This window comes from Arachis ipaensis, chromosome B5 (assembly GCF_059453495.1).
Source record: "Arachis ipaensis isolate K30076 ecotype BB chromosome B5, ASM5945349v1, whole genome shotgun sequence".
In the NCBI taxonomy this organism is placed as follows: domain Eukaryota; kingdom Viridiplantae; phylum Streptophyta; class Magnoliopsida; order Fabales; family Fabaceae; genus Arachis; species Arachis ipaensis.
The window spans coordinates 15,480,216-15,541,163 of record NC_142440.1 but is presented as its reverse complement, the minus strand read 5'-3'; the positions used below and the strand labels follow the sequence as shown (position 1 = coordinate 15,541,163).

The 60,948-nt window shown below is 34.0% G+C and overlaps 5 protein-coding genes across 5 annotated transcripts; 4 read left to right on the top strand and 1 right to left on the bottom strand.

Annotated features, from left to right (window-relative positions):
- Window positions 1–925: 925 nt before the first annotated feature.
- On the top strand, window positions 926–2,431 carry LOC107643045 (zinc finger protein ZAT9). Its single transcript, XM_016346583.3, has one exon. It carries the CDS (start codon window positions 1,026–1,028, stop codon window positions 2,112–2,114), a length of 1,089 nt encoding a protein of 362 aa, XP_016202069.2. The 5' UTR covers window positions 926–1,025; the 3' UTR covers window positions 2,115–2,431.
- A 2,171-nt stretch (window positions 2,432–4,602) lies between these two features.
- Window positions 4,603–5,232, top strand: LOC107641711 (small ribosomal subunit protein eS30z/eS30y/eS30x). The gene is made up of 3 exons (XM_016345180.3): window positions 4,603–4,711; window positions 4,804–4,941; window positions 5,025–5,232. The coding sequence occupies exons 1-3, from the start codon at window positions 4,708–4,710 to the stop codon at window positions 5,069–5,071; spliced, it is 189 nt and encodes a 62-aa protein (XP_016200666.1). The 5' UTR covers window positions 4,603–4,707; the 3' UTR covers window positions 5,072–5,232.
- A 1,104-nt stretch (window positions 5,233–6,336) lies between these two features.
- Window positions 6,337–10,315, bottom strand: PME5 (Pectin lyase-like superfamily protein). The gene is made up of 5 exons (XM_016345179.3): window positions 9,796–10,315; window positions 9,464–9,653; window positions 9,097–9,303; window positions 7,682–7,920; window positions 6,337–6,754 (listed from the first exon to the last, which is right to left on the bottom strand). The coding sequence occupies exons 1-5, from the start codon at window positions 10,101–10,103 to the stop codon at window positions 6,598–6,600; spliced, it is 1,101 nt and encodes a 366-aa protein (XP_016200665.1). The 5' UTR covers window positions 10,104–10,315; the 3' UTR covers window positions 6,337–6,597.
- An 8,653-nt stretch (window positions 10,316–18,968) lies between these two features.
- On the top strand, window positions 18,969–24,270 carry LOC107640226 (protein FAR-RED IMPAIRED RESPONSE 1-like). Its single transcript, XM_021123628.2, has 4 exons — window positions 18,969–19,284; window positions 20,963–23,258; window positions 23,406–23,581; window positions 23,926–24,270. Exons 1-2 carry the CDS (start codon window positions 19,054–19,056, stop codon window positions 21,863–21,865), a joined length of 1,134 nt encoding a protein of 377 aa, XP_020979287.2. The 5' UTR covers window positions 18,969–19,053; the 3' UTR covers window positions 21,866–23,258; window positions 23,406–23,581; window positions 23,926–24,270.
- Window positions 24,271–39,274: 15,004 nt separating this feature from the next.
- LOC107640225 (protein FAR1-RELATED SEQUENCE 5-like) lies at window positions 39,275–40,285 on the top strand. The gene is made up of 2 exons (XM_016343768.2): window positions 39,275–39,444; window positions 39,502–40,285. Exons 1-2 carry the CDS (start codon window positions 39,275–39,277, stop codon window positions 40,283–40,285), a joined length of 954 nt encoding a protein of 317 aa, XP_016199254.2.
- Window positions 40,286–60,948: the final 20,663 nt, after the last annotated feature.

Sequence of the window (60,948 nt, the reverse complement as noted above, 5' to 3'; positions counted from 1 at the left end):
AAGGGGGAGGCATGAGAAGTAGAATTTTGTAACGATATTGACAATGAATTTAGAATTCATGCATAATTAAAACGTAATTAAGCTATGAAGACGGAAAAAAAATCATTAATTTATAAGTTATTTGTATAATGGAATTACTAAAACTTTTATTTGTGTTTCTACAAAAATTGAAGGTGTCTAATTATACAGCAAAAAATTGGTAAAAAAAAATATTTTTCATTATCTTTACCTTTTATATATACCAAATACATTTTAAAGATAAATACAAAATGAACATCAACAATCTGTTAGAAAAAAAGTAAATGAACAATCTGTCTTTATTACCGTGATTGGTGATATTCCATACGAAAACCGATTAAAGTCATGTTTGTAACATTGCAATCTGAGTAATGTCAACCATTCAGGATTAGTGAGTTGCATAGCACGATCAAATATTGTAATTAACTAATAATACATCGTTACAGATTTTAAGAAAAAGGAAAAAGAAAAGCATATTGAATAAATAAAATAAAAGGATGCGCATAGGTTCAAATTCTGTTGGGCTATTGCACCAACAATTTCCATCCACTAAATCATAGCAGAAAGGAAATATTCCGTGTGATTTGAGTAACTGGTAATTCGCTTAATAAGCATCACTCTATCAATCAATGAATTCTAAGCACACCATTAACATCTGATTTCTCTATTTTCCTTTTAACATAAAAGAAAAAGGAAAAAGAAAAGAGATGCATAGAAATGTAGATCCAAAATAAAAGGAGCATACGCAAATGCTTGTTTAGTACTTTAAGAGAGAGAGAGCACAACAGAAAGCAGTAAATATAAATAAAAAAAAAAGTGATTCCATCCAGCAGCAGGCAAGTTTTGCATGTTACTTATATCTCTTTTCCTGTAAACGATCACACTTTCTTAATTTTTGCCAGCGGAATAATAAATTAATGCCATGGATAGATAGATAGATAGACAGATAAATAAAATTAGTTTTGACATTTTCATGCTATATTTTAAATTTGCATAACTTTTGGGTGATGCGGTCTTATTGGTGGAGGAATGCTTGTTACCTACTCCTCCTTTTAAGTTCCCAATTCCATTCCCTTCGTCACATAAATAATAAAAACACTTTCTTCTTTGTTCTCTCTTCAGTTTTCACCAATTCTCTCATTCACTCTGCGTTGTGGTTGTGGAAAATGGAGAGGCACAGATGCAAGCTTTGTTCGAGGACATTCGCCAATGGCAGAGCCCTCGGTGGTCACATGAAGGCTCACTTAGCCACGCTTCCTCTGCCACCCAAGCCTCATCAACCACCTCCTCAACCACTTTCTTTTGAGTACTCTTCTTCTTCTTCTTCTTCAGAATCAGAACACGATGACGATGATGATGAAGAAAAAGGTTATGGGTTAAGAGAGAACCCAAAGAGAAGTTTCAGGGTTGCAGATCCTGAATTCTCTTTCCCTGCTGCTGATGATGCTACTGTAGTGGTCCAAGACAGAGAGAGCGAGACTGAGTCAAAGAACAAACCAACTCGGACACGAAGACGATCCAACCGTACACGAAAATCCTCCATTATGAACCTTACAAACAAGAGGACCAAGCTCATGAGTTTCATGGAGTCACCAGCATCAATAGCAACAGAGGCAGCAGAGCCTGTTAGCTCCGTTTCCGATACTTCGCCGGAAGAAGACCTGGCCATGTGCCTCATCATGCTGTCAAGGGACAAATGGAGAAAGACAAGTGTTGAAGAAGAAGAAGAGATGAAGTTGAAGAACAAGAAGGTTCTTCGAGGGAAGCATCATCATCATCATCATCGTCTGCAGTGTGACAAGTGTGGGAAAACGTTTCGATCTTCAGGGGCATTGGGGAGCCACAGAAGCATATGTCTCTGTGATGAAGCTGATGGAAGTGAAAGAATCTTTCAATGCCCGTATTGTTCAAAGGTTTTCGGGTCGGGTCAAGCACTCGGTGGCCATAAGAGATCTCATCTTCTCCCATCTTCTTCTTCTTCTTCTCCTCCTTCCATTATCAATGCTAATCTTAGATTGAAACAACAAAGCTTCATAGATCTCAACTTGCCAGCTCCACCTGAAGAAGACGACCTTAGTGTTCTCTCCGATGCATAAATGCATAATACATCCTTCTGCTGCTATTCGGTAAACTTTAATCTTTCTTTATTTTTTTTTTTAAAGTAGGTGAGACGATTTGATTATGTTTATTGTTAGATCAAACGCTTTTGATGGTACAATCATAGCTTGTAATTGATGTTTTTCACCGTCTGTCTCCTATTACATGCTACTACCTAGTCTAACACATTTGAATATCTTAATCTATCTTCTTAGTTTATACAGTGATGCTTGCAATTGCAATGCAAAAGAACTCGTTGTGTGTGTAATTTTTTTTGTTATTATTATTTATTTAATTTTAGTTTCGGGATTTGGTATTGTTGTGGACCAGCAGCTTTCTGCTTCGAAAGTACTGAAACTGCTTCAATTCCGTTTTTGTGCTCTGGTCCTGCTCCTCCTTGGTGTCTCACCTGTCCTTCTAATATTAGTTTACTATTTTTTTAAATTGTTATTTATATTTTTTCACCCTTCATAATTAGCCCCATTTTTGTTTATCTGCTTCTAGTGTTTTGTAGTGGCAAATTGGCAATATAAGTTTCTATTGTTTTTGCGTGAAGCATGAGATTGAGATCCATGATGAAAGAAACCTAATACATGTGTCTGCGCCAAAGCGAATTCGTTTCCTTTGTGTTGGGATGCCGTTGGTGTTGAACTAGTATAAATTAGAAAGCCCCACCTGAATTTTCTCTCTGATTTTTATTACTTTCTTCGGGTAAGTGATAAGTGTATTTCTGGTTAGTTTTCATTATATGGAAAGACTTATCTTCGGTTGAAGAGAATCCGCGTAGAAAATGGGGAGGTACCATACTATTCTTATCGAAGAATCGGTCAGATTTGTCATATGATAAAAGTATAAGCATTAAGCAACAGATCATATGCTTCACAAAAGGATTAAAAAATAAACAAATAAGTATCCAACAATGAGGACCAATAGCTCTTCAAATACAACTTTAAAAATGTGTTGGGGACATTTTTATCGTGCATGTGATGCATTGCTTACTTTAGCAGCCATATAGTGATTCATTCATTTGAGGCACCTAGTATTATTTTTCTATTTTCTTTGTACACGAAAATTTTATAAATAAGCTCGGTGCTAATTATTCTACCCTATCAGAATCTTTTTCATTATTAATTCTATCCACGAACACGAAGAGAAGCTACTGGTCATTGTATAGATTGCATCTGTATTCTATAGGGTGCGGTTGCGTTGGAGTTAAACTTGGAGAATGGAGGGTGTAATTGCGCATTACAAAAAGGTTCAAAAGGGAAACGACAAATTTTACGTTACAAAATTGTCGTCTATTCCCAGCCTCTTTGCTACGTTGTGCCTATCGTGTGAACTTTACAGCTTCAAAATGCTACCCTTCACAAGTTCCCATTAAGCCTAAGTGGCGAAAGGCACACATAACTATTTCCTAATCTTGCTCTTTCCACGTTTTGGAAAATCATTTTACAATTGACATCAAAAATCGATTTCACTTTCTCTTTTTCATCCTATTAACAGATTAGTCCTGGTTTTTAATCTCAACGAGGGAAAAAATTATTGTAGAAAATTTACAAAAGAATATTAGTTAATTAATTAATGGATCTAATACATCAAGTAGATCAATCGAGGTAGACTGGTAGAGTTCCTCCTACTAGGATATAGGTCAGAAATCAGGATATATAGTGATAATGTGGTTATATATGGTTATTAAGTCAAAAGAATCTTCACAGGGTCCTTTAAGCAATGGATTGGCGAACAACTAGAATAACAGCAAAGCAATTGAGACTGAAAAAGAAAATCCAAAAAAAAAAACCGTAACCGACACTTTGGTTATAATTAAACTCATGTGTAGATTACATGGGAGGACAATGACACATAAGTCTCGTTGTTTTGAGGTTGAGAAAAATATTTTTGAGAAATAGAAGTGGAAATAGAAAATTTTTCTATTTTAGAAAAAGATGGACATAAATATTATCTCTTTGCAATTTTAAAAGAATGTTATAAGACTAGCAGAATTTATTGTTTTTTGTTACTAGACTAAAAGAATTGTGTTGATAACTAAAAGTAATGCTAAAAAATAATAAATTTGTATGCCTCTCTTGCATTTCTCTTTTATGTTGTTTCTCTATTATTATTCACATTTTTTTATTTCTACTTTCTCCATATTTCTTTTTCATCATCCAAACACAATCTCATATGCTCCTAGACTCCTGTTTAAAAATAATAATGTTCAAATATTAGATGTTCCATAAATTGAACTAAAAGTCTCTTATTTGTTGTTTTTTTGGAATAACAACTACTGGTTTTTTTGTCTTAACAGCTACCAGTTAAAGGTTTGGCGCTGTATTTTTATTTTTGGTAATTTGGGCCTCTTCCCGATAAGTTTGTTTTGGGTCCAGCATATTGTCCCAACAAATATCATCAAAGAGCACACTTTGGGCTGAGTAGAATGTCAAACATAAAGGGCCTGAAGCCCACATGTAGGAGCCCAAAACCGTAACCCTAACGGAAGCAATACTAATAGCAGAACTCGGCGATGATTGATGAAGATTGAGGCAGCAAGTGACCGACCGAGTGGAAGCAGCAGAGAACTTCATCGTCACAACAATGGGTAAGTTACGTTACTTCCGATTTAACAATGCATGGTGCAGTGTAGTTAGTTTTTCTGAGTATGAAGATGATGAAGTTGAATTGCATATGCAGGTAAGGTTCATGGATCACTTGCACGTGCGGGAAAAGTGAGGGGTCAAACTCCCAAGGTTGCTAAACAGGACAAGAAGAAGAAGCCACGTGGCCGTGCCCACAAGCGCATGCAGTACAATCGCCGATTCGTCACCGCCGGTATTCCCTTTTTCTAAACCCTAATTTTGCTTTCTTTTCAATTTTTTCCGACTATCTCTGATTTGGGGTTTTCTAATTTGCAGTGGTTGGATTCGGCAAGAAGAGGGGTCCCAACTCGTCCGAGAAGTGAGAGTAACATGCTTCTTCAATCAACGTCTTCCTTAGATTTAAATTTATGTCACTAGTTACTTTTTTATTACCCCTCTTAATCAAGTTAATGTTTTGATTATGTACTTTGAACGATGTGTTTTTGTTACTAGTTTAATATAAAAACCATATTTTATTTTTGCACACGATTCTCTTTCTAAGTTTAGTGCTGAAATGCCTATGCTCTTTTGTTTTGATATCAATCAATGCTGTTCAGCAAAAACGAAAGAACAATCTTAATTTGGTCCTCATGCTGAATTAACCAGTTGACTTGTGGCACCTTGACACAAATATGACTTGGTATATATATATATATATATATATATATAGTAGCTCTAGAATTTAGTTACAACAAGCGATTCGAGTATTGTTTTCACCATGTTCGTACATGTTCAAAGCTAAGGCTATGTATGTGTTTTCTACTAGCGTGTGTTTGCAACATTAGGTGTGATAGAAGGTGAAAGGTTCAGTCCTCCTTCTCTTCCCTTCCTTTTCTTCCGTTACCCGAACTTGCAACATCATTCTAAGGTACACTCTGTGGACCTTATTTGTTTACCCATTTACGATTGGTTTCAAATCCACATAGTTTGTTTTCCCCAAATTTATATCTTGGTAATTCTGTGCCCACTTTCAGCAATACTGTGGTGCGTTTTCCTTTGCACTGAATTCTTATGGACTACAGTGAATCACACTATGACAATGCATTCATCTTCTATGATAGGCTTACCTTCAATTCAAATGCTTTCCATAATACTTGTTCTCTGTTCCATCTCTTTTTATGTGTCATTCATCAATTTCCGTTTGTTAAAAATATTTTATTTGTTTCGGTTTAAAATTATCATAGCTACTGCTGCTGTTATCAAATTGAACACTTTCTTGTACTACTGTACTAGTTTTGTTTGTAGAAATTGTGGCCTAAATGTTATATATAATTCTGAGTCTTTGCAACCTATAAGAGAAATTGGGTATTGCTAGGTTCGTCCACACAGGTTGATCACCTTGTGTCTCTAGCACTTAAAAAACTAAATAAACCAAGCCTATATTATTTGCATACATGTTAAATAACCAAGTTGATTAGAGCAATTTACTGTTTTTTCCTTTAAAATATGACATTTTAGGCATTACAAATGCAAAAGATTTTTTTTTTTTTTGGTCATGCAAATGCAAAAGAATGAAGAATGACTCTCCTCTTTGCAGGCCAGACTCGAAGGCCCTCTAAACTCTAAAGCAGCAATATCATCAAAACCATTTTTATTTCTTAATCGTATCATATTTATTTGAAACAAGTATAGCTCCGTTACAATTGTCGTTTTATTACATTTGAATTTAATCAAAGAATAATCAATACACTTAAAAAAATAAATAATAATAAAAAAAAGCAAGAAAGAAAGAATAATCAATACAATACATTGACGATGGTTCCTCTGCAATAGAGAACAAATGAATGAATTATCCTTCAATACTTCGATGCAGTGTCTTTCTTCCCTCCAACAATTGGGTTGAATATAGCTAGGCATCAGAAGGTGCAATCCAGTGTCTGCCATTGACAAAGCTCTTGACGAGAAATGGGTGGGCAGATTCGAAATCTAACTCTTTGGCCCATGATACCCCACGTACTGCCTCTGCTCCTGGCCCCCAACACTTGTACACTCCAAAGAACACAGTCCTGTTCCCGTGGAATTATTCACTTTAGATATATATATTATGATAGTTGTATATTAAAATCAATCACTAGTATAAAATATATGTTAGAATATAAAATACATATTAAAAATGAGTTAAACAATATATATATTTATATATAAATATATGTTAGTTGATTTTAGTGTACAAATATTATTTTTGATAAACAATAATTATAAAATTATGTTGAGCAACACCATTATGATAATCTCATTTCCAGATCCACATAAGATGTGCGGTTGCTGTACAAATAACATTTTTTTTGGTATTTACAAATAACATTATAATTATATAGTACTTTCTTTCATTTTTCTATTTCTTTTGATCTTCAATTATATGTTCTTTTAACAATCATTAGAGTATGGAGGACAAGCCGAAAAAGAAGGGAGAAGAGGTTATGAACCCAATACAAGTGGGTCACAGAATAGTCAAAATTCCATCGAAAGCCAATTCATGAAGATTGGTCATGGACCGTACTCCATCATCAGTCAAAAATCACTAGAGACGGGGGGACCTACCTGCTAATCTTATATTTGATATTCTTTTTAGCTAATTAGGTTAACATGATTTATTATGATTGAATGTTTGGTTGAAACATTTCTCAATTCATACAGTATAAAATTGCTTCCAAAAGAGGTAATGTGCTTCGAAAATCATCTGACTTGGGTTAACAAGTTTGAAAAGTTTTCAAGTATATCATTATACCGTTATTTTAACGAAATTTAACTATTGATTTTAATTATATATATTATATATATTTTTATAATTAATATTAATGATTAAAAATTACTGAAATAGCAGTACTGATACACTTAAAAGTTTTCCAATAAGTTTAATATTATCAATATGTTCTTAACTAGCGATGAATTTATGAATAGAGTTTTGTTATGGGCAAATTTAGGAGGCTTACTTGTTCTTATTGTTGGCATGGTCCCAATCATCCCAGCCGCCATGAGCAACAATGTCATCGAAGTAAGTGTAAGAGTAGACAATTCTGGAGTACTGGCCCATGGCTCTGCCCACATAGAGCGGGCCTGTGCCCGTCACCCTGCATCTCACGAATGCAAAGCCCGTCTTCTCCTCTGCCTCTTTCCTATCATGGGCTGCTATGGAACCAAATCTCGTTGCTATTGAGTGTAGCTGGCAATCCTGAGTAACCACTCAAAAGTCATAAGTCATAATCAAATAAATCAATAATAATATATTCTCAACCTACCAATCAATTTTCAACTATATATATGAACTTTATCCAAAGCAATCTTGAGTAGGACATACCAGGATGCATACATACGTACATACATACATATTGCATTATTAGTCTCCACGTAAATATCAGCATTTTCAGTTATGATTCTCTTTTACATATAAACACACGCCACTAAGGACATGGATGTAGGGTCTGATTAAAATTCTTTTACTTGAAAGAAACAAAAAGAAAAAGAGGTATAGGTATATGCATATATAATGTAATTTTATGAATGCTTTATAACTTAAATAATTATGTCCTATTAAGAAGCCGTTAATTAGTGCTTTTGAATGCTGTGTGTATGTCTCATTATATAATGTAATTTTATGTTCCACTATGCATGTCAGCATGTGCATATAATATAGCGTGTGCTTCTTTTGATTCTCTCTTAAGCTGACACAAATTAAAGGTGCAGTGTGACAAAAAGAAAAAAGCTCGTTTCCTTTTTCATGTATTCAGTACCACTAATTCCCTACCCTCTCTATCTTTGTCTTTGTCTCTCACCTAATCCAACGTCATGATATAAAATTTGTCAATTATAACACATTTATATTAAAATCAATCACTAAAATCAGTTATTAATATAAAATACGTTTAATTTTTTACATATTCATATACCATTAGTGTAATACTCAATCATTAAATTTTATGGTGTTTTTTAAAATTGTGAGAACAGTATAATACGCCCCCTTGTATTAACAATACAAGGAGGGCCTATTATCAATACAACGAGGCGTATTATACTGTTCTCACAATTTTAAAAAACACCATAGAATCCAATAATTGAGTATTATATCAAGAATTTTTCAATATACAAAAAATTAACCTATAAAATATATATTAAAAATAAATTAAATTATATATATTTATATACAAATATATTGATTTCTAAAATTAATAACTAATTTTAATGTATAAATAATATTTTTAAAAATTTACTACATATTTTTTAGCATATATTACGGTGCCTTTGGATAGTCCTGTGTTGCCTCCCAAAAGAGAAGTACCCTTTCCACGAAAAATCAATTATACCATTAGAGTTTGATTAAAAACTAAATATTAATTTAGTTACTAATTACCTTGTACATGGATCTGCCATTCCCAAATATGAAATCAATTGAACCCTCGATATAGCAGTCCTTGAAGTAATGCCTGCCAGCGTCGTCGCAAAGAGTGTCTTGTGCTCCGTAGAATCCACAGCCTGAGAAGTATGCTTTGTCACCGGATATTCGAAACGCCGCCGCTTGCCAGCCATGCATCCCCGGCATTGGTGCTGGCGCTGTGTTCTGTCAAAAAGATAGTTATTCACGTGAAAACAAGTATAACTCCCTATTACCCCTAGTTTCTGAAATTTCAAAATTAAAAAAATTTAGTGAAACATGTTAATTTGTCTAACAATTTTAAATAATAAAGACATGATAAGAGTAGCCAATGAGTTGTGTATACCTTGAAGCTGATATTGCGAGCAGAGAAATAGTTGGCGAAAACAGTGACAGAAGCAGTTCTGTAAGTACGCAGTTGCTGTCCGTTGGGACCAGGGTCGCTGGCCCTATCATGCCATTCTATCACCGTCACTTCTTTTCCCGCTCCCTCAAACGTTATGTACGGCTTCGTCACGGGCACAACAACCTTCTCTCTGCACCCAACAACCTCCCGATATCAACCACATTATTCTTTTATTAGTTTATTTTCTTCATACCAAATTAAAAAATAAATGTAGTATGTTTAATGGCATTGTTTTCTACGAGCAATGAAGAACTTAATTGATATGTGTATACATGTAGGATCCCGGGCTGATTTGGATCAGTACGTTCATTCTATTGTTGTCTGGAACGGCATTCACCGCAGCTTGCACCGACCGGAACTGTCCACCGCCGTTGACGTCAACGGTGATTACGCGCTGACCTGTTGGTCCCACCCAAGTGTGGTTCCGACGATGATTGGAGGAGGACTTGGTAGAAGAAGAAGAAGACAATGTTCTAAGGGTGCTACGGTGATGGTAGGGTTCTGCACATGTCACCTTTGTCGCATGAATTGTGAGAGTGGTGAAACACAAAAGCAGCAGTTGCAGCGAGAGACAAGCCATTGTTGTTAATCAGATAATAGCATCTATCGAACGTGAAGAAGACTTGGAATGTTGAATAATGAGTAATAATAATAATGTAGTGTATATATATACTGTGTGATATAAAATTAAACAATAAACTAAAAATGTTGGAAGGATATATACACGGTACAGTAGAGAGTGCAATAATTATAAGTTAATGAAAGCAAGAGAAGAATTAGAAAGAAAGAAGCACTACTTTTGTGTGTGGGTTTATATATTTAGAGTGAGAGGGTAGCTAGCTAGCTATTTGGGTGCATCATGCTTGCTGTGTATATTTTTTAGAATAAATAAAAGATTCCAACGCAACGGTCATTTTTAATGTTGTAGGGGGCAACGTAGATGATAGGCTGAGCCTTTTTATGTGAAAAATGATTGGCCACTATTGCGGTGTATTTATGTGTCTAATACTATCCTTTTGGCTTTGCATTTCACAATTAGATACCATCTAAGTAAATAGTAAATGTCCGAAAAGTGTAACTCCAGATTCAACCACTGCTGATTACTGATTAATTAGTGGTGATGATATACTGATATATAATCCTCCAACACTTGCAAACTTGAATTAAACTTTATGCATTTCCTTATTGTACCCAGCATCAGGTTATTATGTACTAATTATTTTACTTCATTATCGACTTATCGTGTTCGTTTGAATTAACGGCTCCTTTAATATGCATAGCACGTGATGAGTCGTGTAAGTTTGCAACAGTATTTTGCTGCTGTTTCTTTCTTTTTCTAGTCTTTACATAGCTATAACTCAAGTCTGTTTCATTAACCATTGATATGTAATTGACGTTTAAAAGGGTCAACGGTGGGGTTGCAGTTGCGAATTTCCGTGACAGAAAATTTAAGAGAATGCGCTTTTATTAAAATTTGATAGTCACCAAAAAAATGAGCAATTTTTTATTATTAGATAAATTTTACACCATTAAAAATATTATTTATGGTTATAAATCACAAAATTTATTGTTGCTGCACTCTTCTTTGCATAAACTATGATTCAAAAGCCCGCAAGATTAGAAAAAGTATAGGTAGACAATGAAAATACTAAACAATGTGAACAATAAATATTTCAAATGTTCATTATACTAGGTGTACGGATGATTATTTTAATATTAAAATTTAGATAAATAATTTAGAGATATAATATATTTTTTATTTAATTGATAGTTGTTCATATTGTTTAAAATAGTTATTGTTTACCTAACACTTCCTGAAGCATTATTGTAACTTTCAGTTCTATTTAATCGATTTATTATTTCTCTTATAATTTAAAACTTCACAAATATTATTTATAAATCAAAACCGATTACTAAAATCAGATATTAATATATTTATATTTTAATATATATTTTATATTAATAACTAATTTTAGCAATTAATTTTAGATTTTAACATAATCATTATAATTTTTAGAATCCAAAATACACAACAAACAAAAAATGCTAGCTACGCTACTCGTTCAAGAATTTTTTACTATTTTTGTATCAATCTTATTAGATAACTAATAAAAATTTGATTAACAATAAGTTTTTTTGTTTTTTATCAAAGATAGAATACTCGAACCCACAACCTCTTAATTGAGTATGAGGAGACTATACCATTTGAACTATTACTCATTGGCTTGATTAACAATAAGTTAATAAATATTTTTAAATTATATTTTATATTATTTAATTATTATTAATTAATAATTATAATTATTTAAAATTATCTGATTAAGAATTATTTATTTATATATATATATATATATATATATATATATATAGCGAAGAATGTTAGGGAGTCAGCAATTTTTGTGATTTGTAGCCATCAAATAGCCATCAATAATGATTTTAATGGTGTGAAATTTTATCCAATGACTCACTTTTTTTTACTGGTTACATGCTGATCAGAATTTAACAAAGTTGCTGGCCCTTAGACTTTTTCATATATATATATATATACATTTTGTTATGACATTTGCATCATGCGTTTGTTGATTTTGTTCTTCAAACGGTCATTTGGGAGGGAAAATAAAAGAACCGGGAGGTGGGTGGGGCCCGGGGGGCCATCTGGGCCCATTTAGGATCTTGGGTGGAGGTGATGTGATGACAATGACATTAACATGTTACGGTCCCGGGATGGATTAAATAGTAATTTTCTGTATTATGCTTTCTATTTCTCGCTGAACCTTTTTCATGAATTTGTAGTCGCACACACAGTTGGGCCCACAGTTCCATTTGTTTTCGTGTTTAGGGGGCCCACATTAATATTTTGGGACCCGAACCACGTCTTGCCCTTTTTTTATTTTTAGTGTTTTTTTAACTACAGGTATTTTCATCCAAGGGTGGCAAACTGGCAATGATGCCGCATGAGACAATATTTACCCAAACTTCTAAACAAGCCATTAGTCTTCAACAATGATTATGGCCGAAACATAAAATCTTTAAGTGATGATTGGTGCTGGAGGTGGAGGGAAGGCTGCCATGGCCAACTTTCCAACTTACCAGGTCCCCAATCCAGTGTTTTTAACTCTAAACAAGTTAAAACAAGTATTCATGAACTCTCTTGAAATATAAATTTGTATTATTATTAATGGGAAATTCTGTGGTGCTTATATCAAAGATAAGCATAGTATGTTGATATTGCATGTCAACGTTAGAGGAGGACACGTTTGAAGGATTACCATGTGTTCATAACACGCAGCGAAAGAAAAGAAAGTAATCCTTAAAGATCTATTTTGTGCTTAAATTTTATTCTAATAATTTAATATATATAGATCAGATCTAAATACCTGTGTGTACGCTAGTAAAAATCACTTTCTCCTTCGATGGTACGAAAGCGCTATGCGTATCCACACCGAGACCAACCTTTGCTGTCAACCCCTTGACCAATGGACATCTGATCTAAATTGAGAAACCTCTTGCAACTCTTTGCACACCATAAAATTTTTCTCCAAGAATTAGGCTCACATACATTTATGTGCATAGAGGTAAATGAATAAAACCCTTGTGTTTTATTCTCTCATCTTTTCCTCTACTCTTGGCATACATATATATAGTATGAGATTTGTTATTGATTTTAAATTTGAATCTCAATTCAAATTTAAATCATATCTTATAATTTTAAATCTGAATCTTTCAAATTTATGAATCATATCATAACTCAATTTGAAACAGAATCAATTAGGATCTCATCCAAATTTAGAATTCAAGTTTACAAATAGAATAACTAATTATTCTCAAATCTCATTTACTATTCTCAATCATCATACTATTATTATATTCTTGGTGCTAGCAAAGAATATAATAATATTCCATTTGAATCAATATAATTATTTATTTGATCAAATCAAAATAATAATTAAATAATTCTACAGCAAAGATTAGAACACTCGTTAGTGTGTGACCCCATAGGTTCAATACTAAGCGGGTAGTAAATTAGTCATACTAAATTTACTAATCAAGGTTGGCGTCTAGCAACACTCCTCAACGACCCGATAGTATGAAGTAATATATTTTTACTAAGAACCTTAGAATAACAAAGTATAATTCCTTCCATCTTTCCTGCTCTTGGTTAACCCTTAGAGTATGGTTTAATTGTCAAACTCTAACTTGTTACCATTATTATAATGAACCGTGAATGACCTAAGAAACACATTTCTTCATTCATTCAATCCCTTGGCCAAGGTTTTATTCATCTTAGTCATTATAATCATAGAGCTCAAACTCTTTACCGAGAGTTGACGGATTCTTTATTGACTAATCATTAATTCTACAAGTATTTAAATCATACCCAATATCCATTCAACTAGCACCCTAGGGTATTAGGTGTCCGGAATCAAAGTATAATAAATACATTGTTAATTACTATGACAGTCGCAGGTCAAAGGAAACTCTATTACTATGTTCATCTTGAGAATATCCTATTGACAAATATACGGTAATTATAACCATTAGGAATTCTCAAAGTGAGTCAGTTCAATGGTCAAATCTCTATATGCACCGTATATATATATAATTTAATAAATGAGATCTATTAATTTCCATCCAATGAAGATCATTATATATATATTGATCTTTCCGGATTATTAATGTCCTTTTTAATAATCCTATGACCAAGAACAATTTAGATTAAATTATAAAAGATTTATCTCTCAATATTTATGATCACTATCACAATGATAAATCTCTAAATTTAATCAAGGACCTTGTTATATTAGCATTTTAATATAATAACAACGACAAATTATTTGACACATGATTGATTGGATTGTGGTCATACTTCTTATTCCCAACAATCTCCCACTTGCACGAGAGCCAATCATGATAGATTGGATCTTGGGCATACTATTATCACAATAATCTCCCACTTGTACTAGAGCCAATCAATCATATATATAATTTTTAATGCACATTTGTGTTTATCAAAACTCTTTTTGACCTTAAACACTTTAGCTTTTGAGCATGTTTGCTTGACCTTTGGTAAAATACACCCAATGTATAATAAATATAATGTTTTCTCAAAACATGAAATCTCCCACTACAATACTGCATAATTTTATTTTAAGGACAATCCTTATTGAACATGATTATAAAAAAATTTAAGTAACCATTAGATCTATCTTTATAGAATTGTATCATTATACAAATAGGTTACTTTTTCAAAAAGTTAGTTTGACGATCAAACATTTTATACTTTCAGGAGAAAGTATATCCTCTATTGAGTAGTAAACAATTATAATAAAAGTAATTGTACTCCCACTCTTTCTTTAAGATGGAATCCCTTTTTTAAAAAGGAGTTTAACCTCTTATCACAGACATTTTTTCATAAGAAGAGTGATAAAAATAATCTTATTATTTCTTCAGGGTAACCAATAAATCTCATTTATTGAACCTAATATCAATTCTATTGTTGTGCAATTTCTTAACACATATAAGACATCTCCAAACTCTAATATTCTTGAGTTTCAGCTTATGCCTTTTCCATATCTCATATGGATAAAAAAATTGATTTAGTAAAAATTTGTTAATTTAGCAACATTTCTAAAATGTAGTGCAAATATTTAACAAACAGTGATCCTTAACTAAATCAAATTCTATGTTTCTTTAAACATGATGGAGTACATAAAGTACTAGTATTTGTGCGTTGAGAGAATCTCATTCTCTATTCAATAGAATATCAATTAGATATTAGAGATTTTACTTTAAGCTCTTATAATAAAAATATTCAATATCTTTATTATTGGTCAAACCAACCCTTAAGAGCAATTTTGATTCTCATCCTCAATACTCATATTGAGTTTTTCTAAAAAGATCATAAATATTAATCATATTAAGGCCAATTATAAATTATTTGTAACAAAATAAATCTCCAAAAATGCTTGCGAGAATATTTGCCTAATGGCATTCCAACTTCTAAAGTTGTTTAATTCAAAATATATCGTCCAATACTCCCACTAGTTTAAACAAAATTTTTGATAGTCATACTATCTTACTTTGGACACCATGTCTTCTCAAGATGTTCAGTATTAAATAGTGGAGAGATGCCTTTGAAATTAGAACCGATGATTGTCAAAACAACCCATGTAAAATAATATTATAAATACATCAAAAGTTCTGACCATTCCAAAGCCAATCTTATTGGAGAATATTATCATCTCAATGATAATCCTTTGAAAATACAATTCTCAAATTGTATTTAATATATTACTTTCAAGTGTGCCACACAAAATGTGGACATATTTAAAAATTTAAAATATGAAAGTAAATCAAGAAATCTATATTTCTGAAAAAAAAAATATTTAGAAATGTGAATGAGTACCTTGGTTGTCAAGTTGTTACTCATACCTATTCCAAATAAATATGATTAAATTATATCCCATATAATTATAATCCCAAATAATTATCTGGTTGTCAGACAATTATTTAACTGAATTATATTTTATACCTCTAGGTAGTCTAGGTTCAAGCATAAAATTAATTCTCCTTATACATCATCATATGCATAAATAAATTCTATCTTTTAGTACAAGTGCCCTGGTTGTCAAGTTGCTCCTTGTAAATAAACAAGAGATAAATTTATTTGTTTGGCAAACTCCTAACTTTTAGGATTTATCTCAATTGTTAGAGACTTTCTACCAGTATTCTTGGATTAAATTTTATACTCCCAAGTTGTCTAGGTAAAAATATAAAATTAAATCCTTAATACATCAAATATATACACTTATTATTATCTTGAAAATAAAACTCCTGGTTGTCAGGCCGCTCTTTATAATCAAGAACATCAGAAAAACTAATTTCTAAAATTATAGTGTTCAAAACACATCAATCAAATCAAAATAACACATCAATCAAATCAAAATTTAATTTTTCATGTACTAACGTTTAACCTTAAAAAATTATCAAATCAAATTTAACCTTTATATATACAGTTATATATATATGAAACAAACAAAAGATATTTTGCATCTTATTCTTTTTATTGTGATCAAAATCACAATAAAATTCAATATATAAATAAAATCAAACAAAATATTTGATTATAAATATAACTTTTATATTAAAAGAATAATAATTTAATCACAATTAAATAATTAAAATTGAAATAAATTAACTACTAATTTATTAGAAAATCATCTCAATGGAAATAATTGCATCTCATGCTTAAAATTTTTTAATTAATCCTATTAATTCACAAACTTTTTGAAAATAGGAATAAAAATTTAAACACAAAAAAGCCAAAGCTCTTATACCACTTAAGGATTACCATGTGTTCATAACACGCAACGGAAGAAAAGAAAGTAATCCTTAAAGATCTATTTTGTACTTAAATTTTATTCCAATAATTTAATATATATAGATAAAATCTAAATACTTGTGTGTACACTAGTAAAAATCACTTTCTCCTTCGATGGTACGAAGGCGCTATGCGTATCCACACCGAGACCAACCTTTGCTGTCAACTCCTTGACCAATGGACATCTGATCTAAATTGAGAAACCTCTTGCAACTCTTTGCACACCATAAAATTCTTCTCCAAGAATTAGGCTCACATACATTTATATGCATAGAAGTAAAGGAATAAAACTCTTGTGTTTTATTCTCTTATCTTTTCCTCTACTCTTGGCATACATATATATAGTATGAGATTTGTCATTGATTTTAAATTTGAATCTCAATTCAAATTTAAATCATATCTTGTTATTTTAAATCTGAATCTTTCAAATTTATGAATCATATCATAACTCAATTTGAAACAGAATCAATTAGGATCTCATCCAAATTTAGAATTCAAGTTTACAAATAGAATAACTAATTATTCTCAAATCTCATTTACTATTCTCAATCATCATACTATTATTATATTCTTGGTGCTAGCAAATAATATAATAATATTCCATTTGAATCAATATAATTATTTATTTGATCAAATCAAAATAATAATTAAATAATTCTACAGCAAAGATTAGAACACTCGTTAGTGTGTGACCCCATAAGTTCAATACTAAGTGGGTAGTAAATTAGTCATACTAAATTTACTAATCAAGGTTGGCGTCTAGCAACACTCCTCAATGACCCGATAGTATGAAGTAATATATTTTTACTAAGAACCTTAGAAGAACAAAGTATAATTCCTTCCATCTTTCCAGCTCTTGGTTAACCCTTAGAGTATGGTTTAATTGTCAAACTCTAACTTGTTACCATTATTATAATGAACTGTGAATGACCTAAAAAACACATTTCTTCATTCATTCAATCCCCTTGACCAAGGTTTTATTCATCTTAGTCATTATAATCATAGATCTCAAACTCTTTACCGAGAGTTGACGGATTTCTTATTGACTAATCATTAATTCTACAAGTATTTAAATCATACCCAATATCCATTCAACTAGCACCCTAGGGTATTAGGTGTCCGGAATCAAAGTATAATAAATACATTGTTAATTACTATGACAGTCGCAGGTTAAAGGAAACTCTATTACTATGTTCATCTTGAGAATATCCTATTGACAAATATACGGTAATTATAACCATTAGGAATTCTCAAAATGAGTCAGTTCAATGGTCATATCTCTATATGCACCATCTATATATATAATTTAATAAATGAGATCTATTAATTTTCATCCAATGAAGATCATTATATATATATATTGATCTTTTCGGATTATTAATGTCCTTTTTAATAATCCTATGACCTAGAACAATTTAGATTAAATTATAAAAGATTTATCTCTCAATATTTATGATCACTATCACAATGATAAATCTCTAAATTTAATCAAGGACCTTATTATATTAGCATTTTAATATAATAACAACGACAAATTATTTGACACATGATTGATTGGATTGTGGTCATACTTCTTATTCCCAACAATGATTATGGCCGAAACATAAAATCTTTAAGTGATGATTAGTGCTGGAGGTGGAGGGAAGGCTGCCATGGCCGACTTTCCAACTTACCAGGTCCCCAATCCAGTGTTTTTAACTCTAAACAAGTTAAAACAAGTATTCATAAACTCTCTTGAAATATAAATTCGTATTATTATTAATGGGAAATTCTGTGGTACTTATATCAAAGATAATCATAGTATGTTGATATTGTATGTCAACGTTAGAGGAGGACACGTTAATGGTGAAGTCACATCTGTGCACAAAGAAGAACGGAACCGTTCTGCTAAAGAGTTTTATTAGGGAGAATGGTTTGATGGTTTGGTTAAATAAGCAAGTCATAGGAGATAGGTTCCCTGGGCTGTTGTTATACGGACTTCTTTTGTTTGAGAATGAGTTGTATACTTTACTAGGAGGCCCTAAAGAAAAGAGTAATGTTATCCATAGATAAAAAATTCTATTCGAGATGGAGTAAGAAAAAGTTATGCGTGGGTTTATTATATGAGTTTATGACACTGCTGATATTATAAAAGTCTAAAGTGATTGTAATGCTTCTTATATGGGGCCGGGGCCGGGGTCGGGGCCGGTCGTCATCGCTGATATCTTCGTCACGGTATCGAACTCGGACGCCGCCTCCGATTCGCGTTTACGCTGCGGTGTTCATCTCTAGCAGAAGAGGCAGCAAGTCGCGGTGGGACGTTGTTGGTGTCGTATTGTTGCCTCGAGCATCGCAGTCAGCTTCGTCGTCACCGTTAACCTCCGACGTGCAACCCGATCTGGTGAGTTTTAAGAAATTTCTGTGTTCTTTCTGTTTCAATTTGGTTGACGTCATTCATCACTGCACTCTGATATTTTTGTTGAAAGTTGAATGGGTTAGTGAAATTAGTTAGGTTAAATTAGTTTGTTACGGAAGGAATTTGGTATTGATTGAAAGTTGAGTTTATTGTCGTGTTGCTGAATAATCAGTTATTTAATATTATTTGCTGTGAAACACCATGGCTGAAGATTGAATCTGTTGTTGTGTTGTTGAAACAGTGACTAAGCTAATTTCTTGTTTATATAAATATGTAAATCATGTTTCTTTGCTGAAAATGATTAGAGTTGAATTTGGTTGATTATGATGGCAACATTTTTATGGGGTTCATAACTGAAGATTGAATCCATTGTTGATTGCTAAAATAAACACTAAGCTAAAATAATTACTAAATCTAATCTTTTCGGAGAAAAGTCAGGGTTGGATGCACATCTTGGGGGCTTCTGCCCGTTTGACTTAGTGTTGGGAGCATCCAATAAAGTCTAATATCATTTATTTATTTTTATAGAATTCTTATAATTGTCATGTTTATATGAAATTTTGACCTATTGTTTATTTTTGTATGGAAATATTTTTTTTTCTTATATTATGATTCTATTAATTCTATAAGAGTACTAAATAGTATTGAGAGTACAAGAAAAATGAGTATGAATATTTATTCAAATACTTAAAATAAGATTACAAAATAATATAAAAAATTTATTTAAATTTATGTCGTTTTGAATGTATTTTATCGAAATGTTAATTTGAATAATATGATACGAACAACACTTAGTTCACTATAATCAATTTTAGTATAAAAATTGTTAAACAAAAACCACGTCAATACCAACTTACTTTTGATGAAAATCAATTTTGTAAAACCAATTTTACAGAAACTCCCGTTTCTAAATTTTTATCCAAACACACCCAGAAGTATATAATCCCATTGTATCATTCTATTTGGCCTATGCCTAAAATTTTTCATTTATGTATGATAAAAAATGAATGTTATTAAATACCAATAGAATGAAAAGAGAATATTTTTTAAGAGTTAATTGAGATAATATTATGTACTCTTTATTTTCGTTAATTTGGTTTTGTTTCTATTTTTGTTTGCATTACTTAATTTTTTTGGTCCTTGAATGTGAACATTTGAAGTGATGACAAGTAGGTTTTGCTGCAAATTTTTATGTCATTTAAGGATGTAATAATTCCGAATTGCTGGCATATTTTTGGCAAATAATTTGTTGGCTGATTTTATTTTAGTATGTTATGTCTGTACAGAGGAGTATGGGAGTTTATTCTTAGCAATGATTAGTGTCATTAATTTGGCGAGTATTTAAGTTTGCTATAGCAGTAGGTTTGTGTCTGAATCTGTTTGGGTGTAGAATGTTATTAGAGAAGGTTCTAAGATGATAGAAATTTTAGAAAGGGCTAATTTAAAGTAAAGTACTTGTTCTTCTCCTAACGTTTCGGTGTACTCTAATTACAAAAGTTTAAGCATGCTACCTAAATAGGGATGATGGACATTAGAATAGGTTTGTTTGGAAATAGCATTTAGGTGGTTGTCAGTGGCTTCATTTATTGTCTAATGGGAATACGACTTAAGTGAGATGGGTTGATAGTGATTTTGTGGACTTGTTCTGTCTTGGAATCTGTAGATGGGAACCACCAACAAGATGTATGACAACGATAATGCTTGTCAAGAGAATGCCTACACTAGAAATGGATCAAAGAATGTGGATGAGGATACGACTCACAATACTACCGAGAGTGAATTTTTCTACCAAGACATGGGAGAATTTGGTGACGTTGAAGGGATAGATGTGGAAGACATAATAAAGAAAGTATTTAGGAGTGATGAGGACACGTATAAGTTCTATAAGAAGTTTGGAAAATATCACGGCTTTGGAGTTAGAAAGGGGGATTCTTGGAAGGATGAGGATGGTATTGTCACAAGGCAGAGATTCTTCTGCAACAGGCAAGGTTTGAGAGATGCAAAGCACTATAATCGGTTAGATAGGATGAGGGTTCAAAAACCAGAAACGAGGACTAATTGCGAGGCAAAGTTCTCCATATACCTTGACAAGAGTGCTTCTCTATGGCGAGTAAGGAAGATTAAAAACAAGCACAATAATGACTTGATCCCTAGTTGCATGGTGCATTTGATTGCGAAGTACCGGTCACTCACGAATGCCGCCAAAGCTCAGATAGATGGGTTGAACGAGTATGGAATTTCGACAGCGAAGAGTGTACGATATATGGCTGGGATGGCTGGAGGATACTCGTTGGTTGGCTTCTTAAAGAAGGACGCCTATAATCACATTGATAAAAGAAGGCATGTAACGATTGCGGAAGGCGATGCAGACGCTGCGCTTGCATATTTAGAAGATAAGACAGAATCGGATCCGATGGCCATTGCGCGGTATAGTTTGACCGATGATGGAATGCTAGGCAATATGTTTTGGACCGATGGGGGCAGCCGAGTCGATTACCAGTACTTCGGGGATGTTCTTGCGTTCGATGGACATACAAGAAGAACAAGTATAGGCGGCCATTGGTAATCTTCTCAGGGGCCAACAACCACAAGCAGACCACCATTTTCGGTTTTGGTTTACTAATGGATGAGACATTTGATTCGTATAAGTGGATATTGCAGAACATGTTGGAGGTGATGTGCATGAAGGAGCCATCAGTGGTTGTTACAGATGGGGATGAGGCGATGCGTAAAGCCATAACTTTAGTATTCCCGAAGGCAACCCACCGCCTATGTGCATGGCATTTTCAGAAAAATATTACGGCCAACGTGAAGGAGCCGTCACTCTGATCACGATTTAACCGATGGTTATATGCGGACATCGACATTCGTGAATTCCTGACTGAGTGGGACCTAGCGGTTGAAGAGTTCAAACTTCAAGATAGCCTATGGGCGAGGCAGGTGTTTGGTAAGAAGGAAATGTGGGTGAATGCATATCTTAGGAATAAATTTTGCGCCGGGTTTAAGACCACATCTCGATGCGAGAGTATAAACGTTGTAGTCAAGAAATCCCTTCAATCGAAGCATACTATTCTTGAACTTGTGCAGAACCTGGAGCTAATGGTACGTGATTATCGGAATAACGAGCTTTTAGCCCAATTCAGAACCATTGACACTTTCCCAGTAATGACGACTAGCCTCGATGCCATAGAGCGGTTCGCTGCGTTGACATATACGAAAGAAGTCTTTACGGACGTAAAACGAGAGATTGAACGAGTTGCAGTCGTTAATTTGGTTCGGGTAAGAAGATCTCTGAACACAAGGGTATACTCATTGGAAGAGTACGGTTCTCCTGGGAGAGTTATTCTAGTACTGTTTGATCGAAATATGGGAAGGCTCAAGTGTCGGTGTGACGGTTGGACGAAATACGGATACCCATGTCGCCATCTCTTTTTTGTCATGAAGCATGAGCATCTGCAAGAAATCCCAGAGCAGCTGATTATGAAACGATGGACGAGGAATGCCAAAGCGTTGGAGGAATATGTGGAGAAGACAAACGATGGAGGCGACCGGTCCTTCTTGCTTAGACATGGTGCATTGCATACCGCATGCCGCTGGCTTTTTTTCCTAGGTGTGCAACACTTTCATTTGTTCGGGAAGGCCATGAAGGGAATTCAGGAGCTATGTATGGATCACGAACATGAATGTGGACACGCTGAAGAAGTCAAACACACAAAAGGGGAACTAAAATTTATTCGTGACCCTGTGCGTGTTAGGACAAAAGGGGCGCCTAAGGTGTCTAAAGGCAAAAGCAATGGACGCAAGAGAAAATGTACAAAGTGTAAGAATACTGGGCATACCAAATGAAAATGCCTGGATGCTTACCAAGTACAGCTAGATGAAATGAACAAGATAAACTTCCTGTCCCCCCTTTAAATGAACAGATGCAGGAGATTAAGCAATTTGCTTTGCTGGAGGAGGTATGATCACAACCAGAATTAAGCACTCATGGGCTTTTTTTTTCTGTATGCTATAATTGTCTAGGGTCATGAGCAAATAACCAATGTATTGTATATCTCATGAAAGTTGAATTCATTGGGGATTTTTCCCGGTATAATGATATGCAGTTAGGTGATGCGGGTTTGACCGGATGCAACTTTGGGACCATCTCCGATCCAACTAAGACTTGTGCTGACCACATTGTTGAAGATGACACTAACACAGCTTATTACCAAAGGGTGATTGCCATGGTTTGCACCCAAGCATCTGTCATGGAAGGAGGTCGCTTTGATCTGAATGATATGTAAGCTTTTTGTTGCTTTTTTATTATGTTGGGATACACTTGGTGGTTCTATATTTTTACTTGGTTGCTTAAAGCCGATAATTCACAAACATCAAAGATCTCGTTATAATTAAATTTGATATCCAATACCCATTTAGACATTAATCAATGTATCGATCTGTAGCCTACCCTGGTACGATTGCAATAATAGACTATTAAAAGTTGCTCTCTTCAACAAACATTATTGGAAGATGAATTTCTAGAACTTGTAGGGATTCGGTTGAAATTTCTTTTTCTATTCTTTTTGAAGTCCAATAAACTTCTTTTGTTTATTTTCTGGTTTCTCTAAATTTTGTTTTCTACAGGACTGGGGATTCATGAAGCATTCAGGGAATATAGCATTGGTGAGCATTTAGTAACTATCTGTAGAGAGTATAGGCCTCAGCCCAGTTTGTGATAGTGGATTCTGTTTGTTTCAAAAGAGAAGTCCAAATGTCACGTTGCTGTGATCTTCAATGGACGTGTGTGATCTGGAGCAGTGGTTGCATCATGCGAATTAATTTTCAATTATGCTTTTTTACTATTTTACATCGAACATTTACTGGGTTTAATGTACTTCACATGCACTATCATAGCATATGTTGAATATTGTTATGCCTAACGGGACTCTGTTTAATGAACTTACTAACATAGACCACCAAATTGGTCCTCATGTATTAAAAATAGCTTTATTTTTAAGTAATGTATACAGGAAATGTCAAATGTGACCCCCTTTTATGCTCGTTTGAAGCTTTGGGTCACAGTTGCCTCATTATGGGCCGATAATATAGGTTATCAACAACTATGAACACATTTTCTACCAATTAGAAGATATGTTCGTGATTATATAATATTACCATTTGCTGGGATTCCCGTATTTTACTACTTAGTTACGTTGTAACGGGTTCTTCTTGGGTGTGTGGCTCTTGTTTAGAGCCCATGTTTTCACCCAATAAAAATCACATCGACTATTAGAGTAGGATGGAAAATGAATTTCCAGAAAATATTTTTAATTAGAAAGCTACTACCAACAATAAAGATACAATTATAGCAACTGATGTGAATCAAAATATTGCAGGGTTGGACCTCCCTATGGGCCCAGCATAATGACAGAATCAACCCATGTCAATTCATAGTGCAACTAACAGACCCATAGGGCATATGCAACTATCTCCAACCCTGATATATACCATTCATACTATGATTACACACCTTCACATATATAGTGAAAGGTACCACCAAAAGGTTGTCATGAGTTCATATAATTGACCCATCTAATTTCGGATTCTAGTACACACAAGATAATATTTACCTAGCACTAGATTACTACTCAGGGCATGCTGCAATTGGAGATTGTACGTAGATAACCCTAAACCAAAACAGTAGTCATAACTATAGAGGAGTCAAGCAGCTCCAATCTAAAATGACAAGTTGGGACTTAAGGGTGGATTAGTTGCATTCCGTGTCTTTTTTACTGAAGACCTCACCATCTTATCCCAGCTATCAACCGCCATCTGAGAAATGTCATTGCGGATGACATTATGCCTGCCCATGACTAGATCAACAGCCAATCTCATTCTGGTTGCATCATTAACTACCTACAGAAACATTAGCAATATGTTAGGATAGTCCTTTGTGTCCATGTTGAGTGGAACCTCAACGGAGTTTATCACATTTACCTGCAAATTATAATCTCGCCAAACATGTGATTGAATCATCCACTGTGCAACCCAAATGCCACAGTCAACACTGAAATAATAACCATCATCGTGAGTCATGCTGAAAGAATAATGATATATCCAATGAAAATAATGATGTCTATCACTCACGAATTTGGAGCTTGCTGTCCAATTTCTGGTTCAACAAGGATGTATGAGGAACACCTAGGATAGAAAGTTTGGCCTTGCTCAACATCCTTGTAAAACACACTTTCATTCAACATGTTCTCGATAAAGAAGGCATGCACAGAAGGAACCGTTAGGCCTTCACCTTACTCACGTTGTCCTTCCTCTATAGTGACATTCAATCCATAAACATACTCTTGCCACATATTTGATCTGATCTAATCGAGCCTTTCTCTCTGCAGCAACATCGGACTTAGCCGAATCAAGGTACACCAATTCACCGTTACATAAGTCGACAATCATGAGGTATCAATGACCGTCTCTAAATAGTGGGACATATATCTCCAATTCATATATTTCAGCAAATGAAAAAATTAGAGTTGTGTTGGCTACACCTAACTTGCAAACATGAGAAAGTAACTTAAAATTAAGTACCTTCATTAATTTATCTGCAAAGCCCATATATTTTCTTTTGATAAAATTCAGTGTCTCAGCGTAGTGGAAAGTAGGGCTCAGAGCAATTTGCTAATATCCACCCATACACAATAAAGAACTATGTCAATTAAATGACATGAAATTTTATGTTGGGACAGTGCTATAGTTTTGTAACTTATGGCAAATGTTGTTGGCAACCACCACTTCATATCCAAATCGTCGAGCTTAGTTTTAGTGCACATGGATGCCTCCAAGTTCAGAACCTAATGAAATCAACTCAAAAAAATAGTTTACTTAATTTATTAACTTATTTCAAAACACAAAAATAACTCATCACATCATCACAACACGAGCCATTTTGAATAATATTAAAATTTATATTAACTTACGTCATCTACAACAATTCTTCCCGGAATCAGTGTTTGGAGTGACTCCCTTGTTTCATTACAATGGTCGTCTAGGACTAGCATCTCTCTACACGATTTAATATTGTAGTAATTAGCAACACTAACACAAGGACAAATGATAAACCCGAAGCCAGGTAGTGTAAGAAAATATTTGTTGTCATGTGACTAACTTTTTTGGCAATGTGGCCGAGAAAATGTATGCTGCAACGGCAAGCTCCATTCCAATAAACTGCACCCCTGGTGAGGGTCGAAACAATAGATCGAAGCACTACCAAAAATAATATTACTCCAATGTTCAGTTAACTGTACGGACACATTTGTTATGAATTTACGTAAATGTAAAACAATCAGTTTACCTCTGGCATCTCAGCACCATTCATAAAGGAAGATAGGTGGGTATAGTAAGTGAATGGGGTTCCCGGACTTTGTTGCCGGACATCGCTAACGGAGTTGGAGTCATCCACCGGGTCAAAATATAACTTTCGCTGATGAAAAAAATTATTTAGAATGCTACTCCATCAAACGCACAATGTAAATACTAATAAAGAATGATATCTAATACCCCATTCATACGTACCTTCAATGGTGGAGCTGGAATGTTGGAGTGGAAACCCTCTGCATTCTTTTTACCTTTGCCCTTCTTTGTAGCCTGCTGACCACTTTTGATAACCTTAGCCTTTTCTTTGTTTCTTGTGGTGTTGCATTTTGAGGCCTTTGTCCCTTCACATACTTTAGATTTTGGATGAGCACACATTTGGGGGTTTAGGACCTTCTGACTTCCTTTTTTTACCGACTGCACTACCTCTTCGTGTACAACATCAGAAGACTTCCTTTGTTCCCTCAATAGTGCTTTGAGAACCTTCCCGTGCCCCATGATGACTTCAGTAAGCTTTTGTATTTGATCTGCTTGCGAGATCAGAATCGCTTCCGTCGTCCTGTCTTCATGACGAAGATGCTATATTATGAACCCAAAAAGTATAGTCAAAATCTTTCATAAGTTCAACTGATCGACGAACTGGCTAAAACTACGAGCCATAAAATGCAACGAAGGATCAGTTTTTCTTACCTCGTTTATGCGACTAAAAATGTCTAACAGCTTGTGGTCCATATCGTTGGATGACTTGGTTCCATCATTGGGTACGTCTCTGAATAAAACACATAACAAACCTGTGTCTATTATACCAAGGGATTTCCAGAATGATTTGAAGACATAGTTGGGGTTTTCCATACTTACTTGTCAATGCCCGATTCCATCGCCTGCTGCTCATCCATAGATGGATCCGTCTCAGTTGCTTTGGCATGCTTCGTCATCGTGACTTCCATTAGAAGCTTCAACTCTTGAGCCAATGTCACAGCAAGGAACGTACAGTACAACCCAATGCCTTCCTAACATGTATTCCTTTTTTATACACTAATGGGTCTTTCTGAGTATGATTTTGTATTGGGCCCGTAAGAGAGGTCAGGCCCAATTAACATTGTGCATTGGTTACAACATGACACCCACACTCTAACTCAAACGGATATAGACACGATAAAAAAAAATTTGGGCGTCACCACAAAAGGTCCTTCATGAACATAATCTCACTTACTGAAATTTCAGGACATCTTTCTCAAACACAAATGTTACCACTCCTCCCAAGATCTGAAATGACTGAGAAGACAACACACTGATCCCTAATCCTCTCATGCCGTCCTCATCAAACCATAGTGTCTTTTTTGTCAATCATATGTCTAATCCAATCCTCCATCTCCATACTCAACTGCAACTTTTACTGCACACTTAACAAAGGATTTCCTAAATCTCATTGATTTGATAATTTTCTATTGTAGTTGTCATACTTTTATCATGCTTTCTTGTTAATTAAATTTCCAATTTATGCCAATTGCTGAGTAAACTGTCACTGTGTATGTCCTATTTTGATGACCTGGTACCATTGTTTTTAAACATAAATAATTCACAATTAAATGTTATATAAAAGATCAAATCTAAACATACTCACCTTACTCTGGCACATTATGAAAATATCAATAAACACAAGCAATTAAATTTGAAATTGCATGACTTAAAGATGTCAAAGCCAATGTCACCCGTAGTTACTTTATATACTTGTTAAGCAACTTTTACATCTACCATATGGAAAGTCCCCTTATTTGTAACTAATCTCAAACCCCAATCTGAATCCTCCTTTCGAATTATTTTTACTTTTTAAAGATTTCTAGTATATGGGGTTGAACCCTACTTCCACCATGCCTCTATACAGAGAAGCTTATTTTTAAACTATTGCTGAATACTTTATCAACTCAAATAACACATATTTAACATAACTAAAAATATACATTAAATTAGAGTTCACATCTTGTAGCTAATAAGAAAATAAGTGAACAACCTTTTCAGGAACAAGATCAAGCTTCACATAGCTAAGCCAATTAGAACGTTGGTTCAAACTCTGAGTAATTGCAACATCCATCAACTTCGACTTGCAGGTTCTAGCTAATAAGAAAAGAAGTAGACAACCTTTTCAGGAACAAGATCAAGCTTCATATAGCTAAGCTAATAACGACGTCGGTTAAAACTCTGACTAATTACAAAATCCATCATCAAATAACAATTGAAGGTTTCAACAACTACATACAGAGCACACTTCTAACAATGCCATGACCCACCTAATCCATGACTAAAAGCAACTAATGAACAACAAACAGTTTTCACACCCAGAATAGAAAGAGTCACATCCCAAAGAGATAACTTTGGAGGGCTGAAACCTCCTCCTTAAGTCGTGATTTCTCCAACTCAAGTTCACGGACTCGATTATAGTTGAAGTCGACAACAGTCAATTTAGTTGTTTCCACAATCTTCTTAAGCATCTTTAAAGATGCATCTTGCCTTGCTTTTACTTCGTCAGAGAAGAGAACGCCTCGGGTAATAAGTTTCAGTCCTAGGTGGTTGTCCGAAATCACCACTATGAAGCCGACAACATTGCCCCCTTCCCTCGTGCACGAATCCATGTGGTAATAACTCGGTGGAGGAAATGATACAGCCACACACACCCGCCGCAACATCTCTTCCATGTCCCCCGCGACAACGACCTCCTCTTCCTTCTTAACACACGGTACTGCAAACCTACCTTTGAAATCAACTATAAACAACGGAATCAACGTTACTAACCATTTAGAATTTAATTATTCAAGGTACACAGAGTACATACCTACAACCTCAAAGGAGCTACTACAACCCCCAACAATAGAAACACTTTTTTCGCCACTAGTTATGCTCAAACCTCGAAAGTAACTAGATAATGTCCCTCTATTGTCATTGCTTGGTTGGCCACCTCCTCCACGGTCATTGTCGTGTTCCCCACTGTTGTCTCCTCCGGAGTTCAGCCACTCCACCGCCTCACGCCGCACTTGGAATTCTTTATACTCATTATCCTTGAAACCCGAATTCTTTATACTCATTATCTCTATAGTGAAGCTTCACCTCTCCATAATATAACCCCTTTTCTTCAATAAACTACCCTCCTTATATGATATTTTTAATCTTCAGCTAACCTTATAAACTACTCAGATGGGAGAACACGTCTCGTGTAACGTGGCATCCTTAATAAAGATTATTGTATTCCCTATGAAGAGCTAAGTTGGATTAAAAGTAGTATTTAATTTAGTTATTTTTTGGTTTATATGTGATTAGGTATTCAGGCTGCAAATAAAAATAATTAATTGTTATATTTATTAACAGTGATAAAATTAATTAAAAAAAATTGGTTTTGATACAGTTGAATTTTGATTTTAATTATCAATCATAATATTAGTATTCACTCCAAATATTTTTAATAAATATCTAAAGGAAATGAAAATATATCTTATAAAGATAAACCATTCTAATTTCAAAGTCAATCAAAAAGTAATCAAATATGTACATGGCAATAATATATTTTTTTACTTAAATAATATTGTAGCATTATTTTTGTAATTAAATTTACTTGTAAATTAAAAACATCTAAAGAAAATGATATTACATATTACAAAGATAAACGATAAAAATTTTTAACTAGATCAAAAAGTGCTGGAATGTGTATATAACAACAATATATGTTTTATCACACATATTTATCACACATTACAACAACGGCTAAAAGATTTTTTCGGTTCTAACCAGTAAAATTTAAATCCGAAACTTTTAAATAGGAAAAGAAAAACATTTATTTTTTTTATTTGATAATTAAAGACCTCTATATTTATCATACTAGCAAGTAGCAACGACAATGGTCCAGTCCCAAAAAAAAAGTAGGGAAGTGGTCAACATTTGCGTCGTCCTACCAGCAAAATGCCCAAACAAGTGGCACTGTGGACTGTAGTAGGAGTACGAGTTAGTTATAACGTTTTATGCTATTATGGGTTGGGCTTCATTGTGCTTTCAAGTCGTAATGGCCTATCTTACTGGGCTCCAACTAAATTGGCCCAATTATTATGTTAATATTTATAGTACAATAAGTACAAACAAATTAACAAATTATTTAAATTTAAGAATATTATTTATTATAAATTTAAACAAATATTTTTTAATAAAATTTTTAAATATTAAATAATAAAGTTGAAATATAGTTAATAAATTAGCAACAATAATCATGTGATGTATTATTAGTTTTATGATCTAGATAATTTAAGTAATTACGTAGAAACTAACAAATATGTTATTTAACATATGTGTCATATATAATAATAACAATTTAATTTTCATGTACTATCAACATAAATAATTTTATACATGTATATATACAATTATATAGTAACGTATCAGTAAAAATAAGTACTTTTTAAATTGATTGCGTGAATAATTATCCAAAAGAACAAATATAATTGCACGATTGTATAAAATACTTTACACTGTCAGTTTATCAAAATTAAACTCTAATAATAATGATGATGATACTCTTCCTAGACTTTGAGATACACAAAATTTTTTGGAATAATGTATATGTTTTGGTGACCAAATAAAATAAACTTATATATATAAAATGATCACCTCTTATATATAATAAAAAAATCAAATAAACGAAAATTGAATAACAAGGTAAAATCATAAATCTTGTGCACCAACTAAGTGATTAACCTAGAAGTAAAATTATGTAAAAATAAAAAATTTTATTTCCACTTTAATATTTTAATAACATCAATTATTGTGTCAAATAATTGTGATTCATTTAGGATGTTGATTATGGCGCTGGAAAAAAATTTCTTCTTTCTGGGTTTAGAAGTTAATAATTCGCTATTTTATACTTGTAAGTTTTGAAAATATATAGAGAAAGTTTGAGGAAATAAAAAAGAACATAAAACCAAATAAACGGATAAAAATAGGAATAAAAAATCGAAAATTTAAAAAAAAATATTTATTTATGAGATATAAAAAAGTTTGACAAGTGTCAAAGTTAGGAAGATAATTAGATTTACTATTTAATCCTCTCAATTATTTTTTATTTACTTAACATATATAATAATGTATCAAGTTTTATTAATAAGTTTATTTTCCTCAATTATACCCTATAATTAATAATTTATTGAAAAAAAATACTAACATAATAAATATCATAACGATGCAAAATTAATGTAAATTTATATTGTATCAAATTCTTTTAAGCTAAATAGGCCTTGACATATTTAACGTTAAAACGACGTCGTTTTATCTGAATAAGTTGAGGTTTAATTACTCTACAGGTCTTTATAGTTTTACCAAATTTTCAATTAGGTCTTCATATTTTTTTTTAATTGGGTCCCTATACGTTAATTTTTTTTCCAATTAACTCCCTGCCGTAAGAATAACGTTTAAGATAACAGAATATTCTGTTTAAAAAACGATATTTTTATGATTGGGTTAGAATAGCTAGTTAAACATACATCTATTTTTGACTTATGAAAATTAGTAGTATTAATATTTGGTGCAATTTTCAAAACCAAATTGCAGCTTTCTAAGAAGCTATTTAGGAGCTTATAGAGAAGTTAAAAAAAATGACTTCTCTCATAAACTACTTTTTATCACATTTTTATAAAACATGCACTTTTAAAACTAAAAATCCAAATACAAAATAACTTATTTATAAGTTACTTTTAATATAGTCATTTATTACTTTAAGTTATTTTTTCTAAAGTAGCTTAATTAAGTTGTTTTCCCAAATTGGACCTTAAAATATACTAATTAATAAATTTTATCTACTGTAATGGTTCACTTACAAACTCTTAAACTGTAATAACTTAAATACTTAACCACAAATGTAAGACCCGGTTAATTAATGGCTAATTAACCCATAAATGAGAATTTATTCTAGAAAGCCAAAAATATTATTTTTATGGCTAAATGTGATAGAGGAGTTTGAGACGAGAATTTTGGTACCAATTTTATAGAAATCGGACCAAGATTGGACCGAACGGGCCAAACTGGACCAACCGGATCCAAAGTGGGCCCTTGGCCCAACATAACTAAACCCTAAAATACTCATTTCAGCATTCTCTCTCCTCACTTATCACTCAAACACGCTGAAATGGAGGCCATGGAGGGAAGAACACTCTCTCAAGTTCTTTCTCTCACTCGATCTTCAAACCACCATAACTTTTGATCTAGAGCTCTGATCGCCGTACCGTTTACGGCCACGCGTTCACCACGGAGAGCTCTACAAAACCTATACAATCAATCTTGAGGTAAGCCACCCCAGGCTTGATTTCGAGTTTCATGAGCAAAAATGTTGAGATTTTGGGTTCTTTGATGTTATAGGACCCAACTCTCTTGAAGAAGAAGGTTAATCTTGTCTCCTTAGACTTTGGATGTGGTAAGATTCTCAATCCTAGTATAAATTGTTGTTCTATGATGTTTGGGTATTGAGATGTTGTGTATGGGTATGATGATTGTGGCTTAGGTTGTGTATATGTGAATATTGGAGCTTGATTGGTGATTTTGAAAAGCTTGGGAGAGGGTTTTGTGTGATAAAATCTGTTCTTGGAGGTGTTGATACCTTGAGAGCTTGTGGACAAGTGGTTTGGAAGTGCTCCGGTTGAGCTTGGGAAATCGGCTAAGGTATGGTCTCGGTTTCCCATATCTAATATGTAATGTGGTAGGAAATACTTAGGCTAGAGGCCCTAAGATAGGCATTGAATTATTGATGTTGTTGAATGGTTGAGATATATGATGTGTTCATATATGTGATTATGAATATTGATGCCTTGATTGTGGGATATATGAGAAATGCATGTTATGATATATGCTTGATGGGTGATTGAGGTTGAATTGATGGGTGGTACTATGTTGATGGTGAGTATGATGTTGATTATGTATAATGATGGCTGATTGGAAATAATATTATTGGAAATTGGGATGAGGAAGGATGCATGACATGATATTGTGTTTGTCCTTTAGCCATTTGATTGAGAAGTGTTAAAATGGTTGGATGGTGACTTTGGGAATTTTGGTAAAGTGTCAATGTGTGAGTTGATGATGGCTTCATGTTGATTTTTGGTACATTTTGATTGATTTCAAAAAGGGTTGAAATTGGCATGTTTTGGTTGATTTTGAAAAGAGTTGAAAATGGCTTGTTTTGAAAATGGCACTTTGTGGTTTTGTATGAAAACATGATTTTTGGGCATATTTTGACGAGACACAACTTGGACTACGGATCCCTGTTTGTACCAAACTTGTTTAGAAATGAAATTGGATCCGGGATGTCCATGCCGTTGAAAGAACGGGCGGAAAACGATTTAAAATGAGAAAGTTATGTCCGTCGGAAGATTGGGGGTTGAATCTGTGAATTCTGCAGCTTTTAACTTAGAAAATTTTTAGCAGAATGACTCCCCGCGCGTAGGCGCACTTGGCGCGTACACGCTGTTCATCGAGAAAGCACCATCCACGCGTGCGCGTGGTGTGCGCGAGCGCGTCGATGCGCTGCACCAAATACCCAGCCATTTTCCAGAGAGTTGTGCCAGAGTTGTGCCAGTTTTGTGCCTGGGGCGCAAGAGCACCCACGCGTACGCGTGGCTGACGCTTGCGCGTCGTTTGGCTATTTTTCAACCCGCGCGTCCGCGCACATGACGCTTGCGCGTCGATGAGTTTTGTGGCCATCCACGCGTGCGCGTGGAGTGCGCGTACGCGTGGAGGGCGCGTACGCGTGGCCCTGTTTTCATCCCAAAGTTGATTTTTGAGTTTTAAAAGCCAAATTTCATACTTCTAAGCCTCCGATCTCACCACTTATGTCTTAAATCATTATGATATGCCTAGTAATGAAAAAAAAAGGGGCTAGTGAATGTGGTAACTTGCAAGTGAAGCAAGGGAAAATGGATGATCATTGAGGATCAAAGATGATTATGTGAGATGCGGAGGATGGCGGTGGAAGTGCTTGTTATGCCATGGGCCGAAGTGCCATAATTGTTAATGAATTGACTGGTTATGGATTTACTGTGAGCCGGATGGCTGGATTATTGTCGTGTTACGGCAGAGCCATGATTATGGCTAAGTGTAAATGCATATATGCTGTTGAATGAATTGTGAATGTTTGCACTTCCACCATCGGAGATGAGGGTTTCCCTGGGAGGAAGCAGTAGCTAGCCACCACGTGCTCCAGGTTGAGACTCGAAGCTCTTTTGACCCTATGTCGTAAGTGTGGCCGGGCACTGTGAAAGCCCGGATGAGCTCGCCCCCGTAAATATTCACCAGTGAGGGTGATGGATATGGATCATGATTATGATCAAGTTTATGATGAGTATAACTCGAGTTAGGGATGCGCGACAGAGGGACAGTCCAAGGTTAGCTACCAGGACTTGTCGGGTTGGCTCTATAATCGACAGATGATATCATCAGCCACTAGGGACAGGCATTCATCATATGCATACTATATGAATTGTTTGAGATTGCCTATTTGATTGCATATTACTTGCTAATTGCCTAAATGCCTTATCTGTTCTTAATTGTAAATCTCTTGTCTGATATAACTGTGTTTGCTATATTATACTTCTGCTGGTGGTTGGGAGGTTTGAAGGAATTGGAAAGGGGAGTATTAGTTAGACTGAAGGATCTTTAGTCAGTTGCCACTTACGGTTTAGCTTGTTTATAAGCTTTGATATTATCTGGAGGAAGTTCTAGGATTGCCTTCGGCTTTCCTGTATTATTATATATTATATATGTGGAAGCTGTTACCATGCTGGGGACCTCTGGTTCTCACCCATGCGAATTTTGTGGTTTTCAGATGCAGGACGTGAGGTTTCTCGCTGAGGCATGCTGGAGACTTCTGGATTAGCGAAGATCCTTTGTTCTCGGGACTCTGTTTTGGTTTATATGTTTTGCTTAGATACTTTTATCTCCATTACATAATACAACTGTGATGACTCCTCTCATAGGAGATTTTGGAGAATAGGTTTCTGTATTTGTGTCCCTTTGGGTTTCCTTTGGGGTTTTCCTTATTTTATTATATGTATATATTGTTATGCTCAGACCGGTTATCTTTGCAACCGGATTTTGAGTCTTGATATTCCTGTTTTTGACACTCCTTTGTATATATAATCTCGCATTAGCTTATCCCTGTTCGTTACGTTATCGATCGGAGTGTTGCGCTTTCGAGTTACGGTTTTTGTTTACCCCTTTTTCTAAAAAGGCTCCTAGTTATAATCAATCATTCATACTACTATACGTACTAAATTTTTGTTTTAGAGGTCGTAATACCTTGCCATCTTTGAATTATGACTTAAGCATAAGACTCTGTATGGTAGGGTGTTACAACAAAAATGATATAATTATAAGAAGTATTACAATCACTTTAGACTATTATAATATCAGCAGTGTCATAAACTCATATAATAAACTCACGCATAACTTTTTCTTACTCCATCTCGAATAGAATTTTTTGTCCATGGATAACATTACCCATTTCTTTAGGGCCTCCTAGTAAAGTATACAGCACATTCTCAAACAAAAGAAATCCGTATAACAACGGTCCACTAAACCCACCTCCTATGACTTGTTTATTTAACCAAACCATCAAACCATTCTCCCTAATAAAACTCTTAAGCAGAACGGTTCTGTTCTTCTTTGTGCACGGATGTGACTTCACCATTGACGTGTCTTTGGCTAACATTGACATGTAATATCAACATACTATGCTTTTCTTTGATATAAGCACCACCAAATTTTCCTGTTGATATTGCATGTCAACGTTAGAGGAGGACACGTCAATGGTGAAGTCATATCCGTGCACAAAGAAGAACGGAACAGTTCTGCTTAAGAGTTTTATTAGGGAGAATGGTTTGATGGTTTGGTTAAATAAGCAAATCATAGGAGGTAGGTTCAGTGGGCCGTTGTTATACAGACTTCTTTTGTTTGAGAATATGTTCTACACTTTACTAGGAGGCCCTAAAGAAATGGGTAATATTATCCACAGACAAAAAATTCTATTCGAGATGGAGTAAGAAAAAGTTATGCGTGGGTTTATTATGAGTTTATGACACTGCTGATATTATAATAGTCTAAAGTGATTGTAATACTTCTTATATGGGACCGGGGCCAGGACCGGTCGTCATTGCTGATATCTTCGTCACGGTATCGAACTCGGATGCTGCCTCCGATACGCGTGTTCGATGCGGTGTTCGTCTCTAGCAGAAGAGGCAACAAGTTACGGTGGGACGTTGTTGGTGTCGTATTGTTGCCTCGAGCGTCGCGGTCAGCTTCGTCGTCACCGTTAACCTCTGACGTGCAACCCGATCTGGTGAGTTTTAAGAAATTTTCGTGTTCTTTCTATTTCAATTTGGATGACGTCATTCATCACTGCACTCTGATATTTTTGTTGAAAGTTGAATGGGTTAGTGAAATTAGTTAGGTTAAATTAGTTTGTTACGGAAGGGATTTGGTATTGATTGAAAGTTGAGTTTATTGTCATGTTGCTGAATAATCAGTTATTTAATATTATTTGCTGTGAAACACCATGGCTGAATTGTGTTGCTGAAATAGTGACTAAGCTAATTTCTTGTTTATGTAAATATGTAAATCATGTTTCTTTGCTGAAAATGATTAGAGTTGAATTTGGTTGATTATGATGGCAAAATTTTTATGGGGTTCATAACTGAAGATTGAATCCATTGTTGATTGCTAAAATAAATACTAAGCTAAAATAATTACTAAATCTAATCTTTCGGAGAAAAGTCAGGGTTGGATGCACATCTTGGGGGCTTCTGATCGTTTGACTTAGTGTTGGGAGCATCCAATAAAGTCTAATATCATTTATTTCTTTTTATAGAATTCTTATAATTGTCATGTTTATATGAAATTTTGACCTATTGTTTATTTTTGTATGGAAATATGTTTTTTCCTTGTATTATGATTCTATTAATTCTATAAGAGTACTAAATAGTATTGAGAGTACAAGAAAAAAGAGTATGAATATTTATTCAAATACTTAAAATAAGATTACAAAATAATATAGAAAATTTATTTAAATTTATGTCGTTTTGAATGTATTTTATCGAAATGTTAATTTGAATAATATGATACGAACAACACTTAGTTCACTATAATCTATTTTAGTATAAAAATTGTCAAACAAAAACCACGTCAATACCAACTTACTTTTGATGAAAATCAATTTTGTAAAACCAATTTTACAGAAACTCCCATTTCTAAATTTTAATCCAAACACACCCAAAAGTATATAATCCCATTATATCATTCTATTTGGCCTATGCCTAAAATTTTTCATTTATGTATGATAAAAAATGAATGCTATTAAATGTCAATAAAATGAAAAGAGAAGATTTTTTAAGAGTTAATTGAGATAATATTATGTACCCTTTATTTTCATTAATTTGGTTCTGTTTCTATTTTTGTTTGCATTACTTAATTTTTTTGGTCCTTGAATGTGAACATTTGAAGTGATGACAAGTAGGTTTTGCTGCAAATTTTTATGTCATTTAAGGATGTAATAATTCCGAATTGCTGGCATATTTTTGGCAAATAATTTGTTGGCTAATTTTATTTTAGTATGTTATGTCTGTACAGAGGAGTATGGGAGTTTATTCTTAGCAATGATTAGTGTCATTAATTTGGCGAGTATTTAAGTTTGCTATAGCAGTAGGTTTGTGTCTGAATCTGTTTAGGTGTAAAATGTTATTAGAGAAGGTTCTAAGATGATAGAAATTTTAGAAAGGGCTAATTTAAAGTAGAGTACTTGTTCTTCTCCTGACATTTCGGTGTACTCTAATTACAAAAGTTTAAGCATGCTACCTAAGTAGGGATGATGGACATTAGAACAGGTTTGTTTGGAAATAGCATTTAGGTGGTTGTCGGTGGCTTCGTTTATTGTCTAATGGGAATATGACTTAAGTGAGATGGGTTGATAGTGTTTTTGTGGATTTGTTCTGTCTTGGAATCTGTAGATGGGAACCACCAACAAGATGTGTGACAACGATGATGCTTGTCAAGAGAATGCCTACACTAGAAATGGATCAAAGAATGTGGATGAGGATACGACTCACAATACTACCGAGAGTGAATTTTTCTACCGAGACATGGGAGAATTTGGTGATGTTGAAGGGATAGATGTGGAAGACATAATTAAGAAGGTATTTAGGAGTGATGAGGACGCGTATGAGTTCTATAAGAAGTTTGGAAAATATCACGGCTTTGGAGTTAGGAAGGGGGATTCCTGGAAGGATAAGGATGGTATTGTCACAAGGCGGAGGTTCTTCTGCAACAGGCAAGGTTTGAGAGATGCAAAGCACTATAATCGGTTAGATAGGATGAGGGTTCATAAACTAGAAACGAGGACTAATTGCGAGGCGAAGTTCTCCATATACCTTGACAAGAGTGCTTTTCTGTGGCGAGTAAGGAAGATTGAAAACAAGCACAATCATGACTTGACCCCTAGTTGCATGGTGCATTTGATTGCGAAGTACCGATCACTCACGGATGCCGCCAAAGCTCAGATAGATGGGTTGAACGAGTATGAAATTTCGACAGCGAAGAGTGTATGATATATGGCCGGGATGGCTGGAGATACTTGTTGGTTGGCTTCTTAAAGAAGGATGCCTATAATCACATTGATAAAAGAAGTCATGTAACGATTGCGGAAGGCAATACAGACGCTGCGCTTGCATATTTAGAAGGTAAGACAGAATCGGATCCGATGGCCATGGCACGGTACAGTTTGACCGATGATGGAATGCTTGGCAATATGTTTTGAGCTGATGGGGGCAGCCGAGTCGATTACCAGTACTTCGGGGATGTCCTTGCATTCGATGCGACATACAAGAAGAACAAGTATAGGCGGCCATTGGTAATCTTCTCAGGGGCCAACAACCACAAGCAGACCACCATTTTCGGTTTTTGTTTACTAATGGATGAGACATTTGATTCGTATAAGTGGATATTGCAGAACATGGAGGTGATGTGCATGAAGGAGCCATCAGTGGTTGTTACAGATGGGCATGAGGCGATGCGTAAAGCCATAACTTTAGTATTCCCGAAGGCAACCTACCGCCTATGTGCATGGCATTTTCAGAAAAATATTATGGCCAACGTGAAGGAGCCGTCACTCCGATTACGATTTAATCGATGGTTATATGCGGACATCGACATTCGTGAATTCCTGACTGAGTGGGACCTAGCGATTGAAGAGTTCAAACTTCAAGATAGCCTATGGGCGAGGCAGGTGTTCGATAAGAAGGAAATGTGGGTGAATGCATATTTGAGGAATAAATTTTGCGCCGAGTTTAGGACCACATCTCAATGCGAAGGTATAAACGCTGTAGTCAAGAATTTCCTTCAATTGAAGCGTACTATTCTTGAACTTGTGCAGAACCTGAAGCTAATGGTACGTGATTATCGGAATAACGAGCTTCTAGCCCAGTTCAGAACCATTGACACTTTCCTATTAATGACGACTAGCCTCGATGCCATAGAGCGGTTCGTTGCGTTGACATATACAAAAGAAGTCTTTGCTAACAGCCACCCATACACAATAAAGAACTATGTCAATTAAAGGACTTGAAATTTTATATTGGGACAGTGCTATGGTTTTGTAACTTACGGCAAATGTTGTTGGCAACCACCACTTCATATCCAAATCATCGAGCATAGTTTTAGTGCACATGGATGCCACCAAGTTTAGGACCTAACGAAATCAACTCAAAAAAATAGTTTACTTAATTTATTAACTTATTTCAAAACACAAAAAAAAACTCATCACATCATCACAACACGAGCCATTTTGAATAATATTAAAATTTATATTAACTTACGTCATCTACAACCATTCTTCCCGGAATCAGTGTTTGGAGTGACTCCCTTGTTCTATTACAATGGTCGTCCGGGACTAGCATCTCTCTACACGATTTAATATTGTAGTAATTAGCAACACTAACACGAGGACAAATGATAAACCCGAAGCCAGGTAGTGTAAGAAAATATTTGTTGTCGTGTGACTAACTTTTTTGGCAATATGGCCGAGAAAATGTATGCTGCAACGGCAAGCTCCATTCCAATAAACTGCACCCCTGGTGGGGGGTCGAAACAATAGATTGAAGCACTACCAAAAGTAATATAACTCCCATGTTCACTTAACTGTACGGACACATTTGTTGTGAATTTACGTAAATGTAAAACAATCAGTTTACCTCTGGCATCTCAGCACCATTCATAAAGGAAGATAGGTAGGTATAGTAAGTGAATGGGGTTCCCGAACCTTGTTGTCGGACATCGCTAACGGAGCCGAAGTCATCCCCCGGGTCAAAATCTAACTTTCACTGATAAAAAAAATTATTTACATTGCTACCCCATCAAACGCACAATGTAAACACTAATAAAGAATGATATCCAATACCCCATTCATACGTACCTTCAATGGTGGAGCTGGAATGTTGGAGCTGGAACTCTCTGCGTTCCTTTTACCTTTACCCTTCTTTGTAGCCTGCTGACCAATTTCGATAACCTTAGCCTTTCCTTTGTTTCTTGCGGTGTCGCATTTTGAGGCCTTTGTCCCTTCACATACTTTAGATTTTGGATGAGCACACATTTGGGGGTTTAGGACCTTCTGACTTTCTTTTTTTGCCGACTGCACTACCTCTTCGTGTACAACATCAGAAAACTTCCTTTGTTCCCTCAACAGTGCTTCAAGAACCTTCCCGTGCCCCATGATGACTTTAGTAAGCTTTTGTATTTGATCTGCCTGCGACTTCAGAATCGCTTCCATCGTCCTGTCCTCGTGACGAAGATGTTATATTATGAACCCAAAAAGTATAGTCAAAATCTTTCATAAGTTCAACTGGTCGACGAACTGGCTAAAACCACGAGCCATAAAATGCAACGAAGGATCAGTTTTTCTTACATCGTTTACGCGACTGAGAAGGTCCAACAGCCTGTGGTCCATATCGTTGGACGACTTGGTTCCATCATTGGGTACCATCTCTGAATAAAACACATAACAAACATGTGTCTATTATACCAAGGGATTTCCAGAATGATTTGAAGACATAGTTAGGGTTTTCCATACTTACTTGTCAATGCCCGATTCCATCGCCTGCTGCTCATCCGTAGATGGATCCGTCTCAGTTGATTTGGCATGCCTCGTCATCGTGACTTCCATTAGAAGCTTCAACTCTTGAGCCAATGTCATAGTAAGGAACGTACAGTACAACTCAATACCTTCCTAACATGTATTCCTTTTTATACAATAATGGGTCTTCCTGAGTATGATTTTGTATTGGGCCCGTAAGAGAGGTCAGGCCCAATTAACATTGTGCATTGGTTACAGCATGACACCCACACTCTAACTCAAACGGATATAGACACGATAAAAAAATTTGGACGTCACCACAAAAGGTCCTTCATGAACATAATCTCACTTACTGAAATTTCGGGACATCTTTCTCAAACACAAACATTACCACTCCTTCCAAGATCTGAAATGACTGAGAAGACAACACACTGATCCCTAATCCTCTCATGTCGTCTCTATCAAACCATAGTGTCTTTTTTGTCAATCATATGTCTGGCCTCCATCTCCATACTCAACTGCAACTTTTATTGCACACTTAATAAAGGATTTCCTAAATCTCATTGATTTGATAATTTTCTATTGCAGTTGTCATACTTTTATCATGCTTTCTTGTTAATTAAATTTCCAAGTATGCCAATTGCTGAGTAAACCATCACTGTGTATGTCCTATTTTGATGACCTGGTACCATTGTTTTTAAACATAAATAATTCGCAGTTAAATGTTATATAAAAGATCAAATCTAAACCTACTCACCTTACTCTGGCACATTATGAAAATATCAATAAACACAAGCAATTAAATTTGAAATTGCATGACTTAAAGATGTCAAAGCCAATGTCACCCGTAGTTACTTTATATACTTGTTAAGCAACTTTTACATCTACCATATGGAAAGTCTCCTTATTTGTGCCTAATCTCAAACCCCAATCTGAATCCCCCTTTCGAATTATTTTTACTTTTTAAAGATTCCTAGTATATGGGGTTGAACCCTACTTCCACCATGCCTCTATACAGAGAAGCTTATTTTTAAACTATTGCTGAATACTTTATCAACTCAAATAACACATATTTAACATAACTAAAAATATACATTAAATTAGAGTTCACATCTTGTAGCTAATAAGAAAATAAGTGAACAACCTTTTCAGGAACAAGATCAAGCTTCACATAGCTAAGCCAATTAGAACGTTGGTTCAAACTCTGAGTAATTGCAACATCCATCAACTTCAACTTGCAGGTTCTAGCTAATAAGAAAATAAGTGGACAACCTTTTCAGGAACAAGATCAAGCTTCATATAGCTAAGCTAATAACAACGTCGGTTAAAACTCTATCTAATTACAAAATCCATCATCAAATAACAATTGAAGGTTTCAACAACTACATACAGAGCACACTTCTAACAATGCCATGACCCACCTAATCCATGACTAAAAGCAACTAATGAACAACAAACATTTTTCACACCCAGAATAGAAAGAGTCACATCCCAAAGAGATAACTTTGGAGGGCTGAAACCTCCTCCTTAAGTTGTGAGTTCTCCAAGTCAAGTTCGCGGACTCGGTTATAGTTGAAGTCGACAACAGTCAATCTAGTTGTTTCCACAATCTTGTTAAGCATCTTTAAAGATGCATCTTGCCTTGCTTTTACTTCGTCAGAGAAGAGAACGCCTCGGGCAATAAGTTTCAGTCCTAGGTGGTTGTCCGAAATCACCACTATGAAGCCGACAACATTGCCCCCTTCCCTCGTGCACGAATCCATGCGGTAATAACTCGGTGGAGGAAATGATACAGCCACATACGCCCGCCGCAACATCTCTTCCATGTCCCCGCGACAACGACCTCCTCTTCCTTCTTAACACACGGTACTGCAAACCCACCTTTGAAATCAACTATAAACAACGGAATCAACGTTACTAACCATTTAGAATTTAATTATTCAAGGTACACAGAGTACATACCTACAACCTCAAAGGAGCTACTACAACCCCCAACATTAAAAACACTTTTTTCGCCACTAGTTATGCTCAAACCTCGAAAGTAACTAGATAATGTCCCTCTATTGTCATTGCTTGGTTGGCCACCTCCTCCACGGTCATCGTCGTGTTCCCCACTGTTGTCTCCTCCGGAGTTCAGCCACTCCACCGCCTCACGTCGCACTTGGAATCCTTTATACTCATTACCCTTGAAACCCGAAACTTGCCTCTCACAATCAACCCAATTCGTGTAAATTCCAGGAACCCTACCCTTCCTCACAACATAATAGTTATGCCTACCACCTTCCATTGAGTCTACATTGAAGCTTCACCTCTCCATAATATAACTCCCTTTCTTCAATAAACTACCTTCCTTATATGATATTTTTAATCTTCAGCTAACCTTATAAACTACTCAGATGGGAGAACACGTCTCGTGTAACGTGGCATCCTTAATAAAGATTATTGTATTCCCTATGAAGAGCTAATTTGGATTAAAAGTAGTATTTAATTTAGTTATTTTTTGGTTTATATGTGATTAGGTATTAAGGTTGCAAATAAAAATAATTAATAATTGTTATATTTATTGACAGTGATAAAATTAATTCAAAAAAATTGGTTTTGATACAGTTGAATTTTGATTTTAATTATCAATTATAATATTAGTATTCACTCCAAATATTTTTAATAAATATCTAAAAGAAATGAAAATATATCTTATAAGGATAAGCCGTTCTAATTTCAAAGTCAATCAAAAAGTAATCAAATATGTACATGGCAATAATATATTTTTTTTACTTAAATAATATTGTAGCATTATTTTTTTAATTAAATTTATTTATAAATTAAAAACGTATGAAGAAAATGATATTACATATTACAAAGATAAACGGTAAAAATTTTTAACTAGATCAAAAAGTGCTGGAATATGTATATAACAACAATATATGTTTTATCACACATATTTATCACACATTACAACAACTTCTAAAAATTTTTTTTGGTTCCAACCAGTAAAATTTAAATCCAAAACTTTTAAATAGGAAAAGAAAAACGTTTATTTTTTTTTTCTTTGGTAATTAAAGACCTCTATATTTATCATACTAGCAAGTAGCAACGACAATGGTCCAGTCCCAAAAAAAAAAAGTAAGAAGGAGGTCAACATTTGCGTCATCCTACTAGCAAAAATGTCCGAACAAGTGGCACTATGGACTGTAGTAGGAGTACGAGTTAGTTATAACGTTTTTATGCTATTATGGGTTGGGCTTCAATGTGCTTTCACGTCGTAATGACCTATCTTACTGGGCTCCAACTAAATTGGCCCAATTATTATGTTAATATTTATAGTACAATAAGTACAAACAAATTAACAAATTATTTAAATTTAAGAATATTATTTATTATAAATTTAAACAAATATTTTTTAATAAAATTTTTAAATATTAAATAATAAAGTTGAAATATAGTTAATAAATTAGTAACGATAATCATGTGATGTATTATTAGTTTTATGATCTAGATAATTTAAGTAATTACGTAGAAACTAACAAATACGTTATTTAACATATGTGTCATATATAATAATAACAATTTAATTTTCATGTACTATCAACATAAATAATTTTATACATGTATATATACAATTATATAGTAACGTATCAGTAAAAATAAGTACTTTTTAAATTGATTGCGTGAATAATTATCCAAAAGAACGAATATAATTACACGATTGTATAAAATACTTTACACTGTCAGTTTATCAAAATTAAACTCTAATAATAATGATGATGATACTCTTCCTAGACTTTGAGATACACAAATTTTTTTGGAATAATGTATATGTTTTGGTGACCAAATAAAATAAACTTATATATATAAAATGATCACCTCTTATATATAATAAAAAAATCAAATAAACGAAAATTGAATAACAAGGTAAAATCATAAATCTTGTGCACCAACTAAGTGATTAACCTAGAAGTAAAATTATGTAAAAATAAAAAATTTTATTTCCACTTTAATGTTTTAATAACATCAATTATTATGTTTCAAATAATTGTGATTCATTTAGGATGTTGATTATGGCGTTGGAAAAAATTTTCTTCTTTCTGGATTTAGAAGTTAATAATTCGCTATTTTATATTTGTAAGTTTTGAAAATATATAGAGAAAGTTTGAGGAAATAAAAAAGAACATAAAACCAAATAAACGGATAAAAATAGGAATAAAAAATGAAAAATTTAAAAGAAAAAATATCTATTTATGAGATATAAAAAAGTTTGACAAGTGTCAAAGTTAGGAAGATAATTAGATTTACTATTTAATCCTCTCAATTATTTTTTATTTACTTAACATATATAATAATGTACCAAGTTTTATTAATAAGTTTATTTTCATCAATTATACCATATAATTAATAATTTATTGAAAAAAAATACTAACATAATAAATATCATAACGATGCAAAATTAATGTAAATTTATATTGTATCAAATTCTTTTAAGCTAAATAGGCCTTGACATATTTAACGTTAAAACGACGTCGTTTTATCTGAATAAGTTGAGGTTTAATTACTCTACAGGTCTCTATAGTTTCTCCGAATTTTCAGTTAGGTCTTCATATTTTTTTTTCAACTGGGTCCCTATACGTTAATTTTTTTTCCAATTAACTCCCTGCCGTAAGAATAACGTTTAAGATAACAGAATATTCTGTTTAAAAAACGATATTTTTATGATTGGGTTAGAATAGCTAGTTAAACATACATCTATTTTTGACTTATGAAAATTAGTAGTATTAATATTTGGTGCAATTTTCAAAACTAAATTGCAGCTTTCTAAGAAGCTATTTAGGAGCTTATAGAGAAGTTAAAAAAAATGACTTCTCTCATAAACTACTTTTTATCACATTTTTATAAAACATGCACTTTTAAAACTAAAAATCCAAACACAAAATAACTTATTTATAAGTTATTTTTTCTAAAGTAGCTTAATTAAGTTGTTTTCCCAAACTGGACCTTAAACTATACTAATTAATAAATTTTATCTACTGTAATGGTTTACTTGCAAACTCTTAAACTGTAATAACTTAAATACTTAACCACAAAAATGATATAATTATAAGAAGTATTACAATCACTTTAGACTATTATAATATCAGCAGTGTCATAAACTCATATAATAAACTCACGCATAACTTTTTCTTACTCCATCTCGAATAGAATTTCTTATCCATGGATAACATTACCCATTTCTTTAGGGCCTCCTAGTAAAATATACAACACATTCTCAAACAAAAGAAGTCCGTATAACAACGGCCCACTAAACCCACCTCCTATGACTTGCTTATTTAACCAAACCATCAAACCATTCTCCCTAATAAACCTCTTAAGCAGAACGGTTCCGTTCTTCTTTGTGCACGGATGTGACTTCACCATTGACGTGTCTTTGGCTAACGTTGATATGTAATATCAACATACTATGTTTATCTTTGATATAAGCACCACAGAATTTTCTATTATTAATTTTCTTACTCTATTACGTACGAAAATTCTTTTTTAATATGTTCACAACCAAAAATTCTTTTATAACTAACTATACCAAAGGTTATTTTATTTACGCTATCAACGGCTTATTATCTACATCATTAATTTCTTTTTGTTAAAATGATAAATGTATATATTCTTTTTACTGTTTTAGAGCTACAAAGTGCAAAGTTGTAACAAAAAAAGAAAAAAGTGTAAATTTCGTCTCCCAGAAAGATGAAAGTAGAAAGTATGAAGTTGATATAAAAAAGGATAAGTATATATATAAAAGAACCAATACATTGATAGTTACTGTTAGTAAAATGCTACGTAGGACGAAAACGTTGTTGCTAGGGATGAGCATGGATAGCGGGTACGAGTACTTAGGGGTGGCAAATGGGCCTAAATCCGTCGGGTTGGCCCGCGTAATCTACTAAAAAAGGCGGATTGGGCTGGAAAATTGGGACCGCCAAATAGCAAAAGTCCGCCTAACCCGCACCGCTTACACCGCGGGCTTTGGCGGGGCGGGGCGGACTTCCCCGCCGGGCTTAGTTTTTTTTAGCAAGAGATATTTTTAAATTTTTTTTTACCAAAACATAACTTCTCCCAACCCAACTTAGAAGAGAATGAAGATGAAAATTGAGTATTTTGGATTATGTTTATTTTGTTTTAGAAACAATATTTATAATTATGTTTTGTATTATGTTTATTTTACTTTGGGAACAATATTTATAATTATATTTTGGATGAAAACTTGGTTTATAATTATGTTTATTAGATATTTATAATTACAAAGACTTGAATGTTTGTGAATATAAAAATTATAATTTGTTTATACTTTTAGAAATTATAATAGTTAAAAGTAAAAAATAGAAAAGTTTTTTTTTATACCTTTATATATATTATTTAATAGTTAAAAATAAAAAAACAGAATATTTGGCGGGTTTAGCCCGCCAACCCGCCGTTAGGCGGGGTGGGCTGGGATTCTGGGACCGCCTCACTAGGAGGGACAGGGCGGGCTTCTGGCGGGGCGGGCTTCCCCGCTTGCCACCCCTATAGGTACCCGATTACCCGTTTGAACCCGAACCAAACCAATTAAATTGGTTCTGAAACCAATGGGTAATCGGATCCAACCCGAACCAAATCGATAACCTTTGTTAGTAATTGGTTCGGGTATCGGTTTTGGGGGTGCGGAAGCCGAACCAACCCGCGAACCCGATCATATATTAATTAAATAAAAAAATTAAAAATATATATGGCTTTTCTATTAGACAATAATTATTCACTATTAATATGTTTGGATTTTAATGAGTTTAGTTTTTAATATATTTGGTGTTTAACATGTTTGGATTATTTCTATTGATGTTACATGTTTATTGTACTTGTTGAATTTTTAAGATAAAAATTTGGTTTTTTTTAATGAATTTGAAAGTCATCGGGTACTCAATTACCCGAATCGAACCAATCCATTCTTAATCGGTTTGGTTTGGTTCGGGTACATATATAAAAAATCATAAATTCAAACCAAACCGAACTAATTATATTTTGATCGGTTCGATTTTAATTTTACCATAAACCCGAACCAAATCGACCCGTACTTACTCCTAGTTGTTGCACTGTTTTTATTTTTTTATGTTCTTTGAGATAAAAAACAAGCATGCTGCAAAAAGGATAACTTGAATATTTTCCTAAGCTAATCAACAAGGTCAAAATCTATATGCCTAAGATTTATATCATCCATGGCAAGCTGCCAAAACTAGCACCAAGACTAGCACCATTGGCAGCAGAAAAATCATATTGCATTGGTAGCAATTGAGAAAATTAAAGTGAGTTAACACTTAAAATAATCCCTGAAATTTGAGTTCAATCTTAAATTGATCCTCTAAATTTCAATTGAATCAAATTAAACTCCAACTTTTAAAAGTTAACTCACGTTAATCCTTTCGAGTATTTCTGTTAATAGAGTGTTTAGCTGAAACGTTTAATAACACGTTGACATTCACAAAATGACGTTGTTTTTTTTGTTGATGTCTAATCTTTCTTAAAACGATCTCATCTGAGACATATGACGGTTAAAACACTAACACAGAGAAACTCTTTTCTTCGTCCTCTTGCATCTGCTGTGATAAGAAAGACCAATATCATTGGTGTAGGCCTTCTACGAAACTCTTTGCTATCGTTCCCTTTGGCTAGAGCAAAGAAGATGAAGATGTGCACCACTATTTCTTTAAATAAAGGTTAGTAAGGAAAATATTGTGCTTCTATTTTTAATACTCTGTTTTGTATCTTTCTGCTATTGGTTGAAGAAAGAGAAACGAAACCTTCTCTTACTCCAATTTCATTGCTCATCTTTTACAAGACTTGCAATTTTTTAGTTACTGTTCTAATATGATATTTTTGTTAATGCCTCTACAAAAATCACCCATAATCTGAAACCAATTCAATTCCATTATTTGATTCCTTAAAACCAAACAACATCATCATTTCTTCACCCAAACAAAAAAAATATATGGGTAATGTTCATACCCTGCCCTAAAGATATAGCTAGACTCAAAGAATAGAGGTTCATATAAGAGATCATGTCTCCTCTACACCTATCCAACCTCAAAGAGGTTGGACTCGACGACAACGGTTTAGTCCTACTCATCTAAATACGCAACTATGTCCTAAGATATCTCCTATTTATCTAGAAAGAAGATCTCAACAACTTTTTTAGGAAATGGTTATCCACCAGCAAAGGTGAACTACACTAAAAGGTGATTATCCACTCTTCTATAAATACACTAAAATCCTCAAGTATATTCAAGACCTAATCTGCTAAAAACCTACTTTGAATCCTTGCTAACTTAAGCATCGGAGTCCCTTGCAGGTTCCACCTCTTCACGAGGAACTCGGACGGCGGTACCTCGACACCAATACAAGTCAGACGCTGCCTCAGATGAAGTCTGTACCTCACGTCTAGGCCTAAATACAACCCAATTTCAGGTAACCCTTGAAACATTGGTACCGTTATCGGGCACCTGGAAGTTTATACCAAATCATGGTGGACAATCAGTTTGAAGACGGTCACACAGCGTCTGAATCAGAACCAGAACCTCATAACGATGATCGAGCACCGTGATACCTCCATGACATGAAAGGGCAAGTTGCCCCCCCCCCCCCCGGAGAGGGTACATTAAAAAATCCTGCAAAAAAATCTATTCGAAAGTTCATCCACCCAAAAATGAGGAACCCCCTTATCCAACAGAGATCATGAGACTCGTACACGGGAACCATGACCGATTAGAGCAACTTGAGTAGGAGATTAGCGATAAAGAGAAGTGGAAAGAGATTTGCAAAAAGAGGTACGATGATGAACAGAGTTGGAAGAAAAGCTCTCGAAACTAGAGGCCGACCTTCGAAGTCGGAGGAATCAGACGGATTAGGAGGAAAGCCCTCTTGGAAGGGAAGATCCGTTCATTGAAGATATCATGTGGGCTAGGATCCCTAGGAACTTCAAAAGCCCCGACATGGACCTCTATGACAAAACAACTGACCCGAGACACCACCTCAACAATTTTAAAAGTTGGATGTACTTGGCAGATGCATCCGATGCAACTCGCTGCAAAACTTTTCCGATTACGTTAACCAAAGTGGCGATGCAATGGTTTGATAGTTTATCGTATAGATCGGTCACTTATTTTGATGACCTAGCAAGAAAATTTCTCACCCACTTTTCGATCCAAAAAGATAAAGTCAAACATGCTCCCAGCCTACTAGGGGTCAAGCAAGAAGTTGGAGAGACTCTCTGAGTTTACATGGAGTGATTTATTTGGAGATCCAAAATTTACCCATAGAAGCAGTGATAATGGAATTAGTTAATGGTCTTAGAGAAGGGTCGTTTTCTCAATCTATATCCAAGTGACATCCAACCTCTTTGTATGAAGTACAAAAACAGACGAAGAAGTGCATTAACTATACCCTGAAGATATCATAACTACACCCCGCTCCGAGTTTCTCTTGTCGACATCTACAGAAAAATCTGCCACACTAAAAAACTTCCACCTCCTCATCCTATTAAGCATAAAAAGGATGGAAGTCATACGAAATATTGCGAGTATCATAAACCATAAGGGCTTTCTACCAATGGTTTTTATGATCTAAAAAACGTCATAAAAAAAGTTGGCCAGAGAAGGTCGACTAGAAAGTTACCTCACTGATAGGTCTGACAATCTAGGTAAAATGAAGAGAGGTAATGAAGACGGAGGTTGACGAGATCGGCCACCACAAATATCTGATAGGCATGAACACATGATAAATGGAGGATTTGCATGAGGATGGAGATGTTTCCAATTTATCCACAATTTCATTCACCAAAGAAGATGCCCAAGGAGTAACGCCTGGTCATGACGACCCAGTCGTAATTACGATGATCTTTGTCAATGCAAACCTTCATAGAACTTTGGTGGATCAGGGAAGCTCAGTTGACGTATTATTCAAGCCCGTATTTGATAAACTCAGATTAAAAGAAAAGGAGCTGAGAGCTTATCCAGATAACCTCTTTGGGTTAGGTGATATACCCATCTGACCTCTTGGTTTCATCTCATTGCATACCACTTTTGGTAAAGGCATGAAATCAAGAACCTTAAGCGTTGACTACATTGTGATCGACATGGCCTCATCCTACATGCCTTAATAGGTTGAACAACTCTAAATCGGCTAGCTGTAGTCGTTTCCACGCGTCACCTATGCATGAAATTCTCGAATTCTGAGGGAATTACAACTATAAAAGGAGATCAGAAGTTAGAAAGAAAATGTCATAATGAAAGCCCAAATCTAAGGGGTAGTATAAAAGGTAAAGCAGTTAATAACATTGAGCTTGGCGGTGTTCGAACACGAGAAGAAATAAGACCACAACCTAAGGGGAAATCGAGGAGGTTCAAATCAGAGATCAGGCAGAGAAGACAACAAACATCAGGGCTAACCTCGATGAATAATTAAAGGCAGACCTCATTAAGCTCTTACAAGAAAACTCCGACCTCTTTGTTTGGAAAGCCTCCGATATGTCTGGGATAAACCCTGACCTTATGTGTCATAAGCTCATCGTATACCCGGGCTCACGACCTGTTCAACAGAAGCGACGGAAGCTCGGGCCTGAAAGAGTGCAAGTTATAGAAGAACAAATACAAGTCTTATTAAAAGTCAGGTTCATAAAGGAGGTAAAATATCCTTTGTAGCTAGCTAATGTAGTCCTGGTGAAAAAATAGAATGGAAAATGGAGAATGTGTGTTGATTATACCGACCTCAATAAAACTTTTTCCAATGATCCATACCCTTTTCCCACCATTGATGCCTTGATAGACTCAACTTCAGGATATAGGTACATGTCGTTTATGGATGCATACTCAGGTTACAACCAAATCTCGATGTACAAGCCGGACCAAGGAAAGACCTCTTTCATCACTTCAAAAGCTAACTATTGTTATGTAGTCATTCCTTTTGGATTGAAGAATGCCGGAGCCACATATCAACAACTAATGAACAAGGTGTTCTCACCTCACCTTGGAAAATTAATAGAAGTGTATGTGGATGGCATGCTTGTCAAGACCAAAGAAGACGCCAACCTCTTGTCCGACTTAATTGAATTATTTAACAAAATTAAGAAGCACGAGATGAGACTAACTCCCTCAAAGTGTACCTTCACAGTAGAAGTCAAAAAATTTTTAGGCTTTATGCTCACCCAAAGGGGTATTAAAGCCAACCCAGACAAATGCAAGGTAATATTGGAGATGAAAAGTCCGACCTGTCTCAAAGAAGTCCAATAATTAAATAGAAGGTTGACAGCCTTATATAGATTCTTGGCAGGATCAACTCTGAAATCTCCCCCTATTCTCAATACTTAAGAAAAGAGAGCTGATTTGAATGGACTCATGAATGTAAGCAAGCCTTTCGAGACTTCAAAAATTTCCTGAGTCAATTACCAATCCTCACCCGACCTGTTATAGGGGAAAAGCTCGTGTTGTACTTAGCAGTTACAAACAAGGCCATAGCCTCAGCCTTAGTCCGAGAAGATAAAAACGGGAAGCAACCAATATATTTCGTTAGCAAGGCCCTACAGGGGGCATAGCTAAACTATCAAAAGATAGAGAAGTTCGCATATGCCTTTGTTATCACTTCTATGAGGCTCTGACCTTATTTTCAAACTCATACTATAAAAGTCCGACTAATTAGCCTATGAAGCACATCTTACAGAAAATGGATACTACAGGCCGGATGTTACAATGGGCAATAGATGAAAGTTGGATAGCAATTAAATCTCAATATTTAGCCAACTTTGTGGCCGAGTACATTGAAGCTCATGGAAGACCTGCAGCCTGGAACTTATATGTAGACGAATCATCCAACAAAGCTGGAAGTAGAGCAGAAGTTATTCTGGAGAACGAAAAAGGAACTCGGATAGAATTTTCATTGAAATTCGAATTTCCAGCCTTCAACAATCAAGTCGAGTACGAAGCCTTACTTGCTGGCTTGAGTCTTGCCAAAGAAGTCGGGGTAGTAAATTTGATTGTGTTTAGTGATTCTCAAGTAATAATCTCTCAAGTTAATGGACTTATTAGGCTAAAGATCCCAACATGAAGAAATACTTAGAAGAAACACGGGAATAATTAGCTCAATTTTCGAAAGCAAAAATTTGACATATAGCTCGGGAATCAAATATCCGAACCGATGCCCTTTACAAGTTGGTCAGCCCCAAACCAAGGGGCAACAATAGAAGCTTGGTCCAGAAAACTCTCCACACACTATCAGTAAAAGAAGTCAACAAGTTAGGCACAATGGCCATATCCAATCTAAATTTAGGTTGAATGACTCCCATCATTGAATATCTCAAGTTTGATATCATCTCTAAATAAAAAAGGAAAACAAGAAGACTCATAAGAAAAATACAAAACTACACCTTAGTTCACAATATTCTCTATAGAAGAGGAATATCCATATCTCTACTAAAATGTGTTCCAATCTCTAAGACTAGTGAACTTCTAGAAAAACTCGGACGGCGACATCTTAACACCAATACAAGTCGGATGCTACTTCAGACGGAGTCTGAACCTCATATCTAGGCCGAAATATAACCCAGTTTCAAGTAACACTCAAAACAGGTAATAATACGTCGGATTCAAAAAAATGAATGTATGAAATCGTGCAAGAGGGCTGGCTATGAAGACCCTTTTGCTTATTGGCCATGCTCTTCTCTTGTTAAACGCCTCGGCGAACCCACCTCTTGATAGGACATGCTCGTTTAATTGCTAATACATTTACTGACAATTTTTTTTTTTTAAACGGGATTTCTTTGTTTTGTTTCTTTGTTATTCTTATTGTGTGAAGTACTGTTGTTTTGGTGTGTAGTATTCCATGGAACAAGTGGCAAAAGGCTCCGATAACTATTTTAACATGGTGGATACTATAATGAAGACTTTATAATTGTCTTTATGTGAAAATATTCTCTTTTGACTTTTGGATGATAGATTGAATGGTTAGATTTTAATATTTATAAAAGTGTTGTCTTTGTTTAAAGTGTGGCTAAATAAATAAATCACACTTTTTAACAAAACATCTTCATAAAAAGATGTTTTTGCCATCTTCATTTGAGTAGTTGCCTTTTAACATTAGGTCTGTTCATATTACAATTTGTGTAACACTTAGAATGCACTTATATTATGATGTTTTTGTTGGTTACTATTACTCTATGTTTCTTCTACAACACAACAACAAGCTCAATTTGAAAATTTGGCTTTCTGGTTAGGATTTTCAAAGGGTTAAATTGACCCTATCATAAATTTTATATGTTAGACAACTGTCATACCACCTATTAGTCAAGGTGTCACTTTTAAAATTTCAGTTAAGCACTCTATTAACGAAGATGAATGGAGGGACTAACGTGAGTTGACTTCTAAAATTTAAAAATAATTTGAATCAATTAAAATATGCAGGATCAATTTAAAAACTGACCTCAAATTTTAAGGTGATTTTAAATATTAACTCAAATTAAGCTTAGAAGCACCAACAAGCTCCCTCCTATCGAGTACAGGAGTGTTGGATTGCGATTTGCGATGAGACGAGCTTTTTTTTTTTTGGATTTTTTGTCTTGAACTTTTGTTTTTGGTTTTGTTTAAACTCTATTTATAGTATGGGCTTACACTGTGCTCATTGACCCATCATGATGGCCTCTGCTGAAAGAAGAGCCTTTCTCTTTTTATATCCGTACTTACGATTTTTGCGGCCCTTTTTGTTTTCACATCATTGTTCTAATTAAATTCTAACTAATACGATGATTTCTTTTCCGTTATCATATAAACCTATACCATATCATGTATTCTACAAATGATAACATAATATACAATAAGAAAATTATATGGTACAGATCTAAATCTGTACAAATTTAAAGATATGATTATGTGGCAAAATCTAAACCACACATCCTAAAGCTACACTTTTTATTTAAAACCGTAATTCTTTACAAAGAAAAGCGTCACCTAATGAAAAAAAAGTAAATTAGAAGATTTAAGAGAAGAAATAATTTAGTTATCAAAATTAATTGATCAAAAATTAATGATTTTAACTAATGTTAATTGTAACGACACCGAATTCTTAAAATCAATACAAAATGACTTTTCTCAAAATCTTTATTTTACTATAAATTTTATTGAAGGACTTCAAAAACCTGAAAAAATTTATTTTTCACACGGAATTTCTAAAAAATGTTACCATGGAAATGATTCTCCACATCTTTATCATACTTTTAACCCACAATTAAATTCTATAGTAGATATGCTTGAAGAAATATTAGTATCCATAAAATTTCAAAGAAATAAGGAAAAAGGGAATCCCAAAGAAGAAAAATGTCAAAATATAATCAACATAACAGATTTAAAAGTAAAACCACCATTGAAATTATGAATATTGAAGAAAAATTAGAAGTAGTTACAATGCTTTTTAAACAATTAAAAATGGCTCAAGAAAATAATATTATGGAACATGGATTTCAAATAGAAGAAGAATTAGTAAATTCTGAAAATATAGAAAATGAAGAACACATCCTAGATTATTCAAGTGACGAAGAACTAGCAATTCCAATACAAGTAAAAAATGAAGCTGGAACATCTAAGGATAATCAATCTCAATTTAAATGGGAAACAGGTTTTGATAATTATGCTTTTAAAAAAGGATTTATAAATAAAGATTCAAAATATACAAAAATACCATCAAAACACGTTCCTAAAATCCAGGAAATGGAAGGAGAAAGAATGCTTGACTTAGACTGTAAAAAGAATGAAAAAAAAATTTTCAAAAATTGGTTGAATTCCTTTTTATTAGAAGCCTTTACTAATCCAAAACTTAGTGAATTGTCTGGAAGAGATATTTGGAATTACATAGGGTTTCATACTAAAGGAACTATAAGAGATTATATGACATCAATAGAAAACCAAATAATAGAAGAATTAGCAACAAAAACAACAGCTTATGATAAGATATTATATATAATGATGATTCTATATAAAGAATATCAAGAAGCAAAAAACCATTTAGCTAATATTCAGATATATGATCTATATAATGTGGAATCTTATATATGTGAATATAGAATACATTATTATAAATTAAAAGAAGATAAAAATCATTATCTTAGTATGTATATAACAAAACTTCCATATCCTGCTAATGAATTTATAATGGAAAGATTTATAAGAGAAATAAATAGAGGGACAATTGAAAATATTTTGGTGGAGCAACCTCTGCAATAAGAGAGGAAATAAAAGAACGTTGTATGCAAGAAGCAACTCAAAAAAGATTTGTAAATATAATTAGAATTTGCTGTCAGGATAATGAAGAGATACCCTAAAAATATGGGCTTAATAAAAATTTTCAAAGAAAAAGAAAATACCAATTTAGAAAAAGAAAATACTATCCAAACTGGAGAAAAAAGAGGTATTTTAGAAAAAGAAATAACAATAAAAACAAAAGACAAAAGAGTAACTATTGCCCGAATAAAAAAGAAAATTGTAAGTGTTGGTATTGCCAAGAAGAAGGACACTATGCAAATGAATGTCCAAAAAAGAAGGATAAAAAGGATCTTACTAAACAAATAGAAATTGCTAAGTCCTGTTTCATGGAACCTTTAGAGGAATCTGATGATAACTTAGACTATATTTTTGAATATGTCTCAGAAACAGACTCAGAGACTGAGTAATAATGCCACATTTATTACTATAAAAATAACAGAAAAGTTTATAAATGCTTTTATAGATTCTGGAGCAACACAATGCTTTGCTAGTTCAAATATAAAACTTGATTGGAAAAAAATTAAAGAAACCATTAAGAGTTAGAATAGCTGACAAATCAATATATAAAATTGACCAAAAAGCAGAAATGGCTGAAATTTTTATTCAAAATTATAGGTTCATTGTTCCATCTATATATATGTTAGATTCTGGAATGGATTTTATCATAGGAAATAACTTTTTAAAGCTATATCATCCATTCATTCAAGAATTAACATATATAGTTTTAAAAGCTCCACACGATTCTTCAATAAATCAAAAATCAAAACGTATAAAAATACTAACTACTACTATAGATAAGATCTTAAAATTTAGAATATTTTCTATATTAGAGACATGTTATTTAAATTTATACTTTCAGATAAATATTCCAAAAATAATCTTGAAATAAAGATAGAAGAACTTTTGGATGAAATTTGTGTTGAAAATCCTTTAGATATTAAAAATACAAATAACGAATTAGTAAGCATTAAATTAAAAGATCCTACAAAAGAGATAAATGTTCCAAATAAAATTCCTTATTCCGCAAGAGATAGAGAAGAGTTCTCATTAGAATGTAGAGATCTTTTGGAAAAAGAAATTATAAGATTAAGTAAAAGTCCTCATGCGGCTCCAGCCTTTTATGTCGAAAACAATAATGAAATTAAAAGGGGAAAACGAAGAATGGTTATTAACTATAAGAAGATGAATGAAGCAACTATTGGTGATGCTCATAAACTTCCAAGAAAAGATTCTATTTTAGAAAAAATCAAAGGAGCAACTTGGTTTTCATCTCTTGATGCAAAATCAGGATATTGGCAACTTCGTTTAGACGAAGAAACAAAGAAATTAACTGCTTTTACTTGCCCAACAAAAGAATCAACAAGTGTGTTGCTCTATGAATGGAATGTATTACCATTCGGATTAAAACAAGCCCCAGGTATTTATCAAAGATTTATGGAAGAAAATCTAAAAGAGTTAAATGAATTTGTTTTAGTATACATTGATGATATACTAATTTTTATAAAACAGGATAAAGAAGATCATCTTCAAAAATTATTAATAGTTTTAGAAAGATGTAAAGAAAAAGGATTAGTTCTTAGCAAAAAGAAAGCAAGAATAGCAAAAGAAGAAATAGAGTTTCTTGGATTAATTCTATCCACTCAAGGAAAGCTAAAACTTCAACCAAATATTCTAGAAAAGGTAAATTTATTTCCTAATAAAATAGAAGATAGAAAATAATTATAAAGATTTTTAGGGTGTATAAATTATATTTCTGATCAAGGATTTTTAAAGAATATAACAGAATACACTAAAAGCTTATTTCCAAAAATAAGTACTAAAAAAGAATGGAAATTGGATGAAAAAGATAGTATGCAAATTTGAAGAATTAAAGAATTATGTGAAAAACTTCCAGAACTTTATATTTCAGAAGAAAATGACTACTTAATAGTAGAAACAGATGCTTCAGACATAACCTGGTCAGGATGTCTAAAAGCTAAGAAAGCTATAAAAAGTTTGGAAAAAGAAAAAGAATCACTAGATTCTAAATATTCCCCAAAGGAATTACTTTGCAGGTATATTTCAGGGACTTTTACTCCAACAGAACAGAGATATACTACTCATGAAAAGGAAACTCTAGCAGCAATTAAATCTCTTAAGAAATGGAAAATTAATTTACTACCTAGAGAATTTACATTAAGGACAGATTCAAGTTACTTAATAGGTTTCATACGATATAATTTAAAAGTTGATTATAATCATGGACGATTGGTAAGATGGCAATTATTTTTGTTACAATATCCAATAAAAATTGAATATATTAAGGGTGACAAAAATGTTATTGCAGATACATTAACAAGAGAATGGAGTTCGTCTACAACGCACTAGATCAAGAAATTCAAAAATATGAGCAAGAACTCGAAAAATGCAAGCATTGTCAGCAAATAAGGACACAAATCCAATCTCTCAAGAAGGCCATTGAAGCAATGAAATCAACACAACAAGCAAAACCATCAGAGTTTAGCCAGCTAAGCATGGTGGACAAATCAGGTGAAGAAAAAATTTCAGAAAATAAAACAATTGCTGAAATCATTAAAAAATCCACCCAAGATAAAAAATATTATGTAATTTATAATGGCCCATGAAAGGAGTATATGATGCCTGGGAAAAAGCAGCACCATTCACACATCAATCAAGGATAATTCATAAAGGAGGGTTTCTAACACTGGAAGAGGCAAAGGAATCCTTTAGGGAATATGAAGCTTTCCATCCCGAGCAAACTCTAAAAAGAGCAGATAAAACTCCAATTCAAACCCAGAGAACAGGGATAATAAGAAACATTCCTACAAGGGCTGAAATCAAGGAAAAGAAAAGGGTCTGTAGATCAAATCTCAGAGAAACCCTTAACATAGTCCTGAATTGGACTGAAGAAAAAAGGGCAATTTTGGGATATTATCCTATTGCCAAAGAACAGCTAACAAAACTGGTTATATTTCTAGATGCTTCCCCATCTGACACCTATCAGTTTTTCCAGTATGGATTAATTGATATAATTTTAATTTTTAATGATCTAAAAATTATTAGTGAGTTTCCTGCAGGATTCGTTGATGCAGTAAAGAGATTTAAAAATATGATTGACAATGTAAATCCAAGGGATATATCCCTAAAATTTACAAACAGTCAACCTATTTTTAATGAAGAAGAAGAATGCTTGGTTCCAGCACACCAAGTAATATTCATGTCCGTCTTTCCAGGAAATTTTCAACCAATTGATCAAATTCGAGATTTAACAATTTACAGTCATGAAGGAAGGCTAGTCAGCACACTAGCAAGGGTCTTTGAAAGAACTCAAAAAATAACGAAGGAATCTCACACAAGGATTAATTATAAAAGTAGAAATACTCTACTTGTGTCCAGTAAAAGAAATGAAATTGAAGAAAGAGAGATGAGACTCTTGGTGGAATTTGAGTCAGCATTCTACAACTTATCTGGACTTTTAGAAAAGCTCCCCGAAGGGATAAAGAGGAATCTCTGCTATTTGATAAAAGACAGAGAAGATCACAAGTGCCAGCTATGTGCCTCAGAGTTATCTGAATAAAGCAATAATGAAACGGAATCAACTCATATGATGAAGGAAGAAAACAATGCATCTGAGGGTCACATGATAAAAGAGGAGGACAGTGCATCTGAAGCATCTCTCAACATTATTGCATAGTGACGTAAGCGCTTAGGTCATAGAGCACCAACAATGTAGCTGGTGCAAGAGAACAAATAATGACGTAAGCAATGACGTCATAAGAAGGGTAAGGATGGGAATTGTCCATCAAACCCAACTATTATAAATAGGTTGCTTAGGCA

What these genes read in the sequence shown, in the direction of transcription:
- LOC107643045 (XM_016346583.3), top strand. Translation starts at nt 1,026, where the DNA reads ATGCGGTCTTATTGGTGGAGGAATGCTTGTTACCTACTCCTCCTTTTA.
- LOC107641711 (XM_016345180.3), top strand. An exon ending in TCGCCGATTCGTCACCGCCG is followed by an intron (nt 4,942 to 5,024) that starts GTATTCCCTTTT and finishes TCTAATTTGCAG; the next exon opens with TGGTTGGATTCGGCAAGAAG.
- PME5 (XM_016345179.3), bottom strand. Translation starts at nt 10,103, where the DNA reads ATGGCTTGTCTCTCGCTGCAACTGCTGCTTTTGTGTTTCACCACTCTC. An exon ending in ATGGCAGATCCATGTACAAG is followed by an intron (nt 7,921 to 9,096) that starts GTAATTAGTAAC and finishes GTGGTTACTCAG; the next exon opens with GATTGCCAGCTACACTCAAT. An exon ending in CATGCCAACAATAAGAACAA is followed by an intron (nt 6,755 to 7,681) that starts GTAAGCCTCCTA and finishes CCACGGGAACAG; the next exon opens with GACTGTGTTCTTTGGAGTGT.
- LOC107640226 (XM_021123628.2), top strand. Translation starts at nt 19,054, where the DNA reads ATGCTTCTTATATGGGGCCGGGGCCGGGGTCGGGGCCGGTCGTCATCG. An exon ending in CCGACGTGCAACCCGATCTG is followed by an intron (nt 19,285 to 20,962) that starts GTGAGTTTTAAG and finishes TGGAATCTGTAG; the next exon opens with ATGGGAACCACCAACAAGAT.
- LOC107640225 (XM_016343768.2), top strand. Translation starts at nt 39,275, where the DNA reads ATGATATATGGCCGGGATGGCTGGAGATACTTGTTGGTTGGCTTCTTA. An exon ending in GATCCGATGGCCATGGCACG is followed by an intron (nt 39,445 to 39,501) that starts GTACAGTTTGAC and finishes TGATGGGGGCAG; the next exon opens with CCGAGTCGATTACCAGTACT.